Source organism: Sorex fumeus, unplaced genomic scaffold, assembly GCF_029834395.1.
Source record: "Sorex fumeus unplaced genomic scaffold, SorFum_2.1 ptg000003l, whole genome shotgun sequence".
NCBI classification, from domain to species: Eukaryota; Metazoa; Chordata; class Mammalia; order Eulipotyphla; family Soricidae; genus Sorex; species Sorex fumeus.
This window is the reverse complement of record NW_026606060.1, coordinates 56,804,052-56,876,140: the sequence shown is the minus strand read 5'-3', so window position 1 is coordinate 56,876,140 and position 72,089 is coordinate 56,804,052. Positions and strand designations below refer to the sequence as shown.

Genomic DNA, 72,089 nt, shown 5'->3' with positions numbered 1-72,089 from the left:
ATTGGGGGATGTCTCAAATTTCTGTTCTGCCTGCTAAAGTGTGGGAAGTATTATTGTCTCACTTATAACTTATGAACTGATGTGTAAAGCAAGGACAGACAGACTGGGACTCTCTTCTTTATTCTATGTCACCAAATGTGAACTGATATTCTTGCCAGAAAAAAGCCCAGATAAGATATGTAACTAGAGAGGACACAGAACTGGCTTCTACAGTATTTTCTGCTCCTATTCTTATCCAGTAAGTTGGGGTTCTTTTTCTTCACCTGTGTCTCTCCTCTTCAATTTGGAGGCACTCTTTTCCATATCACTTAATCACTTAATCACTTAACTTCCCGTAAGTCGTCGATTTGCTCGAGCGGGTGCCAGTAACGTCTCCATTTGTCCCTTTCGCGTTCTATTGTAGCCCAATGGCATCTGTTCGCTCCGGGAACATGAAGGGCCTCAAACCAATCGTTCATGATCTTGACGAAGAAGTCTGACCATCTGGAAGGTGGGCAGCCACGCGGTCTTTTGACATCCCGTGGAATCCAGTCGGTAACAGCTCTAGTCCAGCAGTCGTCTTTAAATCTCATTACGTGACCAGCCCATCTGATTTTCGACACCTTGGCAAATGAGACAGCGTCCCTGATTCTTGATCGTCGATGGATGTCAGAACTCCAGATTCTTTCTCTCATTAGAGTGAAACGTGATATTCCAAGCATAGCTCTTTCTATTCTTCTTTGGGAGACCTGAATAGCGTTCTCATCTTGTTTGCATAGGGCCCAGGTCTCTGAGGCATATGTTAATGCAGGATGAAGAGTGGAATCAAAGAGATGTGCCCGGAGCCGGAGGTTCTTCATCCTCTTAGCTATTTCTTCGACGTTCTTGAAGGCGTTCCAAGCCGCTCTCTTCCTCCTGCGCAGCTCGGGTGCCAGGACATTTGTCATGTTGACCTGTCGACCTAGGTACACATAGCTGTTGCATTCGTAGATGGTCGTTCCATTGAGAGCGAATGGGGCGTCAGGAACAAGGCTGTTTCTCATAAACATTGTCTTCGTAAGATTCAGCTGTAGTCCTACCTTTCCACACTCATGGTCAAAGTCGGCCAGCATTTGTGCCGCTTGGCTGATGTTTGGTGTTATTAAGACAATGTCATCAGCAAAGCGGAGGTGGTGTAGTTGCCGACCATCTATTTTCACTCCCATTCTTTCCCATTCTAGTCGTCGTATGATGTTCTCGAGAGTGGTACTGAAGAGTTTCGGTGAAATGGTATCACCCTGCCGCACCCCTCTCTTGACATCAACAATCACTTCTTTGTAGAATGGTGAGATCCTGGTAGTGAATCCACAATACAGCTCACGGAGGATCCTGATGTATTGGGCTTGAATGCCCTGATTGGATAGGGCTTCAATGACCGCTTCCGTCTCAACAGAATCAAAGGCCTTCTTTAATTCATATATCTTTTCTATATATCTTTTGTATTTCTCATGTGTCTGAGAATAGGCATTGATTTTCTGGGGGGAAATAGGATAGGACCAAAATAAAAAAGAAGAAAACTTGATTTTTAAGTGATTATGTATGCACAAGTTCGATTTTTTTTATAATTCAAAGAAAAATATCTGTGAACCACTAAGTGATAATTTCTTCTTCAGTTGAAATGCATTTGATTCATACCAACTCATTAAGAAAAATCTATCATTTCCATATTCACACAATCCTTCCTCCAACACCTCCTAACAATACCACACCCATATAAAAAAACTTCTGATTTTGTGCAATTTTTGTGGGTTTTTTAATTGGAGGCCACAAATATGAGTCCAATTATTCAATGTGAGTGTTATAAAAGAATATGAATCTTATCAGGCCTTAGTTACTGTGATCACAAGGTGGGCCCTGATGGCCTTAGCTAGGTGCTTTTATTTCATCCTAAGAATTCCATCGTCATCGGCCATTCCCTGTCTACTTGCCTACATCACTGTGGAGTTCCTCTGTTACCCGTGGTTTAAGAAGTGTGACTTCTGGGAACTTTCTACAAGTTAAAATGTTGTAGATTACCAAGAAATTTTTGTTTATTGATGGCAGTCACTTTTCCCCCTTGGGGTTTAGAAGAAAATGAGTGAGAAAAGATGGAAAGGAAACCAAAATAATTATATTGTGCGGCCTGCAAGACCTAAAGGATTTAGAGTTACATAATTCGACAGTAAAGAAGGGTCATTTAGAAGATTCAGTGTAAAAGAGTAATCTGTTCAAATTTTCACTAGAATAATCTGTCTGATAGTATCATTAAAAATGAACCAGAATTTTGATTACAGTTTCAATTTCCTTGATATGAATGGGTCTATTCAAGTATTCCAAGTCTTCTGGTTCAATCTTGGGAGATTATAGGAATCCATAAATTTATCCATTTCTTCTTTGTTTTCTTGTTATGTGGCATACAGATTCTCAAAGTAGTCTCAGATGATCTTTTGAATTTCATTGGTTTCTGTTCTGATGTCCCCTTTTTCATTTGGATTCAGTTTATTAGGGTTTTGTCTCTCTTTCTTTGTGAGTCTTGCTAGTGGTTTATTAATCTTGTTGATTTTCTCGAAGAAACAGCTCTTGGCTTCATTGACCTTTCGAATTGTTTCTTGGGTGTCCATGTCATTAATTTCTACTCCCCATGACGTATTCTATATGCCAAACACAGTAACAACAAAGTCTCACAATGGAGACGTTACAGGACCCGCTCGTGAAAATTGATGAACAACGGGAGGACAGTGACAGTGACAGAAGTTTTATTATTTCTTTCCTTTGGCCGAATTTGGATTCCTTTTGTTGGTCTTTTTCTAACATATAGAGCTGTGAGGTCAGGTTATCTATGTAAGCCCTTTCTTTCTACCTTAGGAATGCTTGCAAAGCTATACATTTTCCTCTTAAAACGGCTTTAGCTATGTCTCGTAGGTTCTGTTAGCTCGTGTTTTCATTCTTATTTGTTTCCAAAAGTCTTCTCAAAAACAAAAGCCCAGGTAACGATAGATTCACTAGTGAATTCTTCCAAACATTCAAAGAAGACTTGTTGCCAGTTCTCCTCAAGATCCAGCAATACCACTCCTGGGAATACATCCCGGAGAGGCAAAAAAGTATAGTCAAAATGACATCTGCACTTCTATGTTCATTGCTGCACTGTTCACAATGGCCAAAATTTGGGAAAAACGTGAGTGCCTGAGAACAGATGACTGTTCATTGTATCCTAAGTACATGAAAAAGATCCGAAATTAGTAAGGCATTTTTATGAAAAACATTGAAGTCAATCTCTCTGATATTTTGTTATAGCCATGTCAGTGACAGAGGAATATCAGAGAAACTGATGAGAAATACAATAATTAAATTTTCCTCTACCCCTCTCCCCACCACCACCACTACCACCAATGAGCCAAACTTAGCAATGCCCTGTGTTGTTTCTTCCTGGCAAAGGAGTTCCTTTCCCTTCTGCTTTTCAAAAAACAATTTTTTATTGGGATTTAGGCTACATCTGGTTGTGTTCAGGGTGTACTCCTAGCTGGCTTTGATGTACAGATAGTGATCATAGAGCACAAATTCATCATTTTCCCAGGCTGTAATGTGATGCTGCACATCCATACTTGTATTGAGGAAGACAAGATAGCAGACTTAATTTTGTGGTAGGCAAAAAGTCCAGAGAAAATAGCAAGATTTGACACCGTTTCATGAAACAAGATCAAGTATGCATTGTCTATTTGCAGATGACTGGAACCATCTGCAAATGAGACTTTCAAGGACTTCCCTCACAGGAGTCAGTTCACCTTAAGAGACAAGGGTAAAACCATTGTCATTGGAAAACTTCTGAAACTGGTTCAGGAGAAAGACTAAACTTCTCTTATTGACCCTGCACAATACTGTGAGGAAAATTGACTGCAAAGACCGACATTACACCAGTTTCTCTTTCTTTCTTCCCCTTAACAAACGTATCCCCAGATTTTGCAATGAGAAAATTCATAGTAAAAGTTCATATTATGTCAGCTTTCTAATATTGAGAGTTCTGCTGTGCCTCTGTTAGAGTTTTCCCCCAGATATTTTTTTCTCCTCTGTCCCCTCAAACTTTGTCCTCTTGGACAGATTTGACAATAGCTTTGTGGATATAATTGCCTACAATAATGAAACTCTACAGAAATTTTTAATTTTCCATTTCCCCATTAGGCATCCCATCGTTCATCTCTTTTCCCCAGAGAGATCATTCAGAGCATGTGAATGTGTATGCTCATGTTTCAGAGACCACTACCATGTTACTAAAATATTCGACGTGAATCCTTAAAAATCAAACAAACAACAAAATTCTTTTTCTCATCCTACTCCGTACGGTGCTCAGGAAACACTCCTGACAGGGATCTGATATCAAACCCAGATTGGCCACATATAAGCAAACCCCCTACCCTCTGTGTTCTCTCCAGTCCCTTTAATAAACTTTTTCTGTTTCTAGCACTAAGTCTGAGCATCTGCATTACTCATGTTTGTTTATTTTTTAAAATCATAAAATCATTGAAGAACCTGTGATCTATGGATCAACAGTGACCAGGAGACGCCATTTCTGCAACACTGTGGTGTGTTAACTATAGCACGTGACATGACAAGAATCTATACTAAAATAATATTGTGAACCACAGTGACCTATAGTAGAAAAGCAAATATAACCAGTAAGAAAACAAACAACCAAACAAAAAATACAAGGAAAATTACCACTAAGTCAGATAGGATCACAGTTTAAGAAACTGAATTTCTGTCATTTGTAATTTAGTCACACATAGTGTGTGAGAATATAAAATGCCAATCATGTACTTTTGTACTTCAGTAAAAATTCTCAGTGGAGTGGAATCTAAGGCAATAAGGGAACAGTGTGATTTTCAGGAGGACACAGGCAAAGGCAAGCATTTCACAGATTGGCCACATCCCCATTCCCAGAAATGGTATCTAGCGCCCAGCTGCTCCACTCAACCCACACTCAAAGGAACAACATAAGCAGTCTTCTTGAACTGCTACCTACACAGAAAAAAAAAGTTTATTTAACCTCCGACTTCAAAATGTAGAAATCCCTGGACTATATACTGAGATTCTGAGATTAACACAAGTGCAATCTGAGCTTTATCTTCTTTTCCTTTAGCCAATCAAACAGTAAAGGGTAACTACTCATCCCTGAAATTTCCTATCTCCAAACAGGGATGCAGGAAGAGGAAGTTTCAGCTTTTTCAGCTTTTGTTCTTGCCTCCATTTGCTCTGGAGAACAAGGAAGATTTTCTCCCCTTCCTTGTTTTCTGGGCCATCAGCTGAATGTCCATGTTTGAGACATAATCTCTATTGAGACACAATGCTAGACTCCAAGGACTCTGGGAGGCAGACCCTGCTTCTTAGAAAACTGGAGATAAAATGGATCATAATGCAAAGTGCTAAAGAGCATTACGATTAAATAATGTTATTAGTGATAATATTTAATCATTTTGATACATTTTGTGTGTGTTGGGGAACAGATTTTCCCCAAGGTGCCCTGTCACATTGTGCACCAGGTCCGGGCAGATGTGGAGCAAAGGATGACGTGCGTATGGAGAAACACCCTCTGGGAGCAGCTGATGACTGTTCACCTTATTGCCAAATACACACATTTTAGAGGCCCTCAGCTTACAGGAAGGTCCAATCAGTAAAGTTAAGGACAGGAAGGTCCAATCGGTAAAGTTAAAGATTATTGGCCTATCGCCTTTTCTTCTCTGCTTTGCCCTGGTCTAATCCCAATCAAGGCTAGATGCCACAGTTAGGATGATTTGCTAATTGTACATGAATGATAGTTTCTGTGTCTTGGGGTCATTCGTGACTCAGAGGTCCAGTGAGGCTCAAGGCATAGCACCTGATGCTGACACCCTGTTCTTGCCAACTTCGCCCAGATACTCCCTTCCTCAGGGCCTCACTTCTAGGCAGCTTCACAAGGTCGGGTCTTATCTCCTACAGTGCCCATCACCATGCTCCACATGTGTGTACAAAATTAAATAGCCAATGTAATTTTATAATTTATAAATAGTTAATTCCCTTCAAACCAATATACAATTATAATGGTTTGAAGGGAATTAACAACTTCTTTTATGAACTTTTTTCAATATACAAACGAGAAAAAGGTGGATTGTGTGTTGTTATTTTGTCCTATTTGAGACTCATCAGTATAGTGTAGCCGAACTATAATCTAAAACATTATGATTTGTAAAACCTCAAAGTATATAAACAACTCTGTTTGAATATCGATTGCCCAAGTCTCAGTAACAACTTTAATCTGGAATAAAAGTGGAAATTTAAATTAAAAAATAATAGATTTTTATTTACTGATGTCTTTATAATTTAGATATACATTATTATGAGTGTCACCCCCCAAAGTTGTGGAAGTATGAGGCTGACGTTTCCATTTATTCTCAGCCCTGAATTTGGGTCTGAGAAGTTGGTGTTAGGCCTGAGCCAAAGGAATCAAATCAGCTGTGCTGAGGATCACCAGGGTATTCAAGGGGGGAGGGGGGGACATCAAACTCAGGCCTCAAGTATGTTAGGCATGTGCTCTACTGCTCAAAAATAGCTCTTCAGCCCAAGAATGATCATACCATGTATGTTTATTCCAAGCAAAAATGCTAAATGTAAAAATTACTTTGTTAGTAAGTTTTCGTGCCTGCCTCCATTTACTCTGGAGAACACGGGCAGCTTTTCCCTCTGGTTTTCTGGGCCATCAGTTTCACGCCCATGTTTGAGATATCATCTTTCCTGTGACACAGAACTAGACTCCACTGTGAGGAAGACACTGTTAGAAAATGGATTGTAAGGCAAAAATGTTAAAAATTTGTAGGAGTAAATAAGGTTATTACTGATAATATTTATTTCATTTAATACATCTAGATGTACAAAACTTAAAAACAAAATGGTTTATATTTTGATGTATACAATTATATTTAAAAATAATTTACAATTTTTTAAATTATTTTTCTGTTTTTTGTACATGTCTATGAGACAGAAAACATTGTGTATTGTTATTTCCTCTTATTTGGGACTCGTCAGTACAGTGTAGCTGAACAACCCATTATCCAAAGCATTATTGTTTATAAACCCCAAAGCATATAAACATGTCTGCTTGGATGTCAATTGCCTAAAAGAGTCTCACCACTTCAATCTGTCATAAAAGTGGAAGTTTAATTTAAACATGGTAGATTTTGTATTTCCTAAAGACCCTCCCATTGATCATCGATTTGCTCGAGCGGGCCCAGTAACGTCTCCATTGGAGACTTTGTTGTTACTGTGTCTGGCATATCGAATACTCTCGGTAGCTTGCCGGGCTCTCTGAGAGGGGCGGAGGAATCGAACTCGGGTCAGCCATGTTGGCTGCGTGCAAGGCAGACGCCCTATCCGCTGTGCTATCGCTCCAGTATTTAATTATTTAGTTATATATTATTATAAGGACCGCCCCCAGCAGTTCTTGGATATGAAGTAGGCACTCCCAGTTACTCTCAGCCCTAAATTTGGGTCTCACAACTTGGTATGAGGCTGAGCCAGTGGGATCATCAGCTGCACTGAGGTCCACCAGAGCTGAGCGATGGGTGTCAGGGAGAGGGCATCAAACTCAGGGTCTCAAGCATTCTAGGCATATGCTCTACTGCTCCAAGTAGCTCTTCAACAAAGGAATGGTGATACTCTGTATGTTTACTCAATGTGAAAATGCTAAAGTGTATAAATTACTTAATAACTAGATAAGAATACTGCTTTAGAATACTACTTTTAAAATATCTTCCTACATTTGTAGCAGACAGTAGAAGAATTCTCACTGTATCAACAAATTTTTAATTCAAAATCACTTAGATTTTACTCATGGGTTGTTAAAAAGATTTTGTCTGGTTTTTAACAAACAGTCATTTTTATGCCCAGTGTTTATAAGGAAAATGACAGTCTATGTGGAGAAATTTTATGTGTAATATAGAAGTGGAGTTCGTGATACTGATTTTTTCTCTGGGTTCAAGTTACAAGTTTTAACTCTTACCCAAAGGTCTATTTAATATAGAAACATGTTATCACAAACCTCTGTTTTATTTTGGTAGGGGAAATCTCCCTTCAATTCTCTCACTCAGTTTCATCTTTGCTGTCATCTGATATTACACATTTTTAGGTCAAAACTTTTTGAAAAACATTCAGCAACTGTAGATAACAAGAACAATGCAGCCTTTCTGCTCATGAGTTAGAAGCATTTGCCAGGTGGAGAAATTTGCCATTTGGGTTTGCTACAAATCCATTTTTGTCTGAGTAAATTCTGCCATTGCTCACGCCATTGTCATTCAAGCAGGCACATTCCCCAGTTCCTCTGACCTGAAACCTAAAACAAAACAAAATAATTATTCATACACTGAACATCTTGTATTCATTCCTCTGATGTACTCTACTCCATTTTTTTAATAGAACTAAAAGTAAAAGTAAAGATTTTCCCCACTGAGGATAGCACTTGCTATAGGCTTGTGGTAGATGGCTTTGACTATATTGACTATATTGAGAAAGGTCCCTTCTATATGCATTTTGGTGAGATTTTTCATCATAAAAGGGTGTTGGAACTTGTCAGATGCTTTCTCTGCATCTATTGATATGATCATCTGGTTTTTATCTTTTCTTTTGCTGATATATTGGATTATGTTTATTAAGTTCCAAATGTTAAACCATCCTTGCATTCCCAGATGAATCCCACTTGGTCGTGGTGTATGATCTTTTTGATGAGTTGTTGGATTCTATTAGCTGATATTTTGTTGAGGATCTTTGCATTCATGTTCATCAGAGATATCGCCTGTAATTTTCTTTTTTTGTGTTGTCTCTGTTTGCTTTTGATATTAGGGTGATATATGCCTCACAGAAACTACTTGGGGTGTATCTGTTTCCTCAATTTCCTGGAAAGGCTTGAAAAGAACTGGCAATAGGACCTCTTTGAATGTTTAGAAGAACATTTAGAAGAATTTGCTGGTGAATGCCTCTGGACCTGGATTTTTGTTTCTGGGAAGACTTTTGATTACAGTTTCAATTTCCTTGATAATAAGAGGTCTATTCAGGTATCCCAAATGATCTTGGTTAAATCTTGGGTGGATATAGGAATTCAGGAATTTATCCATTTCTTCTAGATTTTCTTGTCTTGTGCCATACTGACTTTCAAAGTATTCTCTGATGATCTTTTGAGTTTCTTTGGTTTCTTTTGTGATGTCCCCCTTTTCATTTGTGATTCTATTTATTAGGGTTCTCTCTCTCTCTCTTTCTTTCTGAGTCTTGCTAGTGGTTTATTGATCTTATTTATTTATTTTCTAAAGGAACCAATTTTTGGCTTCAGTAATCTTTTGGATTTTTTTTCTGGTTTCCATGTCATTGATTTCTGCTTTAAGTTTTATTATTTCCTTCCTTCTGCCTGGTTTGGGATCCTTTTGTTGGTCCTTTACTAATGTCATGAGCTGGAAGTCGGGTGATTTATGTAGGCCCTTTCTTCCTTCCTGAGAAATGCTTGTAGAGCTATAAATTTTCCCCCTTAACACAGTTTTAGTTTCATCCCACAGGTTCTGGTAGCTGCTGTCTTCATTCTAATTTGTTTCCAGGTACTTTTTGATTTCTTCCTTGATTTCCTCCCTGACCTACTCATTGGTCAATATTGAGTTATTTAATTTCCAGGTGTTTGATTTGATTTGGTTCTTTTAGTCTATGCATGGTTAACTTCTATCTACAGTGCATCAGGATCTGAAAAGATGGTTGACACAATTTCTATCTTCCTGATTCTACTGAGGTATATTTTGTGGTCCATCACATGATCTATTTTGGAAAATGTTTCATGAGCACTGGAAAACAATACAGGTATTCTTTTGGGAGGGGGGATGTAAATCCTTGTATAGATCTATTAACCCTCTATCCTATTTCTTCCTTCAGAGTCAGTGTTTTCTTGCTTGTTTTTAACCTTGTTGATCTATAAGAGGTGATAAGGCTGTATTGAAGTCTACAGCTAGTATTTTGCTGCTAACAATGTCCTCCTTAAAATTTGTTAGCTGTTGTTTTACGTATTTAACTGGTCCCTCATTGGGTGCATATACCTTTAGGAGAGTGATTTCTTCATGCTTTATGTATCCTTTGATTAGCAAAAAACAGTCTTCACTCTCCCATCTAATCTTTTTCAGGCTGAAATCTATGTTGTCAGATACTAGTAAGGCCACCCCGGCTTTTTTGAGAGGGTTGTTTGCTTGTAGGATTGTTTTCCATTCTTTGACTTTGAGTCTGTGTTTGCTCTTACTGTTCAGATGTGTTTCTTGTAGGCAGCAGAATTTTGGTTTCAGTTTCTAAATCTACTTTGCCACTCTGTGTCTCTTAATTGGTGCATTTAATTTGTGCATTTAGATCATTGACGTTGAGAGAGATTCTTGTTATGGTGTTTTGCACCATCTTTCTGTAAGGGTTTGTTGTGCTTGAAGGATTTTTTCTTGTCTTACAGTGGTTCCTTTAGTCCTTTTAAATTTAGTCTTGAGTCTACTAAGTTTCTGAGGTGTGTACCCATGAAACAGTGTATCTTTCCTTCAAGTTTCAGTGAGAATCTAGCTGGATAAAGTATTCTTGGTGAACCATTCATTCCATTTAGTTTTTTTAAAACTATATCCAAATGTAAATGTTTACATTTGAATATATGTGACTCACTGCCTGCAGTTTCTATCTTCGTTGTGTACGCACCAACATCTCATTATGATGAAAGAGAAATCGAAAAGTTCTACATGGAGCTAGAGAAGTTCTATAAAGAAGACCACACCTTCTACAAGATCATTGTGGGTGATTTTAATGCCAAGATAGGACCGAGAAGATCAGCTGAAGAACTTCACATCGGGACCCATGGCCTAGAATGGAATGAACAGGGTGAGAGACTGTCTGAGTTCATCATGTCGACCAAGACTATTCATGGTAACTCACAGTTCCAGAAGGCAGAATCTAAACGATGGACATGGGAGTCTCCCGGTGGGCGATTCCACAACGAAGTAGACCACATAATATTCAATCGACAGTTTTGCCTGACTGATGTTGCTGTTGTCCCAAAATTTCGAATGGGATCGGACCACCGTCTCCTTCGTGCAAAATTCTACTTCACAGAGCAGGGAGAAAGGGCTGCAAAGTTCAAAAAGAGAACTCCCAGAATGACCACCAACTGGGAACTCTTTGGTACTATTGCGGCAACATGGGAAGATGCCATTGTTGACAACATTGACGAGGAATACGATCGACTGGTTCAGCACCTCCATGAATGTGCGAGGAATGCCAAGAGAGAGATAGCCACAAAAAATCGCCTACCTTCGAAAACTCTTGAGCTACTTCGCCAGCATGGTTTGGCGCATGCCTCAGGCAACCGCAAGCTAACATCCGAGCTCACAAAGCAGTACAGAGATGCCATCAAGGAAGACCTCAAAGAGAGAAGAGCAGAAGTACAGGTAGATGTGGCAGAAGCCAGGAAAAGTATTCGTAACGCCTGCCTGTCCTTCACCAACTATAAGACCAAGATGACTGCCCACCGACGTCCTGATGGATCCATCACATCCTCCAGAACGGCAATGGAGAAGATTATCCATGACTTCTACTCAAATCTCTTTGATAGCCATGTCCACTTGCTGACATGCCAAATTCCACAAGATGGATATGTCGTTCCCAATGCTCTCCCTTCCGAAATCCGACATGCCATTTCATCGGTAAAGAAACAAACAGCACCCGGCCCAGACAAGGTCAGACCTGAACACCTGAAGAACCTGCCGTCAGTACTCATCAATACACTGACTCGGCTCTTCACTTGCTACCTGTGTGAATGCAAGGTTTCGTCCCAATGGAAAACCAGCAGGACCATACTACTGTTCAAGAAGGGAGACATCCATGACATTGGCAACTATCGCCCGATCTGCCTATTGTCGGTCATCTACAAGTTGTTCACTCGAGTCATCCTAAATAGGATTGGCAGAACACTAGATGAAGGACAACCATGCAAGCAAGCAGGGTTCCGCAAAGGATTCAGCACCATCGACCATATCCACATGATAACCAAGCTCATTGAGGTTTCTCGGGAGTTCAAGATGCCGCTCTGTTTAAAATTCATTGATTTAAAGAAGGCCTTTGATTCTATTGAGACGGAAGCGGTCATTGAAGCCATAGCCAATCAGGGCATTCAAGCCCAATACATCAGGATCCTCCCTGAGCTGTATTGCGGATTCACTACCAGGATCTCACCATTCTACAAAGAAGTGATCATTGATGTCAAGAGAGGGGTGCGGCAGGGTGATACCATTTCACTGAAACTCTTCAGTGCCACCCTCGAGAACATCATGCGATGACTGGAATGGGAAGGAATGGGAGTGAAGTTAGATGGTCAGCAACTACACCACCTCGGCTTTGCTGATGACATTGTTTTAATAACACCAAACATCAGCCAAGCGGCACAAATGCTGGCCGACTTTGACCGTGAGTGTGGAAAGGTAGGACTACAGCTGAATCTTTCAAAGACAATGTTTATGAGAAACAGCCTTGTTCCTGACACCCCATTCGCTCTCAATGGAACGACCATCTACGAATGCAACAGCTATGTGTACCTAGGTCGAGAGGTCAACATGACAAATGACCTGGCACCCGAGCTGCGCAGGAGGAAGAGAGCGGCTTGGAACGCCTTCAAGAACGTCGAAGAAATAGCTAAGAGGATGAAGAACCTCCGGCTCCAGGCACATCTCTTTGATTCCACTGTTCTTCCTGCATTAACATATGCCTCAGAGACCTGGGCCCTATGCAATCAAGATGAGAACGCTATTCAGGTCTCCCAAAGAAGAATAGAAAGAGCTATGCTTGGAATATCACGTTTCACTCAAATGAGGGAAAGAATCTGGAGTTCTGACCTCCATCGACAATCAAGAATCAGGAACACTGTCTCATTTGCCAAGGTGTCGAAAATCAGATGGGCTGGTCACGTAATGAGATTTAAAGATGACCGCTGGACTAGAGCTGTTACCGACTGGATTCCACGGGATGTCAAAAGACCGCATGGCCGCCCACCTTCCAGATGGTCAGACTTCTTTGTCAAGATCATGAACGATCGGTTTGAGGCCCTTCATGTTTCAGAGCGAACAGATGCCATTGGGCTACACTAGCACGCGACAGGGACAAATTGAGATGTTACTGGCGCCCGCTCCAGCAAATCGACGACTAACGGGAAGTTAAGTAATTAAGTGATTAAGTGATTAAACTATATCCCACGATTGTTTTTGGGCTTGGAGGGTTTCCTCTGATGGTCTGCTGTAAATCTAATGGGTGATCCTTTTTTTGACCTTGCTGATTCCTGTATTGCGTCTCTATCAGTAACATCATTCTGACTATGATATTTCTTGGAGTCTTTTCATTAAGGTCTTCTCTAGCTGGCACCCTTCAGGCTTCTAGGATCTGGACGTCTGCATTCTCCACCTTTGGAACTTTTCAGCAATGATTTCAACTGCAGCTTTTTCATTGGGGTTGCCTCCGTGTCCTTCTGGAACTCCATTGGTTCTAATGTTATTCCTATTAGAATCATCCCCTAGGTTTCTGATTCACCCAAGAGCTCTTTTGAGGTCTTTTCCCATTGTTTGCTGTTCCCTGTGAACTTTCTGCATCTTGTCTTCAAGCTCACTGATTCTGTCTTCTGCTGTAGCCATCCTACTGTTAAGGTCACCCCTGAGTATTTTTATTTCATTTACCGAATCTTTTATTCATGACATTTCTGAATGCAACTTTCCTATTTCTGCTCTCATTTCTTCCTGTATTTTCTTTGCTGACTGCTCCACTGTTCTGTAAGTTTATTGAACAATCCCAGCATTTCATCTCTGAATTTTCTATTGGAGAGATGGTGTTTGTGGATAACCCCTGTTGTGGCTTCTGGACTCTTCTTTATCCTCTCCTTGTGGTGGGGATTTGTACTGTTTCTTCATGTTATTGTGGTTGTATAGAGTTGGGACCTTCCAGTTCACTAGAGCTGTTCCCTCTTACTGTGAGAAAGGGTTTTGGGTGAGCTCGGTTGATGGTGTCACCTTTATCCCTTTCTAGAGTATGTCCTTCCTCTCAGGTATTTCTCTATGACTTATGTGAGGTCTCTAGTGAATATTCAGAAGATGTGTTGTTTTATATTGGGCTTGTACAGCTTCTTGTGCTCAGAGGTATTTTGGTAAAATTGGTATAGATGTGTATTCACCATTGTTTTGGTGCAATTGAAATAGGCTAATGGCCTATTGGCCTATTGTCTTTGAGATAGCCAGGGAGTTTTCCACTGAGTTAGGTAATGGGGATTGATATGAGAGTCCAATAAGAGAGGGGAAAATAACTGCAGTCATGCCCCCTGAAGCAGAAGCCACACCTACTACAAACGGAGTCTATGCCCCTTTTTGGCCATGGGATGTTGAGAAAAAATGGGCCAGTGGCCAAAGTGTTGTGCAGATGTGGGATTGCACCATTTTCTGATGTGGTTGGGTGTTGTCTTCTTGTGCAGTTCAACCAGTTCCTTGTGTATCTTTGATATCAAGCCCTTATCAGATGGGTACTGTGTGAATATCCTTTACCATTCTATGGATTGACTTTGTATTCTGGTCACTGTTTCTTTTGAGGTGAAGAAGTTTCTTAGTGTAATATAGTCCCATTTGTTTATCTCTGTTTCCACTTTCTTGGACAGTGGAGTGTCATTCTTTAGGTTCAATGTCATGAAGGGTTTTGCTGACCTTGTCTTCAATGTACCTAATAAATTCTGGTCTGATGTTGAGGTCTTTAATTCATTTTGATCTGATTTTTGTGCATGGTATTAGGTAGTGGTCTGAGTCCATTTTTTTGCAGGTAGCTGTCCGGTTTTGCAGCATTATTTGTTAAAGAGGCTTTCCTTGCTCCACTTCACATTTCTTGCTCCTTTATCAAAGATGAGATGATCATATATTTCTAGGTACACACAAAGGATATTCAACCCTGTTCCAATGTTCTGTGGCTCTGCCTTTGTTCAAGTCCATGCTGTTTTAATTATTACTGCTTTGTAGTAGAGTTTGAGGTTGGGGAGGGTGATGCCTCTCATCTATTTTCCCCAAGAATTGCTTTAACTCTTCAGAGGTTTTTTTGTTCCATATGAATTTCAGGAGTATTTGATCCATTTATTTGTAGAATGTCAAGGGTATCTTTTGTTATGACTGTTCAGATGTGTCTCTTGTAGGCAACAGAATATTGGGTTCAGTTTCTGAATCCATTTTTCCACTCTGTGTCTCTTAATTGGTGCATTTAGACCATTGACAATGAGAGAGATTATTGTCGTGGGGTTTTGTGCCGTGTTTCTGTAGGGGTTTGTTGTTCTTGTAGGGTTTTCTTTCTGTCTTACAGTAGCCCCTTTAGTACTTCTTTTAGTTTGGTTTTGAGTATATAAAGTTCCTAAGCTGTTGATTATTCCTAAAATATTGTATCATTCCTCTGAGTTTGAGTGAGAGTTTAGCCAAATAAAGTATTCTTTTGAGGTGTTCATTTCATTGAGTTTTTTCACTATATTCTGCCACACAAATGATCCAAGTTGGAGCTGACACCGCCTGAACCCTTCGTGCTCTCCTGAACCCAGCTTACCATCTTGCCTTGGACGGTGCATGGCTCAACATGCCAGGGAGGGAACTTTGCGTGTGACCCCTGCTGGACATCACTGGCTGTTGTGTAAGACTCAGATGGTGTAGCCTTATCAGGGCAGGGAAGGACCGTGGACAAGGCTGAGTCATGGTGCCATTGGGCATGGAGCCACTGTGCTCAGCCACCGTGCAGGGCTGCCTGCAGGCCTCTGAGTGACCTGCATCTCAGCATGAGTGTTCGACTTGGCACAGACACTACACGACGGGGTTCTGCTCTGCCAGCTGTTCAACAACCTCCAGGCATATTCCATCAATCTCAAGGAGATCAACATGAGGCCACAGATGTCCTTGGGCACATTTTATCAATCTCAAGGATATCAATTGAGGCTGCAGATGTCCCAAGTGCTGCCCAAATATGCAAGCAGTGCATGCTTGTCAGCATTCAGATGCTAGCTGACCAAAAAGCTTGCTTTTGGTAGACTTGGAACAGCTGTAAAGACGAGTAGAAAAACCTCCATCCCTCTCAGAGAACCTGGCAAGCTAATTGTGATGTATTAGATATTCAAAATGCAGTAGCACTGTAGCACTGTCCTCCCATTGTTCATTAACTTGCTCGAGCAGGCACCAGAAACGTCTCCATTGTGAGACTTGTTACTGTTTTTGGCATATCGAATATGCAACGAGGAGCTTGCTAGACTCTACCATGCGGGCAGGATACTCTCGGTAGCTTGCCAGGCTCTCCAAGGGGGACGGAAGAATCAAACCCGGGAGGCCACATGCAAGATAAACACCCTACCTGCTGTTCTATCACTCCAGCCCCAGTAACAATCAATGGTCTTCGTGTTCCTGGAGCTAGCAGACACCATTGGGCTGCACTGGCATGAGGCAGGAACAAACGAAGACGTTACAGGTGCCTGCTTGAGCCACCAATGAACAATGAGATGATAGTGATGATAGTGACGGTAGTGATCCCACCACACAAGACCGTTTTAAAATGAAATTTACAATATTTTAGGAACTACATAATTTGCAACAATTTAATCTCCAGTAAAAGTTGTTAGTTGTTATTAGATTTCAGAAATGTTTCAAGATGGGCTCAGTGCATGCTTTATCTCTATGAGACGCTCACTTGAATTCCCAGCATGCATCTCCCTTCCCCTGCTCCTCACCCCAGCCAAAATTAAAAAATAAAAAAATGTCTGGGTCACATTAGGAGTTATTGGAAAAAGACTTTATTAGATTTAATAAAGTCAGAAAAGATGAATTAATTATTTATTAATTCTGGTAAGTCATTTATTCCTGATCAATTGTACATACAAAGAAATTTTTGTTAAGGCATATAGTTCTGTACTTTTGGACGTTTTCTCTGCAAGAAACAGACCCAAAGATAAAACACTTGATAAGACTTTCTCTTATCAAGAATGATAACTCATTCCTTGCCATAGCTCAGCAGAAAATTCTTAGAGTTACACAGGAGTCTCTTTTTGCAAATATTCATATGCAAGCTGTTATAAAATATGGTGGCTCCAACATTCAGTGTATCCAGAGCACAACCACCCTGCAACACCCACACTGCGCTCATCAGGTCTAAGCGTTCACCATTTCTCACATAGGTTTCAACAAGATCACCCAAGTAGGTTTCAATTGACTCTCCCCTTCTCTTCTAACACTGTAGCACTGTCCTCCCATTGTTTATTGATTTGCTCGAGCTGGCACCAATAACTTCTCCATTGTGAGACTTGTTGTTACTGTTTTTGGCATATTGAACACACCATGGGGAGCTTGCCAGGCTCTGCAGGTGGTGACAGATACTCCCAGCAGCCAAAATTTAGATACGACTGGTGGACTAGAGCCATTAACAACTGGATTCCACGGAACATCAAAAGATCACGTGGTCTCCCACCTACGAGATGGTCAGACTTCTTTGTCAAAACCTTGAACGATCAGTTTGAGGCTCTTCGTGTTCCTAGAATGAGCAGATGCCATTGGGCAAAACCAGTAACCACATATGATTCCCTGCACCTCACTGGGAGTAACCAATGGACACAGAGCCATGAGCACCACTGGGTGTGGCTCAGTCCCGACCAAAATAAAGTAAAAATACTGGGCATCTTACTATAGAAGATAATATAATATCAATGTACAATTATTTGGGCTACAGCGATAGCACAGCGGGTAGTGCGTTTGTCTTTCATGTGGTCGACCCGTGTTTGATTCCTCTGCACATCTTGGAGAGCCCAGCAAGCTGCGGAGAGTATTTGTCAGCACAGCAGAGCCTGGCAAACTCCCCATGGTGTATTCGACCCTTGTAGTGAATTCACAACACAGCTCACAAAGGATCCTGTTGTATTGAGTTTGAACGCCCTGATTGGCTAGGGCTTTGATGACTGTTTCTGTCGCAACAGAATCAAAGGCCTTCTTTAAATCAATGAACATTAGACAGAGCAGCATCTTGAACTCCCCAGAAACCTCAATGAGCTTGGTTATCATGTGGATATGGTCGATGGTGCTGAATCCTTTGCGGAACCCGAATTGCTTGCATGGTTCTTCATCTAGTGTTTTGCCAATTCTATTCAGGATGACTTGAGTGAACAGCTTGTCGATGACAGACAACAGGCAGATCAGGTGATAGTTGCCAATGTCGTGGATATATCCCTTCTTGTACAGCAGTACAGTCCTGCTGGTTTTTCATTGGGATGAAACCTTGCATTCAGACAGGTAGCATGTGAAGAGCCGAGCCAACGTATTGATGAGTACTGACAGCAGGCTCTTCAGGTGTTCAGGTCTGACCTTGTCTGAGCCAGGTGCTCTTTGTTTCTTTACTGACGAGATGGTGTGTCGGATTTCGGAAGGGAGAATGTTGGGAACGACATATCCATCCTGTGGAATTTGTATGTGGGCAAGTGGACGTGGCTATTAAAGAGATCTGAGTAGAAGCCATAAATAATGTTCGCCACTGCCCTTCTGGAAGATGTGATAAATTCATCACGACTTTGGATGGGCAGTCATCTTGGTCTTGTAGTTGGTGAAGGACAGGCAGGCATTCAAATGCTATTCCTGGCTTCTGCCTCATCTACCAGCACAGCTTCTCTTCTGTCTTTGAGGTCTTCCTTGATTGCTTCTCTGCATGGCTTTGTGAGCTCGGCTGTTCGCTTGTGGTTGCCTGAGGCATGCACCAAACCACGTTGGTGAATAAGTTCAAGAGTTTTTGAAGACAAGCATTTTTTTGTGGTTATCTCTCTCTCTTGGTGTTCCTCGCACAATCATGGAGGTGCTGAACCAGTCGATTGTATTCTTCATCAATGTTGTCAATGTCAGCATCTTCCCATGTTGCAGCAACAGAGCCAAAGAGCTCCCAGTTTGTGTTCATTCTGGGAGTGCTCTTCTTAAACTTTGCATTTATTAGAATAGAGGAAGGTAGTATGAGACTAATATCTAAGGATAGAATAAAACAGGGGCCAGGATGACTGATCACGTTTGGAAGCATGCCACAAGTATGGGGGGAGGTAAATTAGAATAAAAAAGGGACTACTATGATATTAATAGTTGGAAATGATCACTCTGGACAAGAACTGAGTGCTGAAAGTATGAAAAGGGATAAATACATGATAACCTTTCAGTATCTGTATGGCAAACCATAATACTCAAAATATCCAAAAGAAAGAGAGAGAGAGAGAGAGAAGTGAGGGGAGAGGAGAAAGAGAAGAGAGAGGAGAAAAAAGAGAGGCAGAGAGAGAGAGAGAAGTGCCTACCATAGGAGCAGGTGGGGTGAGGAGTGCAGGCAGGAGGGAAACTGGTTAGGTAGGTGATGGGAAATGTACACTGGTAAAGAGACAGCTCTTGGAACATTGTATGACTTAAAGCTAATTAAGAACATCTTTGTAACTCTGTATCTCGTGACGACTCAATTAAAAATTAAGTTAAGGTATAAAAAAATACTCTTAGTAGAAAAAACAGGTATATATAACCTTGAATACAACAATGAATACTTAGTTATGGTATGAACAGCAATAGCCAAAAAAATTTTTTAAAAAAATAAAATATTTTTTATAAAAAAATAAAAGCCTCACATTTCTTTTTTTAATTTTTTTCTATTAGTGAAACACCATGAGGTACAGTTGTAGACTTACAAATTTTTGTGCTTGGGTTTCAATTATACAATGATCAAATACCCATCCCTCCATCAATGCCCATTTTCCACTACCATGGATCCCAGTATCCCTCCCACACCCGTCCCCCCCATCCCACCCTGCTTCTGTGGCAGGGCATTCCCTTTTGTTCTCTCTCTCCTTTTAGGTTTTGTGGTCTGCATTGAGTGGCAGTCATGTTCAGTCCATAGTCTACTTTCAACATGCATCTCCCCTCCTGGGAGGATCCTCCAAACACCATTTATTTGGTGCTCCCTTCTCTATCTGAGTTGCCCTTTCCCCTAGAATGCCCGGCTGGCCTCTAAGTCATGGAGTAATCCTCCTGGTACTGATCTCAGCTATTTTTGGGTATTAATCTAATATTTTGTTACTTTATGTCCCCCAGATGCAAGCAATCTTTCTATGTCTATCCCTCTCTTTCTGGCTCATTTCGCTTAGCATGATACTTTCCATGTAGTACCACTTGTATGTAAATTTCATGACTTCATCTTTTCTAACAACTACATAGTACTCCATTGTACAGATGTACCAAAGTTTTTTTAACCAGTCATCTTTTCTTGGGCCCTCAGTTTTTTTCCAGATTCTGGCTATTGTAAACAGTGCTACAATGGAAAAACAAGTGCAGATGTCACTTTGACTATACTTTTTTGCCTCTCTGAGATATATTACCAGGAGTGGCATTGCTGGGTCAAATAGGAGCTCGATTTCTAATTTTTTTAGAATCATCCATACTGTTTTCCAAAAGGGCTGAACCAGTCGGCATTCCCACTAGCAGTGAAGAAGTGTCCCTTTCTCACCACATCTGTGCCAGCATCAGTTGCTTTTGTTCTTTTGGATGTAGGCCAGCCTCAGAGGCATGAGATGGTATCTCATTCTGGTTTTGATCTGCATCTTCCTGATGATTAATGACGTAGAGCATTTTCTCACATGCCTTTTTGCCATTCGAATTTCTGCTTTGAGAAAATTTCTGTTCATTTCATTGCCCCATTTTTTGATGGGGTTGGATGTTTCATTCTTGTGGAGTTCAACCAGTACCTTATATATCTTTGATATCAACCCCTTGTCGAATGTGTATTTGGCGAATATCCTTTCCCATTCTGTAGAATGTCTTTGTATTTTGGCCACTGTTTCTTTTGAGGTGCAGAAGCTTCTTAGTTTATGATAATCCCATTTATCTATCTCTATTTTCACTTGCTTGGCCAGTGGCCTGACATCTTTGAAGACACCATTAGCTTCAATGTCATGGAGGGTTTTGCCAACTTTGTCTTCAATGTACCTTATAGATTCCAGTCTGATGTTAAGGTCTTTAATCCAATTGATCTTACGTTTGTACATGGTGTTAGGCAGAGTTCTGAGCCCATTTTTTTTGCATGTAGCCGTCAGTTTTGCCAGCACAATTTGTTAAAGAGGCTTTCGTTACTCCACTTCACATTTCTTGCTCCTTTATCAAAGATTAGATGACCAGATGATTCAACCCTGTTCCATTGGTCTGCAACTCTGCCTTTGTTCTAGTACCATGCTGTTTTAATTATTACTGAAAAGCCTCACATTTCAAATAAAACTATCAAGAAAGTGAAAAGACAAATCTCAGAACAGAAAAAATGAACGTCTCTCTTGAGTATCCACCTCCAGCCTCTTATGCAAATGTTTTCTGCGTCAGCTCCATCCCTCTTTATTCCCCCTCTTTTTACTGTCTCTGAGTCTTTCATTTCTACTTGTCACCTCCTTTCTTATTTCTTTTCTGTACCTGCTTAGACATCATTTCTTAATAGCAAAGTAAAAATGATCATTCTCCAATTCAGCCACATCACTTTCCCCAGAAAGGATATCTAAACCTCAGCTCCTCCACTGAACGCACACTCAAAGGAACAAGACGTGCTATCTTTTCAAGCTGCTACCCACACAGAGAAGAGAACAAGGCCATCTAACTTTCTGACATCACGAGCTAGAAACCTCTCTTCCCCTCAACCTTGTCACCCCTCACCCTCCACTCTCCCACCCTTCACCCCTGGAATTGCATACTGAGCCACAGAATTTGTACAAGTGCAGTTTGGGCTTTATCTTTTCTTTTCCTATAACCAGTAAAACCAGATTGGGTAACTCCCCATCCTTGAAACTCTTCATGCCTCCAAACAGCCCCATCCAGTCACTGGGCCCTGCTAGTTATGCTCAGCCCTGACTTTAGGTCTCACAACTTGCTGCCAGACCTGAGTCAACGGGATCATCAGCTGTGGTGAGGACCACCAGGACTGAGCTCTAGGATATTTAAGCAAGGAGGGGATTGAGAAAAGGTAAATTTCAGTTTTTGTTTCTGCCTCAATTTGCTCTGGAGAACAAGGAACATCGTTTCCCTCTGGTCTTCTGGACCATCAGCTTCACGCCCATGTTTGAGACATACATAATATTTCTTGAGACACAATATAAAGCAGACACTCTGCCTCTTAAAAAACCTGAGATAAAATGGATTATAAGGCAAAAATGTTATAAAGAGGTAAGAGTAAAGAAGGTTATAACTGATGATATTAAATTATTTTATTTAATACATGGACAAATATATGGACACACATATATGGACAGAAACTAAAAATAATGGTTTTATATGGAGACGTCACTGGGCCCACTGGAGCAAATCAATGAACAACAGGAGAACCGTGACCGTGACCGTGACAATAATATTTATAAAGAATTTACAAATTTCTTTTTTTGATTTTTCATTTTTTGTACATTCTTAGGCAGCAAGACACATTGTACATTGTTATTTCATTCTATTTGGAACTCATCAGTACAGTGTAGCTGAAGAATACAAAATGCAAAGCATTATTATTTATCAACCCCAAAGTATATAAATATGTCTGCTTGGATACCAACTGCCTAAAAGACTCTCAGCATGTCAATCTGTCATGAAAGTGGGAGTTTAAGTCAAACATGCTAGATTTTTTTAATTTCCTAATATTTTAATTATTTAGTTATATATTATATATAATAACATATAATATATATGTAAATAAGCTATATTGTAATGGTCCGCCTCCAGAAGTTCTTGGGATGTGAGGTAAACACTCCCAGTTACTCTCAGCCCTGACTTGGGTCTCATAATTTGATGTGAGGCTGAGCCAATGGGATCGTCAACTGTACTGAGGACCATTAGAGCTGAGCTGTAGGTGTTGTAAAAAAAAAAGGCCCTCCCGTTGATCGTCGATTTGCTCGAGCGGGCCCAGTAACGTCTCCATTGGAGACTTTGTTGTTACTGTGTCTGGCATATCGAATACTCTCGGTAGCATGCCGGGCTCTCCGAGAGGGGCAGAGGAATCGAACTCGGGTCGGCCATGTTGGCCGCTTGTAAGGCAAACGCCCTACCCGCTGTGCTATCGCTCCAGCCCTAGCGGGTGGAAATCACACTCAGGGCCACTAGGCATGTGCTCTACCGCTCCAACTGGCTTTTCAGCCCAAGAATGCTGATACTCTGAATGTTTCTCAAAATGAAAATGCTGAAGTGTAAAAATTACTTTGTTAATAAGTAGAATTATTTAAGATGCAGAGAATAAGAATATTGCTTAACAATATTACTTTAGGGGCAGGAGCGATGGCACAGCAGGTAGAGTGTTTGCTTTGCACATGGCTGACCTGGGTTCGATTCCCAGCATCCCATATGGTTCCCTGAGCACTGCCAGGAGTAATTCCTGAGTGCAAAACCAGGAGTAACCCCTGAATATTGCTGGACATGACCCAAAAAGAAAAAAAATAGAAGATTACTTTAAAAAGTATCTCCCTACATGTGTAATAGACAGCAAAATAACTCTGAACATAATTTAAATTACCAAATCACTTAGGTTTTTCTCATGAGCTGTTAAAGAGATTTTGTCTGGTTTTTCAAATAGTCATTTTCTGTCCAGTGTTTGTAAGGAAAATAACAGTCTATGCAGGGAAAGTTTTACGTATAATCTAGAAGTGGAGTTCTTGATGTTGACTTCTTTCTCTGGGTTCAAGTTATAAGTATTAATTTGTACCTAAAGGTCTATTTAATTTAGAATCAACTTGTCACAAATCTCTGTTTCATTTTGGTGAGGGAAGGCTCCCTGCGATTCTCTCTGACTCAGTTTTCATCTTTGCTGTCAACTGATATTACACATTTTTAGGTCAACACTTTGAGAAAAACATTCAGCAACTGTAGATAACAAGTACAATGCAGCTTTTCTACTCATGAGTTTGAAGCAATTTGACAGATGGACACATTGGGCTTGCTGCAAATCCATTTTTTGTCTGAGTAAATCCTGGCACTGCTCAGGCCATTGTCATTCAAGTAGGCACATTCCCCAGTTCCTCTGACCTGAAACCTGAAACAAAACAAACAATTATTCCTACACTAAACATCTTGCATTCATTCCTCCATGTCATCTGTAATACCTCTAGTCAACTTTTTTCAATAGAAGAAGCTCTGTAGCACTGTCCTCCAGTTGTTCATTGATTTGCTCGTGCAGGCCCAGTAACGTCTCCATTGTGAGACTTGTTGTTACTGTGTTTGGCAGATCGAATACTTCACGGGTAGCTTGCCAGGCTTTGCCGTGTGGGCGAGATACTCTCGGTAGCTGGCCGGGCTCTCCAAGAGGAGCGGAGGAATCGAAACAGGGCTGACCAGGTCAGCCACGTGCATGGCAAACGCCTTACCCACTGTGCTATCGAAGTAAAAAAAATATATCACTTATGTGATTTATTAGTAATAAACAACATTTTTATATTTAGTTTTTCTTGACATTTTCAAGACACATGTTTGAACACCACCAACTATATGATTCACCCAATACAAATCTAGTTATATTGTTGATCTAGTCACTTTATGTATTTTGTCATGTTGCATCAGTGAAAATCATTCTCAGTCTTCTCACTAACTACTTCATAAATGTATAAGATAAAAATAGTTATTAGCAATGTGCTAAAGAGCTTTATTTTGATGAAAGTGATCAGGTCTTTATATTTTATACATCTCCAATAACCTGATTGAACTGTCGACAACACAGGGAGCTACAGTTTCTACTGGTAAATCTCCCAGAGAGATTTCCACAGGTTCTCTTTGAACCTTTATTCCTTACTTTTGTGAATGGATGCAGCAACTGGAAAATGGATTTTTGAAGGCTTTATAGGGATCAAATTATCAGTGATTTTCTAGGATTTTAGAATACTTCCCCCACCTCTTTTCCACTGCATACCAGCAGCTTTTTATGCCTTCTAAACCAATATTTCATCAGAAAAACATCTGAATCATGATATTAAAGTATAAGAACATACACATGGCATTATCATATTAAATATTTAATCTAAAATGACAATGAATTGAGTTTTCATGGAACTGGCTAGTAAATGGAAAGGCATAGAAAGTTCTATTTCTTTTACAGTACTATAGGTTTTCTATATTAAAGTTATGTTTTATAAACATCCTAAGTCATCATAGCAAAAGGAAAAAAGTCTCAATACATACACAGTGTTGCCTCCAGTATTATTTGTCCATTTCCAAGAGTGACTTGGTGATTCTCTGCTAAGGCCTATCCAGTGGTCGTAAGGGCCTTTGTATCTTTTCAGAAATTTCTATTATAAAGAACAAAAAGTGAAAAAATGCATCTTTCTCATTTACCACTCCTGAGTCGGTATTTCCTGCAGTCTTCTACTGGGGATGAGAGCAGGGTATAATTGAAAAAGTTATTCTCTACCCTTTTATTATCCTGAATCATTATTCTCTGTCTCTGCTCCTAAACCTCTTTGTTTAAAAGAATCATTTCTCCCAATGTTAGTGGCAAAGTCTCTTTGTGCCTATTGTTTTAGTATATTGTGAACACTGTAACTCCCATAATTTGAATGAAAAATTATGTGAATACAATAATTCTCTACACAGGGAACAGTTCACCTAAGCTTCTAGGTCGACTATGAGGATTACATCAGAGAACGTATCTGACATGTCTCACTGGGTTCTAGGCAGAGAATTCAACACATGTCAGAAGCTTGTCTGTGCCCTGTCCTCCAGATTGAATTGAGGACATCGTTATCTTTCAGCATTAGCCCGGTGCAGCCCCCCACCCTCTGCGTGGAGCTCCCTTTTCAACAGATGATATGCTTTTAAAAATTTGTATTATATGCTGGAGCATTGGGAGAAATTGGACGGGGCCACTTCCTGCAAAGCTCAGTCCAGTGTGCACCAGCAGTGCTAGGGCAAGCAGGGTGATATGCGGACCCTGGGGTGTTTGGCATGTGGTGCTGGCAGCTGAACTCAGGACCCTGAATATGACAGGCATGTGTTTTCACACTTGTACTGTCTGCCTGGTGCCTCGGAACAATATTTACCAATTCATCTGAGGTGTCAATCTGCACAAGATGAGCTTCCAGTAAGTCACAGAAAGTCTGGCTGAATGTCCAGTTCCCTGTTTCTTCAGAAAAATAAAAGCACTTGTTTCCAAATCCAATCCACTTTGGTGGGCATGCGGGATGCTCATGAATTTTTGAGACTTGTATTTCTGCCGAGACTGCTCTTTCCTTTCTTACTAAAATTTGGATAATCACAGAAAACATAATAAATATATTTTCTTATTATTTTAATCTATTTTCTCACTTATCATCCGAAGGTTACTGCTAACATTATAGACTGGTAATTGTAATTTTCTAACTCATCAGAAAGTTTTATCCTAAGTACAATAGTCAACTATCCCCTGGTCGGGGATATCTATGCATCTCATTTTACAAGGTGTACATTGATATTAATGATTTAGGGATAATAAATTTATAAAGCACCAAGTCCATGGTACTTCTTATAGATAATGCTAATTTCTGCAAAGGGTAAGTATATGATATTCCTAGTATCATATAGATTCTCTTCTTCTATTCCCTTAATATTAGCTCCTCTTCCTCTTGACATCTCTCATATCCTGAATTTTACTATGGTGCATACTCAGGAGCTATAAAAGCTTTCTCTGGACAAAAATAACAACCCAAATATTATTCTGTTAACAAAAATACAATTCAGGGCTTTCTACATTTTTACCTTTTTATTTTATATGTGCTTTTAAAAAAATAAATAAAACATTGTTGGCTCTTCTTAAATATTCTGAAATAATATTTCAGAGTAAGGTGTAGGAAGAATCAACTATTCTCATTTCACATTCTTTCTGAATTTCTTGCTCTCCTTTAGATGCTAAAACAACATTGTTCTGTAGGACCAGTGAAAGAAAAAATAATAGTATCAAAATATATTTAGCACCAATGATGATTTTAATTTCCCCACATTTAAAGAAAAATAATCTCTTACATTTTTCTCAATCTTTAACCCTAGAGAGCTTAGATTAGAGAGCTGAGAGAACATGTGTGTCGAGATCAGTATCACTGTTTCTTTAAAAAAGAATGAAGCAAGAGCCCTGGAACAATAGTATAGTGGGTAGGGTTCTGACTTTACATACACAACCAGTATTGATCTCTGGAAGCTCATAAAGTCTACAAGCTCAACCAAGAGATACCCATGTGCAAAGAGCCAGGTGTAAGCCCTCGCCATAACCAGGTGTGTCACCCCCAAACAAAATATACCCCGCTAAATTATTAGGGAGAATCACTTATACTTTAAATTATGCTGAATAATAAAAACACATTGGTAGACCTGGGATTGGGGATTTTACATATTACACTGTGATAAAACTCAAGTAGAAATATAAAATTATGGACATTTTGTGCTTGTGTTATCTCAAATGAACAGTGGTAGTTATCAAGAGAATTCAGATTCTAAATAGAGAAACATAAAAAGAACAGTATCACAAGACCATTTTTAATTGACATTTACAAATATTCTAAGGACTATAATTCTAGGAACTATATAATTAGCAACAAATTAAACTTCAGTAAAAATTGTTAGTTGTTATTAGATTTAACAAATTCTTTAAGATAGGCTCAGAACATGCCTTGTTTATATGAGACCCTCACTTGAATCCCCAGCTTGCATCTCCTCTTCCCTTGCTCCTCACCCCAGCCAAAATAAGAAATAAAAAAATGTCTGGGTCACATTATGAGTGGTTGGAAAAAGACCTGATTAGAAATAAAAAAATCAGAATAGATGAAATAATTATTTATTAATGCCAAAAAGTCACTTATTTCTGACCAATTCCACATACAAAGAATTTTTTGCAAGGCATATAGTATTGTACTTTTGAACATTCTCTGTGCAAGAAACAGATCCAAAGATAAAAACCCCTTGATAAAGCTTTCTCTTATCAGGATAAGCTTGTAAGGGTAAGCTTGATAAACCTTGATAAACCTTGATAAAGCTTTCTCTTATCATTTCTTGCCATGGTTCAGCAGAAAATACTTAGAGTTACTAGGGGTCTCTTTTTGCAAATCTTCATAGGCAATCTGTTATAAAATACTGTGACTCCAACATTCAAAGTATCCAGAACCCACTACCCTACCACACCCCGCACTGCGCTCATCAGGTCTAAGTTATCACCATCCCTCACCTAGATTTCTACAAGATCACCCGAGTAGTTCTCCTTGATTCTCCCCTTCTCTTCTAACAATTATTTCTCAGTAGCAAAAATGATCATTTTCCAATGCAAGTCTTGGAGCCATGACATTCTTCTTTACAACTCTCCTTTCATGACCTTCCCTGCTCTAATCAAAGTTTAACCCAAAGTCTTGATGTCACTACCAAGGCCTGCTGGATCCATCCCATGATTCTTACTTGGTCTCAATTTGTCCTAACCCAGCAATCTCCTGCTTTTATTCGAAGCACTAGGGATATTCCTTCTTTGGGAATTTTGCTCTATTGTTTTCTGTGCCTGAGTAGTTTTCGCCAAGCATCAGTACGCTACCTTCATCTCCTTCAAAACTTTGCTGAAAGGGAGAGATTCCTACTGAAGAGTATGTGTCACTCCTATGTGCATTGCAGCTTGTTTCCCTACCCTGTACCTTAATTTATAATGACAGCTATACTTCCTTCTGGAATATTGGAAGAAGGAATTTTTATGTTCCATTCGCCAATACGCCCCACACACTTTGCACAGTTTCTGGCATAAAAGAGAACTCAAAGGGATATTTATGTATGATCATAAAAATATATGGAGAAAATTATAGTTTGTAAAACAAGTAACTTACCTGTCAAAGTAACAGAAAGTATAACCACAGATATAACTATGGCCAAAGTACTGATGAGGCAGAGTGCATGTCTGTGCAGAGTTTCACAACTTCGAGTTGTTCTATATTTTTCTTGGTTATGTGTACCTTTAAAGTAAAATATCAGAATCTCATTTTTCTGAAAGCTTTATGAGAAAAACAATTTCATCACAAAAATATACTTCCTAAATCAGCTGCACCACAATTTCCCTATTGCCAATCCCTTTCACAAAAGGTCATGACCCATATGCTATTATCATGGGTCTGAAATAAAAGAAATAGAATAGAATCTCCAGCCATAAGAAATCCTACAGCTATAACCATTTCAATTTCCTTGATGGTGATAGGTCTGTTCAGGTATTCCAGGTCTTCTTGGTTCAGCCTTGGGAGTCTGTAGGAGTCTAGGAATTTATCCATTTCCTCGAGGTTTTGATGTTCCGTGGCATAAAGCTTCTCAAAGTACTCCCTGAGGATCCTCTGAATTTCTGTGGTTTCTGTTGTAATGACCCCTTTTCATTTCTGATTCGGTTTATTAGGGTTTTCTCTCTCCCTTTCTTTGTGAGTTTTGCTAGAGGAGGGGAGATGCATGTCGAAAGTAGACTATGGACTGAACATGTTTGCCACTCAATGCCTCTTTTGCAGACCACAACACCCAAAAGGAGAGAGAGAACACAGGGGATTGCCCTGCCACAGAGACAGGGGGGATGGGGGGATGGGGGTGGGAGGGATATTATCCATGGTGGTGGAAAATGGGCACTGGTGGAGGGATGGGTATCTGACCATTGTATAATTGAAACCAAAGCACAAAAATTGTAAATCTACAACTTTAAAAAAAATAAAATAAAATAAGGGGAAAAAAAAAGAAATCCTACAGCTATAGGCAAAGGAGGTCAGGAAGATGGAAAGAAATAGCAAAAGGTAGAAAGGTAGAAAAGGTAGAAAGGTAGAAAGGTCTGGTGTGAGGATCAGCAGTGAGGCATATTCCTCCTCTGTGTCAGGTCAGGGAATTAGCTCCCCACAGTCTCAAAGACATGCAGATGGCCAACAGGTGCATGAAAATGCTCCTGTCATTCATTAACAGCAAGATTCTGATCAAATGACACAAGCAGATGTCACCTCACATGGTTTAGAGCTGCTGGTCTGGAGAAGAATCAAACTGTTGGTAAAGATGTGGGGAGAACCTATATGTAGCTATATTAAATCCTGAAAACTCAAAGTAAGAGTAATACATAAGTTGAAAGTGGGTTTTGAATCATCCAATTTGCATCTCTTAATATAAAATTAAAGAAGATGCATAGATGACAAATTAGCACATAAAAATGTATTCAAGATAGCCTGAATTAAATAAATGCTAATAAAAATCTGAGTTACCTCTCTCTGCCTATTGAGAGTTTATATTAAAATAAAATAATACAACCAAGTGGAGAATTGAAATCTCAATCACTGATGTTGAAAATATAAAATGGTACAGCCACCTTGCAAAGGCAGCTTTGCGGTTTGGTGCAGTAAATACAAATTTATCATGTGCTAATCTTAGCATGGTATATTTTGATATCAAAAACAATGCTGTTTGGTATTTATACAGGAGAAATAAAGCTTAACTTTACTCAAAAACCTGCATAGAAACATAACACTTTTATTCTTTTATTTTAGGTTTATTTATAAATATACACATATATAATTTTATTAGTAATTCACCGTGAGGTACAGTTATATACTTACAAACTTTCATGCTTACATTTCATTCATATAATGGTTGAGTACCCATCCCTCCACCAGTGCCCATTCTCCACCACCAATGATCCTAGTATTCCTCCTACCACTCCAACACATCCCCCCCCCCAACCCCACACCGCCTCTGTGTCAGGGAATCCCTTTTTGTTCTCTTTCCTTTTGGGTGTTGTAGCTTGCAATAGAGGAATTGAGTGGCCTTCATGTTCGATCTATAGTCTACATTCGGCATGCATCTCCCAAACTGAGAGGGTCTTCCAAACACCCTTTACTTGATGTTTCCTTCTCGATCTGAGCTGCCCTTTCCCCCAACATGTGAGGCCTCCAAGCTGTGGACTAAATATCCTTGTCTTTATCTTTACTATTCTTGGGGTAACAGCTTTATTTTTTTAGCACTAAATTCTGGCAACAGTTTAAATCCTGGTGGGGAAAAAGAAAATGCCACCCAGCACCAAGCAAAAGGAAGAATTAACTCATGGTCACAACTGCTAGTTTCTTATTGGACTTTGGCCTGACCAAGGTCAACAATCAGCTTCTCTGTTCCCTGTAGACCCCTAAACTCTGGGTTACCCCCATGTTTCAAAAAACATTAAAGCATTGATACTGGGCATATCTGCCTTTAATAGCTCATTTTGAAAATCAGCAAAAAGCAGCTTACTGCTGGAATAACACACATAGGACCCCCAAATGTGCTCTTCTCCTCGTGATTCCAAGTCAGTGTACTGAAATTAAAATCAATAAAGTTCCTGCTCAGTTTCCTTCAACTACTGCATTTCCCATGGATTTTCCAGGATCACAGAGTTTTGACATAAGTTCTAGTAAGGGAAGAAGAAACGTAGGACTGATGGTCTAAAACCATTCTCAGCGACATTTCAGGAGATGTCTTTAGACAAAAATCTTATCTCTCATTCTTTCTGGTCCTGCATCAAAAAAAATATGTCCTCGAATGTGATTGCCACCCAATGTCTCTTCTGCAGACCACAGCACCCAAAAGGAGAGATAGAACAAAAGGGAGTGCCCTGCCACAGAGGCAGGGTGGGATGGGAGCTGGGAGGTGGGAGGGATACTGGGATTGGTGGGGGTGGAGAATGGGCACTGGTGGTGGGATGGGTACTCGATCACTGTATAAATGAAAGCCAAGCACAACAACTTGTAAGTCTACAACTGTACCTCATGGTGTTTCACTAATAAGACAAAACAAAACAAAAAAAAATATGCCCTAAAAATTCAGTGTATTCCATAATTTTTGACTGGGACATGGGTAAGAAGTAAATTTCCCTTCAATTCACCAAAAATCTATTTGCCACTCTTAGCAGTCTCCCCAAACCTCCCTTTCTTTTTACCTTTATTTCCCTGAATCTAATGTCCTCCCCAGCATCATGCTCCATCCGTCTCTTTTTTCTCTTCTCCCACCTGAACTATCCTCTCCCAATCCTCTTCAAAGTCATATGCCACCTATATTGCACTCTGACACCATAACCATTGAATTTCTAGTTGGGAATATGGCATCAGTCACGACCTCTCAAATGAACAAAGAAACTAACCAGATGTTTTCCTAATATAAATGTTAGTTTCATAACCCAAAAGCAGTTCAAAATTTGCTTTTCTCATGTGAAACATTCTTACCAGTCAGTTTAGCTTAATAAGTATGACATCCTGATTGGTCAAATAGCTTTAGTTAGTGAAGCCTTATCTTAGTTGACAAATATTAGCATTTTAATTAATTTGTTACTAAATACAAACCATATTTTATGGGAATACAATAGTGTATCTTCACAAAGAAAAAGTAAAATTCAGGAGGAGTAGAGAGAGAAAGAAAGAAAGAAAGAAAGAAAGAAAGAAAGAAAGAAAGGTGGTTTTCAACAGTTAGAATTTCAGTAAAAGATACCCTTCCTTTAAGACTAAAAACAAGCACACATCATTCTGTTCTACATCTTTTTTTCTTTTTTTCTTTTTTTTGTGGGTTTCCTTTGCCTGATTATTTTTTTTTAGACTTACAAAATTTTGTGCTTGGGTTTCAATTATACAATGATCAAATACCCATCCCTCCACTAGTGCCCATTTTCCACTACCACAGATCCCAGTATCCCTCGCACCCCACATCTTTTTTAGGGTTAGAGTCAATTCAGTCTAACCCTAAAAAGGTAAGGGGAATATAGCTCAAAATTAGAGTGTGTGCCTTATATGTGTAAGGTTCTCAATTTGGTCGGTGGTACCATAAATAGTTTTAAATGCTAAATTATTTGTTAATGCTTAGGTTCAGTCTAACATTCTTAAATTTCAAAATACCAACCCTCTGCCTTCCACTCTCTATTAATAACTTAGAAAAGATTTAGGCCCTCAAAGAACCAGTTTTGACAAGCAAATTTATTAGTTCACATATTATAAAATATATGCCCCCGTGCCTGGCTGTCCTCACCAGGGCCTCTTGGAGGGAGGGGTGTTGAGTTTCCCTCTCCCCCACCCCCCAGCAGCCAAAGACCTTGAGAACCAGCCACAGCCATGCTGAGACACTCTCCAGATGTCTGGACAAGCCTCATGCATGAAGGAACTGGCAGAGGAACCCAGGCATGTGGGTCCCGGGGCTGAGATCTCCAAGCCTGCTCGGATGGGTATTGGGCCTTCTCCACCCAGATCCACCATCTTCTAGTAGGTAGGCGTCACACCCACCAGTTGCCGCTGGCGCCAGTTTGGTCCCATCAACGTCCAAGACCCAGAGACTATAAAACCCAGGTTGCATTTGCAGCCACGCAACATCTTACTATCTCGTTCTTACTTTGGAGAACCTGGCAGGCTACCGAAGTACCTGCCTGCACAGCAGAGTCTGGCAAACTTCCCATGTCATATTCAATATGCCAAATACCAGTAACAATGATGGGTTTCATTTTCCTAACCCTGAAAGAGCATTGAATATGACTTTTAAAATCTCAGGGATAGGAAGAAGGAGACGTTACTGGTGCCTGCTCAACGCAATCGATGAACAACATGATGATCGTAATCATGATTGTGATTATGAAATATACGGTATTGAAATTTGCTGTCCCTCTAGGATGCAAAAGACCTGCTGGTTAACTGTGACTTTCCAGTATGCAAGTTGCCTGGTGTCTGGGAAAGGGGGATTTACAATATAAAGGCAAAGGGCTAGCCTCCCTTGTCAGACTGCAATGGGATTTACTGTTTATTTCCCCTGCCCCAGAATTACTTTAGGACACATAGGTAAGACCTCAAATATTGATGAATAAATACACACCTGTCCTTTTTCTATCCCATGCTCTCAAAAGCTCTGCCTCTGTAATGGTAACACTTCTAAAAGGCAGTTTTCTTGAGTCAGGAAAGCACCCTGGGACCCCATCCCCACCCCACTCTTTTGCTCTTTGCAATAACTTTATATTACCAAATTGTTCCTTTCCACTGAAAGGCAAGCAGTTATGATATTCCAGGAAGACACTATGTTTCTGTATTTCTTTAGGTGAATCCTCCACCACCATTGTCTCCTCTTTGTTGACAGCAACTGTATTTTTCGGGGCAGGAACTTGAATGAAGAGGTTGAATGTCAGGTTCTTTATCTAACTAGGCTGTAACCCCTGTACAGGCATCTGTTTTAAAGAAAATGAAGAGACTTGCTAAAATGAGATCTGGAGACTGAAATTCCAACAATCTTGAAGGAAAATGACTAAATCTGGGAAGAACAGGGTAACCCCCTGAGGGTTGCAGCAAATTCTTTATAAACAGGGAGAAAAACTGGCAAGAGTGCAGCAGCCTGTTCATCGGCTGAGTCTGGAGGTCAAATTAAGTCCCTGAAGTAAAGTTAAATTTCACTTTCTACTGCCCAAGAACTGTAGCACTGCAGTGTCCTCCCATTGTTCATTGATTTGCCTGAGCTGGCCCAGTAATGTCTCCATTGTGAGACTTGTTGTTACTGTTCTTGGCATATCGAATACATCATGGGTAGCTTGCCAGGTTCTCTGAGAGGGGCAGAGAAATAGAACACGGGTAGAGCAGCTCAGCCTCATGCAAGGCAAGGCATTTTTAGAAAAATGAAATCGTCTATTCTCATTCTCTCCCTCTCTCTCCTTCCCTCTCTCTCTCCCTCTCTCTCCTCTCCCTCCATCTCTCCCTCCCTCCCTTTATCCCTACCTCCCTCTCTCTCTCTTTTTCCTCTCTCCCTCTCTCTCTCCCTCTCTCATTTCCTCTCTCCTTTTCATCTCCCTCCCTCTCTCCATCCCTCTCTCTCCCCCTCTCTCCCTCTCTCCTCCCTCCCTCTCTTTCTCTCCCTCCCTCTTCTCTCCCTCCCTCTCTCTGTCTCTTTCCTTCCAATTTTTCTCTATCTCTTCCTTATTCTTCCTCTCCCTCTCTTTCTCTTTTTCTATCTCTCTCTCTTTTAGTTTTGGTTTATGGGTCACACTGGCAATACTCAGGGGTTACTCCTGGCTCTTCATTCAAGGATTAGGGTAGTGCTCAGGAGACCATATGGGATGCCAGGGATTGAACCAGAGTCAGCCACCTGCAAGGTAAATTCCCAAACCACTGTACTGTAATTTTGGCCTTAAAAGAGTATTTTCCTTTAAGCTGGATTTCCATTTAAACACTCCCTGGAAATTAGAATAAAGTTAGATCATTAATATGTTCCCAGCCTTTCCTGAATATATTAGACCCAGAAGAGAGAGGGAAGTAGGCAGATTAAGTAGGCAGGTTGAAAAAAAAATAAAACTGATGAACATTTTATAGATTTAAAATGTAAAGTGCTTTTACCTTAAAAAGACCAACTTCACAGTTTACTTTCCCCTGTCAGAGTACAAAAGAGACAATAATTACTTTCCAGTCTGAATCAACTAAAGATAACACACACACACATACACACACACACACACATTTAAAAATATGTTTAAAAGTCCTTTCAAAGATCTCGGGCATTTTGCAGTGCAGGGGGCAGTGATCCTTGGTGAGCAGGTGGGGAACATACAGGGACCCTATTCCCTGTCCCTCGAGTTTTGGATATAGCTAACAAGGGAGAAGCCAAGGGAATTCTAAGAGTTGTGAAGTTGCAGCTCAGTGACAAACAGACACTCCTGAGATCAGCCTCCTGGAAAATGCCCAGTACAGGCCTTCTCCAATATTCCATGTCACTAGGTAGCTAAAGCTGAAGGTGACATTATGGGCTTCAGGAGAAACTGCGACACAACCTAAAAGAATGAAAACTACCCAGAGGAAGTCATCCCTTTCTAATGAGAGAGGAAGCCTCAGTTTACCCTGGTCAGTTTCTGTGAGCAGTCCCATTTTGACTGCCCCATCCTACATTTTTGACTTCCTGCAAATTCCTGGCCTTTTTCTGATAAACAGGGAGTTAACAATTGTAAAACATAAAATAATGCTCAGAGCTTGGGCTCACCTGGAGGCTCAGATGATGGGCAAAGCCCAAGGCAAAGGTCAGGTAAAGAACTTCTGGATCCTTGCATCCTCTCTGCATTCTTGTCCATTGATAAGAAATGCAGAGAGCCCAATTCTCATTAAAAAGGGCCTTCACAAAAACCCTTATCTTTAACTTTCCTGCAATCTCTGTAACACAGACAATTCCCTACATGAAAGAGCCACAGTTAACTTAGTCCTATACTAAGATCCTCCCCCCATGGGGGATTACTTTCCCTCTATCTTCTACTTTCCAATAAATGTTCCTACTTTCTAATTCTGAGTCTGAGCATTCTATTACTCAATATTTTTATTCTTGAAAATATTGAAGAGGGCTGGAATGATAGTACAGTGGTTAGGACGTTTGCCTTGCATGCCACCATCCTGGGTTCGATCCCCAACATGCCATATTGTCCCCCAAGCACTGCCAGGCATAATTCCTGAGTGCAGAGCCAGGAGTAACCCCTGAGCATCGGTTGGTGTGACCCAAAAAGAAAAAAGAAAATACTGAAGAACCTGGGAACCATGGACCAGCACAGAGACCTGCCGTCACCACTCCTGCAGCATTTGGGGACTCTGGGATATAATACACACAGCACAAGAGCAGTAGGTGTGCCAGCCTCAGGGTCTCTTCTTACCTGTTTCTTGGGTTTCAAGAAAATTAAAACAGAAACAGCCAATTTCTAAAGCCCTATCAGAAAAAAACAGGCATCCACGTACCTTTCAGAAGTTGTCAAGTTCCACTGGGCAGTTCTTAAGGCAGAGGAAATGTCCAGCTGGCTTCTCTCTCTCTCTCTCTCTCTCTCTCTCTCTCTCTCTCTCTCTCTCTCTCTCTCTCTCTCTCTCTCGCTCTCGCTCTCTCTCTCTCTCTCAGCTGGCTTCTCTTAACGGTGATCCCCAATTTCTCCTAGAAAGTGGAACATCACAGTTAAGGAAGCCTGCTTCTTTCTCGCAGCCTGAAGGGCTGCCTCTCCACTTCACTGTTCCTCTCTTATCTCAGAGGCTTACTGACAGCTTAAGAAACCTACCCTGTAGTGGCCCCACCTACGAATGGCCCCATCCTGTTTTACTAGCTTGCATCTAGCCATTAGGATCTGCGCTGGGATATATTTTTAAAAGTACCCTTTTGTTGCTGGAGTGATAGCACAGTGGGCAATCTGGGTTTGATTCCCAGTGTCCCATATGGTCCCTTGAGCACTGCCAGGGGTAATTCCTGAATGCAGAACCAGAAGCAACCCCTGTGCATCGCTGGGTATGACCCAAAAGAAAAAGTTGCCCTTTCTTCTCCTACACTCCACCTATGTAGTCTCAATGACACTTTCTTTCAGATTGAACCTGGGTAAGTTTTTGTTTCCATGGGATACAGGGGAAAGGGAGGTATTCCTGGGCCTTGTTGCAGTTTAACCTGCATTGGCCTTATTGACTTCTTGAGACATGATTAGGGAATCCAGTACCCAGGCAGCAGAGAGCTGCCATATCAGACTGGGTGGGTCATCATGAGAACTGCTGATTCTGGGCTAGTGAGTGAGTGATCCAACATCCAAGTCACTCTCAGCTCTAGGTCATGCTTCTCCAGCAAACTTAATCTCCTTCTCTCTCCTGAGGCTATTCACAGGTCTTCTTTTCAGAGCATTAGGCAGCAGTCTACATACCATCAACTCTACTTAGGACTAATATCTGTTTATATCAAATTGGCTCCTGAGCTGATATTTTCAGCACCCAGAGCTCTTTTACCCACCCAGAACAGGTTTTTGTTCAGACCCCTACCACAAATAATCTGCAAACTCAAATAAAAAGGTTTGCAGGTACCTTGGTTTCTGCTGGAATGTGTGCGGCTGAATCCTGGGATTCTACAGGAGAACTCAGACAGACTTTTCTGCATGACCCATGGATGATGGACTCTGGCATCATTATCTAGTTAAAAGGTGGGTGTGTTATCATCATTATTTTTTTATTTTTTAAAAAAACTTTTTTATTTTATAAGGTAGTTCATGATATTTGATTTCATTTAATATCCATACACCAATCCCGCCACCATTACACCTTCCCAACACTATATTTTGGATGTTTCCATACCTAACCCCAATCTCTGTCCCAAAGCAGAACCGAGATAATATATTTTGTATTGTCTGTTATGAATAACCACTGAAAATGCTACAAAAAGGTATCCATAGAGGAAAGAGTGTGAAGATTGTTCTATTTTGGCAGAGGCCATTAAAACCTTCTATAAGATATCACTAACATTCTGTTGAAGGTTGAGCCTTGTGAACTTTCATATATATACATATATATATATATAAATTTTCCTCTATGATTGTTTTCTACTATTTGAACCCCATGAAGTATGGTGCGTTACTCTTGGAGTATGGGTAGAGTGTGTTTGTGAAGTGTCAGCGGCCGTGAATGCAGCTGCAAGGTCCAAGAATAGGTTTACATGTGCATGAAGTTTAGCCCAAGCATTTGGAGAGTGGCCTTGAATGTGGTGGTGGTTGGGTTCTGGAGATTTTCAGCTGCTGGGCCTGGGTCCTTTGGAGGCAGGCAAGGCTCTCACCTGCCTTCCTCTGGGGTGCCCCAAGTGAAACAGCCTGGCGCAGTCCAGTGGCATGGCTATGGTGAGCATCATGTTGGTCCCTTCCAGGAGAGGACATGCGATCTGGATGGTGGCCAATGGTGAGATTATCTGGCGCCAGTCAGAGGTGGTTTATGACTGATGAGTCACCAAAAACATGGGGGAAATGGGCAGGGGATTTCTGCTCTCGGTTCCATTGAAACCAGAGTTCTCAGTCACAGAGTTCTGCATACCTGGGTTTTGTTGGACTTCACTGGTGTTTGAGGCTCAGCCCGAGCATGTGGGAAGTGGTCTTGAGCGTATCAGCGGTTGGGTTCTGGAGGTTTTTGACTGTCGGTGCTGGGTCCCTTGGGACGGGGACACCTTTCACCTAACTCCCTCTGGGGCGCAACAAGTGAAACAGCCTGGCGAAGCAGCCAGTGGCATGACTATGGTGAGTGTCATGTTGCTTACTGTTTGGTTTTCTTTTGCATCCATACCCCACGGTTTTCAGGGAAGCACATGGTGCCAGAAATCAGTCCTGGTCTCCTGAACATAAAGCAGGTGTTCCGTTACTTGAGTTCTCTTTCACACCAAAGATGGGCAGTTTGAAAGAAAATTGTAGAGCATCATCTTGACAGGGGTAAGAGCAATGATTATGAAAATAGGAGCACAGAAAACCTGTGCCAAACTGAGAAGAGAACTTTACTTATTCCACCTTAGAGAACTTGAATACACTCAGTCTAGAAGTGTCTTACCTGCTATACTATCTCGGACCACCAAATGGTTCAGGTCTCACGAGAATTTTTTATTTTGCTTCTGAGAATACCTGGCTATGCTCTGGGATAATTCCTGGTGGGGCTCTTGGACCATATGTGATATAGAACCTGTGTCAGCTTGATACAAAAGTCTTATCTCACTTTATTAGCTCTCTGACCCCCTGGAAATCTTTCTTCCTTAACTGAACAAACACAAAACACCTACACCAACTGTACCCTGTATCAGCATTGGAGAAATGCTATTTAGAGGTTTATGGAGTTCATAGATTTCCACCCCAGGAAAGGCCAAGGGTTTCAGTGAGGCCGTGGGGGGGTGGTGGTGGCGGGGGGGGGGGGGGGGAAGGATAGTGCTTTAAAAGGGCAGAGCTCTGTTCTCTGGGATGTCTTTTTTCATGTTTTTGGTTTTTTTCGTGTATGTGTGGGTGAGAGTTCCAGGGAAGGAAGTCACACACATGGTGCTCTTGACTCTGGGGTTGCTCCCAGTTCTTTGTTGGGCATCACTAAGGGGGCCTATGAGTGGCATGTGCGAGGCAAGTACCTTGAGTCCTGAACTTTCCCTCTCTGAGGTGCTTCCACCCATGTAGTTGCCAGGAAAGAAACAGGAACCCACGGTCAGGGCAGAATCAAGGTCCAGAGTCTGTGGACTTATGGTCAGATTAAGGGAATGGGCTGATTATTTTAACCTCTGGAAAAAAAATGTTTTAACAGATGGTGACAATGCAAAGCAGATGACATTTTGAAAGACAATAATTTGTGCTTTATTTTTAGTTGAGGCACCATGGTATTTAAATTACACTAGTGGTGTGCAAGATTATCTCCTCTCTGGCATCACCAGAATTCCCTGGACTTTCCACATAGACAATGTCACTTTAGTCCTCCTCTTCCTCTCCTCTGGGGTCCTGGGATCCCACCCCATTCTAAATTAAAAGTTCAAAGGGTTATTGTCTTTATGTACTGTCTATCGCTTCCATTTGTTTCTATAGCTGTTGCATATGAATAAGACGATCTGGTGTTTGTCTTCTACGTCTGGCTATTTTGCTTAACTTGACCTGTTCTAGATCCACCCAAGTTGTATGAAAAGGCAAAAATTGGTTTTCTCTTCACTTGTTCACTTGACATCCATTCAATTTGCTCGAGCGGGCACCAGTAACATCTTCATACTTCCCTATTGCGTGCTAGTGTAGCCCAATGGCATCTGCTCTTTCTAGGAATACGAAGAGCCTCAAATGAGCCCCAAACCTCGTTCAAGGTCTTGACGAAGAAGTCTGACCAACTTGTAGGTGGGTGGCCACATGATCTTTTGACATCCAGTGGAATCCAGTCCGTAATGGCTCTAGTCCAACGGTCATCTCCAAATCTCATTACTTGTCCAGCCCATTTGATTTTTGAAGCCTTGGCAAACGAGACAGTTTTCTCTTGCAATATTCCATTGAATATTACATTCCATTGAATATTTTTCAATGGAAAATTAGCAAACGAGGCAGTTTTCTCTTGTAATATTCCATTGAATATTCCATTGAATATTACATTTAGTTTTCTCTTGTAATATTCCATTGAATATTACATTCTTGTAATATTCCATTCAATGGAATATTATGAATATTCCAATATTCATAATATTCCATTCAATGGAATATTATGAATATTCCAATATTCATAATACTCCATTGTGGATAAATACTACAAATTCTTTATTCACTCATCTGCTGTTGGACATTTGGGTTGTTTCCATATCCTGGCTCTTGTAAATAGTGCTGTGTGTGTTCACAAATGTTTGGGCTCTCACCACGTCAGTTCAGTGATCAGGCCGCTTTCCCACCCAGGTAAACATGGCCAACCCAGGTTCAATCCCTGACATCCCATATGGTTCCCCAAGCACAGTCAGGAGCGATTCTTGAGTGCAGAGCCAGGAGTAAGTCCTAGGCATTGCAAGGCACAGCCAAAAATGCAAACAAAAATTTTGCATTTCATTTGTGTGTAAGAGGACAAAGTCTCTAATGCTTGCTCACTTACAGCTCCCAACTGTCAATATCTCCTTCAATTTCTATAGAAATTTGGATGTGAAATTCAGTCAGGCTGTTTCTTGCTGGAGAGGAATGGGAATTTGGAGTAGAAGAAGTTTACATGGTGGGAGAAAGAACTTGTACCTTTCTGTGGGGAATCCTGCAGAAGGGGAAGCTATTTTCTAATAGTGTTTTATGCTTTATTTCCAGCAAATATGAGGCTAGATTCAGTCAGAAAATTTGATATATTATGATCCCCACTATCAAAAGGGAGAAACTCCATTTCAAATATTTTCAAGTTTGGATTAGCCCCAGCGGGTATCCAGGATGTTAAGTTTGAGAACCTGCTCTCTCCATCTGTCAAGAGTGGCATTGTTGATCCAGGGTTCATTGCAACCATTTGTCTTATTAACTAAACTTATTGACATTGGTTTCCAACTACGAGCAACTGCGTATATGGAACTGTTTATATTGGGACAGCATGAGGAGTTAGTAGTTAAACAAGTCTCTCCTTGTTCTCTAAGATCAAGTATAAGGTCATCTGTTAGCCAGGACTATTTGAGCTAGTGAATCTAAACATTTATGTAAGTTAACAAGAGACATTGTAATGTCAGTAATAGTAAGTATAAAGGTTTCAGATAAATTCCTAAGTACATATAGATGGATTTCTACTTGCCTCCAAGAAAATGAAGCCTACCCAAAAGAGATATTCATTTCCATCTGGTAAATCATGATTTATGATGGTGAGTAATAGTAGACAGTTAGTCCAGTATCTTGTTTTATGTGCAGGGTAAAGAGGAAAGGAATTATTTAAGATGCCAGTAAATATTGTCTAAAATGTCTGTGTCATTTTATGAGCAATCGTATACTCATAGTATTTCCTTATTGCTTCATATTAAGCAATAATGTGTTTTCCCTGAAGATGGATCCATGAGACAGCTTTTTCTTTTGCAATTTTTTAATTGATACTTACCCTTACTAAGGTCAACAAAACATGGAGGGTCATTTGCTAATGACTAATGAATCCATTGTGAGATTTATCAATTTTCACAAATTTTCTTTTACTGACATATTTTTTATCATTTAATTTGACCATTTTTATAACAAGAAATATAAAAACAAACTATTTTATGCCTGCTAAGGGATCAGACTAGGGGTTTAGGTGGAAAACTGGGGATAATGATGGAGGGAGGGTCCCATTGGTAGTGGGATTGATGATGAAACACTGAATGCTGGAAACAGCATTATAAACAACCTTGAAAACTGTGGCGTTTAAAATCAAATTAAAAACTAACCATCTATTGCAAAGCTATTCACATTTGAGTTGTAGACACACATATCCCAGCACCAATCTCACCACCAGGGTCAACTTTCCTCCATCAGTGTTTCCAGATTACTTTCCTCCCCCCGACCCCCACTTGGCATCCTCAACAAGCACATTTCTAAGTTTGGTTGTTGAAGTTTGGATCTCATGTTTGTCGACTCTGTTATTTGGATATTTAGCTATTCCACTCCTCTATACCAGTAATGTAAGTCCTCTTGACCCTATCCACCATTAGGAAGTAAGGCATGAGCCAAGGAGGATTTAATGAATACTGCACTGTAGCACTGTCCTCCCATTGTTCACCGATCTGCTTGAGCAAGCACCAGTAGCTTCTGCATTGTGAGACTTGTTGTTACTGTGTTTGGCATATCAAATACGCTACTGGGAGCTTGCCAGGTAGCTACTTCCAGGTAGCCACAGGGAGCATGGCAAGCTACTATTGGTAGCTTGCTGGGTTTTCCGAGAGGGTGGCAGAATCGAACCCGGGCTGAGTTGACCGCATGCAAGGCAAATACCCTATCCACTGTGCTATTGCTCCAGTCCTCCAAAGGCACCCACAGAAGCTTAATGATGAGTCAGACCCAATGGCAGAGAAGCAAGCGAGTCCCTGTGTGGGGACCCCAGAAATAAGCACAAGGGACGCAGCAAGGGGCCCTGAGTCCAGCACAGGGCACTGTCCCTCCTTTTCGGGCCTCCAGTGTCCACACCTGGCACAGCAAAGCTCCCCTGAGGCTGCTGTGAATACACTTGTGAGAAACAGGATGTAACCTCTGTGCTCTTTTACATGGTAATGACATGTTCTATGTGATTTTTCTCATCTAGACAGCAGAATGCGATGAGGACAGTGTAGCAGTCCTGCCAAGTGTGCTCAAACCCACCGAAAACTTCTGAACTCTGACACATTGAGAGGGGTCCTCTGAGAATGAGTCCAATTTGGCTTGGCTCATTTAAACATAAGACATGTAGCTAGACGGACCCTATGTTCCCGTCAGCAAATTCACTGTGGGGAAATTAAGAAACTGGGTTTTGAACTGTAAAGGTCACTAGAAAAGCCACTTTGAGTGTTTCTACGGGAAAAGAACCCTCTAACTAAAACCCCATGTGTAAACTCACACAAGAGCACACACACACAGCGGCGGTGGCTCTATCTCTCCCGCCGCCCGCGTTCGATAGTCTCACCCTTCTCCCACCCCAGAGAGGTCGATGGCGATGGTCAGGCAGAGAAAGGAATGAGGGCCAGGCTGGTAGGTATTAGTCGTAGTTTATTCTGATTCTCTCTTCATCTGTCTCTGCCCCCTTCTCGTTCTGTCTCTGCCCCCCCTTCTTCCTCCTCCCCCATGCTACTTCATTCTCCTTCTCCATTCCCCCTCATCCTCCTTCTGTTCCTTCTCATCCTCTCTCTGACCTCTGCTTCTTCCTTTTCCGTAGCCTACTCCTACAGTACAGTTAAATCCTCTCTCCATGAGGAATTGGGGGAACAATTACACATAGGTGTGGTCACAATCAATAGGGGTAGAAATCTTAGCCTCAGGGAAGGCCACTCCTAGGACAGATTCTCTCTCAGCATGAGGACCCACCCTAGAGCGGAAACCCAAGGGTGTGTCTCTCCTCTCCTTGTCCAACAAGCATATAAGCATATGTAATATAAATCATTTTGTATGGATACAGTAAGAAATATCTTAAACTTATAGAATTGCTTTCCTAGGGCCATCTCGATCTCAGACTAGAGTGCTCAGGCCAGATAGTCTTTCCCACCCCTAGCAGGATCCTAGCCTTGTCGTTACCTTTGGATCATGACAGCATTTGTCTATGATCAAACTCTTAACTTATAGTTAAGAATCGTGGCACTTTGGCCTGGCCCATTTCGCTGCCAGGGTAGCTCACTGCTTGCCCTGGGTCCATTCAGTCCCTTGTCGGGACCCTGCTTTGGGGTGTTAGGAACTAAGGGCAACTGAGGCTTAAGTCGAGAAAGCAGATGCCCAGGAGTGAATAATATTCAAGGCCAATCAAATCCTAAGTTACAAAGCATAATGTTAACGGTCTTCCTGTATCTATACAAAAAGGATATTGCTTTAAAGTAAATTGTTCATAAGGCATAAGGAGAGGAGAAAGGCAATATTTCACTCATACATATAAAATCATAGATTTCTGGGAAACTGATCTTACAAATGAACAAAGTCTGATTAAGGGGAAAGCTGATTAACTGGGTGGGAAGGAGAGCATAGAGAAGACTGTTTACAGATAAACACAATGGAAGTGGAAGTGCCTCAGGAGCACTGTGATGGGTGTAATCAGATTAATAGGTATAACCAGATAAACCTAAGCTTCTTGTATTCCAACACCCCAAAGTTGTGATAGTGCCCTGGGAGAAACAGTTTATGTCATAGAATATAGTGGGTTTCATGGGCTGGAGCAATAATACAGTGGGTAAGGCACTTGTCTTGCACACAGCTGACCTGGATTCAATCCCTGTTGTCCCATATGGTCTCTAAGAACCATCAGTAGTAATTTCTGAATGCAGAGTTAGGAATGAACCCTGAAAACTGCCAGGTGTGACACCCAAACAATAACAAAACAAAACAAAGAACGAATATAGTGCGTGTAAATATGCAACCAGGAAAAAATAGGATAGCTGGATAGAGCAAAGTTCATGATGAATAGTTGAAAGCTGCAAATATGCAGCCTGAGAATGCATAGATTAAAACAATTTAGGGGCTTTAGTGGATGTAGAGAGCAATGTGGGTGAAAATAGAATATGAAAATCTCAAGACTTTATGGGTAAATGATTCCTGCTGATTGACTATGTGAAATACCCCACACATACTCTGATGTTCATATGTATATTGAATGTTACTATGCTTACCAACTGTCCTTAATCTCTGTGTCAATTTAAACAGTGACTCACATGTTTAAATTGGTGGGAGAATGATATTGTATTGAAATAATGGTTGTTTGTTAAATGACGGCTGCCAGGTGACTCTATGGCTGGAAAGTCCCTGTCTGCTTCTTTTTCTCCTAATGTGTTTGTCTCTTTCTCTGTAACTAGCCCTGCTGGTCTTCACTGTAGAGTCAGTTTGGCAGAATTCACATGTCAAGGGAATTATCTGGAAGTTTGAGTTATGGCTGTTGAAAGAGGTCTGTGGGGGAAGCTGAGAGGGCCTGGAGGTGGATCCTTAAATTTGGAGAGGGGTTCCACCTAATATTAAGATGGAAGGGGACCGTTTTGGGATGTCGGTACAATAAACAATCATTGAGGAGATCTCTAGGATAATGAGGGAATTTTCTAGGCCCACATCACAGGTTTACAGAGGTCTGGGTTTTCAATAAGAGCCATAAAGTCTTGAATATTCAGGACCTCAGACTGCTTTCCTTCTACTGGTGAAAAGATATAGTTGGAGAAAGAAGTTGGTGGTCAGATTTCCAGTAAAGGACTATGCAACCTTATCCCCAAGTTTATTTTTGGGTCATTTGACATAGCTTTTTTTTTTTTTGACTGCTTGGGCACCAAATTTAATCCAGTTGTTAGAGTCACTTCAGAGATTGGACTAATAGTCTTATAAATTGGAACAGAAAATTTGGAACATCACATGTCAGAGAGCCTTAACAACAAGATTATGGACATCTGGATCCATAATGTCAATACACCAATAATAATAAATCTGTTGTTATATGTTATCTACTGCAATGAGGGTTCAAAATCAACCCTCATGGTTATAGTATTTAAGATGTCTGGCACAAGAATACTTGCCTAGAAGTAAGAGAGGACACTAGGAAATTGAAACATCTGCCCTGCTTATAGATAGGGAGAATTAACACTATCAAAATGTCAATGCTCCCCAAAAGACTATACAGATTTCATGTCGTTCCTATAAGGATACCCATAACATTCTTAAAAGAAATAGACAAAAAACTCCTGAAATTCAAATGGAACGATAAACCCTCAAGAATAGCTAAAAAAATCCTTGGGGAAAAGAAGATAGATGGAATCACTTTCCTCAACTTCAAACTGTAATACAAAACAGTAGTAATTAAAACAGCATGCCTGGGGGGATGGTGCTGCCAACAGGTCAATCTGTACCTGTGAGGCGAGTGCATCAGCAGCCTAATGGCGCCTTCAGACTTCCAGATACCCCAAAATTGCTGCTGTACCTTTGGCCAGACCCCAAAAACTTGGGGCAAGTTTACCAAGAAAGTAAACAGCCAAAAATGAGGTATGCGGGAGACACACCCACAATCCACCTCCAACTCTGCTATATAATTGGAGGAATGGCCTCTCTGCTTCCTGATCGAACTGCTTAATGGCCATGATCCCAGAGACTCAGAAACAAATCTTGAAACCCAACGGCTTTTGGCAGAAATGCGTCCAGTCCCTGCAGTGGGTTGCAGGCGCTGGGCCACCCCAGGTGGGAATAGGTTTCGTGCCTTGGTCTATTCCCCCTGGCAGCCCGGTGGCTGCTATCCTCCAAAGGCCAGTGGACAGTCAGGTTTGGGCCCACAGTGATGAGACACGTGGGGCCTCACAGGATGGGGGTGGAGCTGGCCATTTCCTCCCTGTCCCAACAAGACCCCGAGTTGTAGCCTATAAACGACCTCTCTGCTCGTGATCAAGCTGCTTAATGGCCATGATCCCAGACACGCAGAAACAAATCTCAAAACACAACAGCTTTTGGCAGTAATGCTTCAGGACCCTGCAGTATGTTACCGTCGCCAGGCCATCCAAAGGGGGAAAGGTTGCTATCCCTCCACCTGCTCCCCCTTGGCAACTCGGTGGCCGACATATGCCAGAAGCCATTGGACTGTCAGGTTTGGGCCCGCAGTGACGAGACACACAGGGCCTCATGGGATGGGGGTGGAGCCTGCCTTTTCCTCCCCTTCCCAATGAGACCCTGAGTTGCCGCCAACAAACTTTGTTTCTGATTCCTGATCAAGCCATTTAATGGCCATGATCCCAGAGACTCAGAAACAAATCTTGAAATCTAGTGGATAAATGCATCCAGTCCCTGCAGTAGGTTACCAGTGCTGGGCCACTCCACATGGAAATAGGTTTTGTGCCTTGGCCTGTACCCCCTGGCAGCCCGGTGGCCACCATCCTCCAGAGGCCACTGGATAGTCAGGTTTGGGCCCGCAGTGACGAGACATGCAGGGCCTCATGGGATGGGACTGGAGCCGGCCCTTTCCTCCCTGTCCAACAAGACTCAAGTCGCCGTCCACGAACGGCCTCTCTGGCTCCTGATCAAGCTGCTAACGGCCATGATCCCAGAGACTCAGAAACAAATCTCAGAACCCAGAAGGTAATGACAGAAATACCTCCATATTTAATTGTTAAAATTTCAAAATCGTGCAGCTACTACTGCAGCCACATGACATCATAAGTTATTCATAACCAGCAATAGAAAACAAATTGTCTACTGTTGCCTTTTCAGCAGATCTGAGTGTTGGGGTAAAGTCCCAAATAATATGGTGGGCCTGATGTTAAAATATTGAATGTAATCAAAGTAGAGAGAGAGTAATGTGGTAATCATCTGCCCCACAGGTAGGGGGAGGGTGTAGGATGGGGCTATACAGGGGTTTTTGAGGGTGGAGAATGGGCATTGGTGAAGGAACTGGTGTTTCATTGTATGATGGAGACTTAAACCTGAAAGCTTAGTAACTGCTCTCATGGTGATACAATAAATAAAATTATAAAAATGTGAAACAAAAACCAGCATGATATTGTCTAGAAACATAAACACATACCAAAGGAACAGAGTTGAATATTCTGTCACAGTCTCTCAAATATATGCTCACTTGATATCTGATAAAGGAGAAAGAAATGTGAACTGGAACAAGGAAATCCTCTTCAATAAGTGGTGCTAGGAAAACTGGAAAGCTACCTGCAAAAAAAAAAAAAAAAAAAAACCAAACCTCTGACCTCTGTCTAATGCCTGGCACAAAAGTCAAAGTGGATTAAGGACCTCAATATTAGACCTGAATCCATAAGGAACATGGAAGAACATGTAGGCAGAAACCTCCATGACATTGAAGCTAAAGGCATCTTTAAGGATGAAACACAACCAATCAAGCAATTGGAAACAAATATAAACAAATGGGACTACATTAAACTAAGGATCTTCTATGCCTCAAAAGAAACGGTGACTAAAATAGAGAAAGACCCCACAGAATGGGGAAAATTATTCACTCAATACCTATCAGACAGGGGCTCTATCCAGGTTATATAAGATATTAGTATCATTATGCAATGAAAAAACCTCCAACCGCATCAAAAAATGAGTAGAAGAAATGAACAGAAGCTTCCTCAAAAAAGAAATGCAAACAGTCAAAAGGCACATGAAAAAATGCTCTACAATGCTAATCATCAGGGAGATGAAAAATCAAAACACCAATGAGATAATACTACACCACAGAAACTGACACATACTAAAAAGAACAAAAACAACCAGTGCTGGCATAGATGTGGGGATAAAGGGACTCTCATTGTTGGTGGGAATGTTGACTGGTCCAGCCTTTTTTGGAAAAAATATGGGCATTCCTTAAAAAACTAGAATTGAGTTTCCATATGACCCTGCAATTCCACTTCTGGGAATATATCCCGATGGTGCAAAAAAGCACAGTAAAAATGACATCTGTACCTGTATGCTCATTGCAGTGCTGTTCACAATATCCAGAATCTGGAAACAACTTGAGTACCTGAGAAGAGACAACTGGTTAAAGAAACTTTGGTACATCTACAAAATGGAATACTATGTAGCTGTTAGAAAAGACAAAGCGATGAAATTTGCTTATAAGTAGATGCTCATAGATAGTATCATGCTAAGTGAAATAAGTCAGAAAGAGAGGGATATAGAATTATTGCACTCACTTGTGGAATATAAAATACCCTAATATGAGACTAAAACCCAAGGACAATATACAAGTATTAGGAACACTGATCCATGTTTGGAAGTCTGCCTTATGAGCTGGGGGAGAAGGCATCTGGGATATAGAAGGGATCAGTAAATCAATGATGGTTGGAGGGATTGCTCAGGATGGGAGATGTGTGCAGAAAGTAGATAAAGGACCAAAGATAATGACCTCTCATATCTGTATTGCAAACAATAATGCCCCAAATTAGAAAGAGAGAGTAAGACAGAAATTGTCTGCCATAGAGGCATAGAGAGAGGTGCAATTGGGGGGTAGGGATATGGAGGATGTATGTGCAAAATGTGGAAAATGTGCACTGGTGGAGGGATGGGTGTTCAATCATTGTATGACTAAACTCAAACATAAAATCTTTGTAACTGTATCTCATGGTGATTCAGTAAAAACAAAAAAATACCTTCCTATATGTAATAACACAGAAATACTCAAACTAAATAACTCACTGACCTGTTGGTTCCTTGAAATGACTCAAACTCCCATAATGATCTAATGAAAACCAGAAGAAATAAGTAAACAGAGGCAGCAGAGACTGAGAAAAATAAATATGACTGAGTCTCACTGTACTGAAGTAGGCATGACTTAACAGGAAGGAAATCAATTACACCGCAAGAAAGCCACACACCCTATTCTAGAGTAACTGACTTTGAATCTGCAACGGTTCTTTGGCTCCTTTGCTGGACAATTGAGGGAGAGAAATTGCAGAGAGAGGGAGAAAGTGGAGTATCTCCATGAGAGGCCAAATTCAATGAGTGGAGGGTTTGGACAGTTTCTCAAAGATAAAATAATTTACCCAGTGCTGGAATTAAAGCAAGTATGAAACATTTGTTGAGTATAGTGGGAGAGAGCAATCTGTGCTGGGTAGGAATTGGGGGCATTAGATCTCCCTAGACAGGACAATGCTGTTTGTGTTGTGGAAATTATTACTGGGAGCCCAGGAAAGGCTGAGAACTCACTGAGAGTTGGGAAAACTTAGATTTATACCATCATGAGCTGAGCACCTTCTAGACAGAATAGGCTTGAATAAGAGTGAGAATTTAATTTTATAGACTCTATGAGAGAGGGGAAGAGGGCATTTTATGGGAGCTGGAGGGAGAGCAAGCACAAAAGCAGAAATTCTCAAATATGTCATCTGCTAGGCCAGGGTGAGATTATAGGCACAGGAGCACATCTGGACTACAAGGTGAGACTCTGACCATCTCAAGGATGTGCCAAATGCATTCCAGGGTCATATTGCTCAGACTTAGCTGCCTTTGGCAGCTCCTGCTCTCCTGTGTGAGCCTGTGTGAACCATGGGTAGGGTCAGTTTTCCTTTATCATATGCAGGTAGCGATGTTTATGCAGCTTGTGTTCAGAGTTGGCAGTATTTAGCTTCATACTAACTTTGGAACAGGAGCCGGAAAAGGATGTTTTAAGGTACTAAGTACTAATGTACGAAGGTAGATGGTTTTCACCACAGGCATATTTCTCATGAACAGAACAAATGTGGTTGGCTAATCTTCACAATTTTGCAGAAAAATATATTTTGTAGCCACCAGCACACTGAATGTTTCTGAATGTTTGGATTCAGACCATTTTCACTAGTGTAATTGCCACTTGGATTTGCATTTCCCCGATAATATCACTGTCATCATCACTGTCATCCCGTTGTTCATTGATTTGTTCGAACGGGCACCAGTAACGTCTCCATTCATTCCTGTCACATGCTAGTGTAGCCCATTGGAGTAGTGGGGGCTCTTTCAGGGTCAGGGGAATGAGAACCTCCATTGTTACTGTTTTTGGCATATCAAGTATGCCACGGGTAGCTTGCCAGATTCTGCTGTGCAGGTGGGATACTCTCAGTATCTTGCCAGGCTCTCTAAGAGGGATGGAGGCTTTGGGGGCGGCCTCCTATTGCCTTTACAGGTGTTCCCAGTCTGAACCCCATCAAATATGGTGTGGTAATATGGAAAATGAGTAAGGATTTTCTTATGATGTGTTGCCCGGCCACAAAAGCGGCCATGTGGTCCAGGAATATGTTCACTCATATGTGAGGCTTGGCCTGAGCATAAGTGTGGCAGCAGTTGGGTTGTGGAGGTCATCTGCAGTGGTTGGGTGCATTGGGGCGGGGAGGGCTCTCACTCCCCCTTCTCTGGGGCAACCTGAGTGAAAACACCTGGTGTGGGGTCCAGTGGCATGGTTATGGGGGCCTCATTTTATGCTCCCTTCATGGAGAAGCAGCCATGAGTTCTGGACGGTGACAGATGAGGAGATTATCTGGCGGCAATAGGGAAAACCAGCAGAGAAATGCAAAGTGATGAATTGAATGGCACTATATCTATATATTTACCTCCTGCCAGCACCATATAATCTCATCATTGACCACTCTCCCTGATAAGAAGCGATAAAAACTCTTTCTTAGAACCCAGTTCATCATCTGTATGCTTTCTTTGAAGAAGCATCTTTTAACTTCCTCCCCCACTGCTTTGGATAGGCTTGCTTAATTTTTTTTATTAAGTTTCGTAAGCTCTTGGTATATTTCATACATTATCTCCTTAACAGATATATAGTGGGAATATTATCTCCCATTCAAAGTTATTTTTCTAAATTTTGCCCTATTTTCTTTTACCATACAAAATTGTTGTACTCCGATGTTGTTCTAACTACATATTTTTGCATTTGTTATCTTTACAAGGAATTTATTCATTGAAGACACCACAGATTTCAATAACTTGGAGAATTTTGCAGAGCTAGGAATAATCCCTAAGCATCCCTGGATATAAAAAGAAAGAGAAAAAAAAGAGAGGGAGATTAAGAGAAAGAAGAAGTGAGGGAGATAGAAAAGGAGAGATTGAGAGAGATAAGAAACAAAGGAAGAAAAAAGGAAGAAAGGAGGGAAAGAAGGAAGGAAGGAAGGAAGGAAGGAAGGAAGGAAGGAAGGAAGGAAAAAGGAAGGAAAAGAAGCTTAATATGACACTCATTTGATCCAGCCATATTCTTACTTGACATTTATATAGACATTTATATAAATACATTGGAAATATATTTCCATGAAGAACTTGCATAAAAGATTATGTACCAAACTTGAAAGTTGTTGAGATCACAGTCAATGAGTAAATGAACAAGCCTTGTGTAGTGTTCAAACAATAAAATATGACCCAAGGGCACAGCAAATGACTCTCAAATATAGACATTTCCATGCATGGAAATGTTTATGCACTTTGCCACATGATAAAAGGAAACATGAAAAGGATGGGTACCATAAATTACCAACTATTTGATATTATGGAAAAGGCAAGCTATGGACAATGAAAAGATATGTAGTTTCCCTGGCTGAAAAAGATAGGAGTGGGTGAAATAATTATTAGTTGAAGCTAAGGTAGTAGCTTCAGGTAAGGTAAAGAAGCCAATTAAGGTAAAGAAGCCAATCTTTTGAAACTGTAATGATGAATACAGATCACAAAGATACTTCACTTAATAATAATGTATCAACAATTGGTGATCAACTGTAATGAGTTTGTCATAATACAAGGGAAATTTTATGGGAGATATAACATAGAATTCACTGTAATTACTTCACATTTCCCCTATAAATATAAAGCATTCTAAAATAAAGTATATTATATTTTAGAGCATCTGGCTTATAGTCAATGTTGCAATAATATTTCTCTTAGTGACCAGAAAACTACATTTTTAACCTAGTACCAAATTTGGTAGATTTTACCTGTACAAGTTCCATCAAATGTGCTCTACTGGTGTAGCATGAGTTTAAGAAACTAACCGGGGAGTCACACTGAACAGTGCTCAAGTACTTCTCCTAACACTGTGTTCAGGCATTGCTTCCGGAGGTACTCAGGGGATCATAAGGTTGCCAGGAATTGAGCCCGAAGTCTCTATGCAAAGGATAAAATCAGTCCATTAATCTGTCTCTGTAGTCCAAGAATAAAACATTTAAAAAAGAAAGCTAATTTTCAGAGGCCCTTTTCATGCTACCTTCTACAGAAGGTAGGTGGATAAGGATTTCCATTCTCCCTGGTTGTTTATGAGGATGAAGGTCTATCGCATGTATATGCTATCCTACTAACTCATTGCCATGGGCAACTCTCAACATCTTTCCCTTGGGTTAGTCTCCTGGATCATGTTACCAAACTCAGGAAAGGGAGAACCTTCCAGGGAACCTCTTACGTACCCGTGCAAACTGACTTAATTCTGAAAACTGCAATTTGTCTGGGAAAAATAAATATTGTCTACAAACAATACCATACAGGATTCACTGTAACACTATCCTCCCATTGTTCGATTTTTTGTAGCTGGCCCGGTAATGTTCCCATTGTGAGACTTGTTTTTACTATGTTTGGCATATCAAATACATCACGAGTAGCTTGCCAGGCTTTGCCGTGCCGGGCGAGATACTCTTGGTAGCTTGGAGGGCTCTCCAAGAGTGGCAGAGAAATAGAACTCTGGGCAGTTAGGTCAGCTGCGTGCAAGGCAAACACTACCTGCTGTACTATCACTCCAGCCCATACAGGATGAGTAGAATAAATATTGATTTTGGCTTTTCTTTTTACCCATATGACACAAGGGTAACGAAGACTGTAAATTTTCTTTTGTCTTAATTTCTTTTCTTTTCGTTTTTATGGTGTCAGGGAATGAAAACAGGAACTTGCAAAGCAATTGCTCGACTGTTAAGTTTCATCCCTCACCCTGTGCATGAATTTTAGGAATAGAAGGTATGCTATTAAAATATTCAAGCTGGTTGAAATAATAAACCGATTTAACACTAGTGTGATGACTAAATGAATGAGTCACAAATCACAAATCATCCTGTTATTCGCCGATTGCCTCGAGCAGGCCCCAGTAACGTCTCTTTCATCCTAGCCCTGAGATTATATTCAAGGCTCTTTAGGAGAATGAGACCCATCATTGTTACTGGCATGTGGCATATTGGGTACGCTATGGGGAGTTTGCCAGACTCTGCCGTGTGGGCAGGCTATAGTGGGTAGCCTGCCAGTTTGTCCAAAGTAGGAATGAGATAAGTGAATGAGTAGATCATATGAAAAGCAATTAAATAATGTCAATGCCAAGGCAACATTAAGATATTTATGAGTGTCTATGTCTATTTCTCTCTTTTTGACTCATTTCGCTTACCATCATACTTTCCATATAGTATCAATTTTATGTGAATTTCATGACTTCCTCTTTTCTAACAGCTACATAGTACTCCATTAGGAGAGAAAGAACAAAAGGGAATGCCCTGCCACAGAGGAAGGGTGGGATGGGAAGAATGGGGGGTGGGAGGGATACTGGGGTCCGTGGTGGTGGAAAATGGACACTGGTGGAGGGATGGGTACTTGATCATTGTATAACTAAAACCCAAGCACAAAAATTTGTAAGTCTACAACTGTACTTCATAGTGTTTCTCTAATAAAATTTTTTAAAAAAGCTTTTTAATCCAATAATTACAATAATTAAACCTTACAATTATTCAGTTGAAATCCCACCATTGCTAGAAAATAGAGAAAACAATAAAAAAATTAGCTCAAAGAAGAGGATTTAAGTCTTAGAGTCTAGTCTCTGATACTGTGTGACATGAGTCCAAATGGAGGCTGTCCGGATGACCTCAGTAAAACTAACTTGGTATTTGGGTTGCAGAACCTAAGAGCTGATGAACATCACTTGTTTTTCCAATCTTTCTCTCTCCTTGCTAGTGACTTATGTGCATCAATAACTGAATATGGGGAGGTAACATGGAAAAACATTTTTACAATTAGGTTTAAAATAAATTTCTTTACAATTAAAAATAAAATTCTAACCATTGGCCAAACAAAGGGGAATAAAGAAAAACAAATGAAACTCATCAAGCTCTCTTCAAAAAAGACATTTTTTCACTCCTGTGTTCATTGCAGCCCTGTTCACAATAGCCGAAATCTAGAAAAAAAAAACCCTCAAATGTTCAAGAATAGATGACTGACTAAAGAAACAGTGGCCTATATCCACAATGCTATCAGCTATAAGAAAAGGTAAAATGTTGCAATTTGTGGATATGTGGATGGATCTGCAGAGTATCATGCTGAATGAAGTAGTGAAGTTAGTCATGCAAAATGATCTCCCTCATATGTACTATATAAATTAACATTAAAGAACAAAACATATTCAAAGGTAATGGAAACTAAGAACTGTCTTTGATAGGAAGCGATCAGTGTGGGTAGGATGGGGGTAAAACTAGGGGACACTGGGACATGTTGGAAGGAAGGTGACACTCTGGTGGAGGGTGTGCTGTTGGGATGCTTGTTGCATAAAACCCTGTCATTATCAATGTTGTAAACCATGGTGCCTAAAACAATTTTGTAATCCAAAAATACATAAGTAAAATTAAATGTATGTAAAACATTCCTAACCAAAGATCATTGGTTACCTCTTCAACACAAATCTAAAGAGGGTACTTTGGAATCCACTTCAGAAATATTGTACACCAGTTAAAGTACCAAGTCACAGAGAAAACAGTGAGGATGGCAAATCCATTTCTTGTTCTGACGTGACCACAGTAACTTTCAAGAGATTTGTATCCATTTATTTTCTCTGGCTGAAGGGCAAGTATTTAAAGATTTTTATTTCACAGCACATTTATTGCAGAAAATGTATCACTACCAAGCCATTCTCAAAATTTTACCCTCAATCTCTAGGGAAAACCAAGGAGAGCACAAACCAGGCCCTGAGAACAGTAAACACAATGTGTGTGAAGGAGGTGGGAGTGGAATGAATAAATCACAAGCAAGAGAATTGACACCTTACAGTTTCTTACATTCTTTGGCTTCTTTTTTTCTGTTTCAACTCCCTCATCAATACTGGTCTAGTCTTCAAGTTCATCTATGCTGTTCTCCCTTTGTGAGATTCTGCAACTGTGGTTTGCTAGTGTGTTCTTTGGCTCCTTCAATTCCATTTGTAAGGAATCTCTCATCTTCTGAAAAAAGTCTTGGAGCTGGTTGAGTTGCTTATCTAGTGATTGATTAATTTCACTGGCAAGTGCTTGCTTTATTTCTATTGCCAGTGTAATAAATGTTTCTTTTAGTTCCTTATTTATGGAAACATTTTGATGTGCTTGGCAACAAGATTAGGTTTCTGTTCCTATCTATGAGTGTAGCTTGAGGTCCTTCATTTCCCTATTGTTCTTCAAGTTTGTGGGTGTTCATGGATTCCCAGTTACTTTAGAACTGATCTATTAGGTTATTTATATGCTACTTTTGTTGTTCAGATTATTTTTCTTAACATGCAGTGCTATTTGAGTTTGCTCCAAAAATTGTCAACTAGTTACTGATTAGAGGTAACTGAAATTTGAAGGTTGTAAACTGTCTGGGTCAAAGGGATACCATAATTCCCCAAATATAAAAGATAAATGTAGGCAGTGGTGGGCATGGCCTCCAGGGCGTGTGCCCAGAAAACCAACCCAGGGAACTGCAAGTCACCCTCCCACCTCAGCCAAGGTGTGCTCTCAACCCCCAGTCACTGAGCACCTGGTCCAGAAGCATTGTCCAGCAAGTTTTACGACCACATCAGAACTGGAACTTTATTCCTGCTCAGTCACCAACACAGCCGACTCGCCTACAGATACTACAGAGGTGGTGGGCATGGCCTGGTGATGGGCGTGGCCTCTGGGTGGTAGCCACTCATGAGGCTGCAGTTATTTTCCCCTTTCTCAGTGGTTTGGACTCACTTCTCCATCTCCATTACCCAATTCTGTGGAGGACAGCCTGGTTTTCACAAACACATTATTCCAATAGTCCACTAGCCTATTCCAATCTCACCCAAATAAATGTGAACACAGGAAACTAAACAAGCCTAATATTAAAGAACACATCCTATGATGCTGTACTGGAGGACTCACATAAGTCACAGAAGACGACCAAAGAGGAAGTTAGTATTCTAGAAGGTAAAAAATGTGACCACTATTGACCAAGCTCATCCAGAATCCTTTCTCGCAGTGAAAAGGGAATATTGATAACAAACAGGAGGGTCCCACATCCATACTGCCACAGCAATATAAAGAAACAGCGCAAATCCCCACCAGAAGGAGTGGATGAAGAAAAGAGTCCAGAAGCCTCAACAGGGGTTACCCACAAATATGATCTCTTCGATAAAGAATTCAGAGATGAAATGTTGAAGATGTTTAATGAACTAAAAGCATCAGACGTCCAGTAAATTAAAGAAGGACATGAAATAAACAATAGAATGGACAGACAATAAAATACAGGAAGAAATGAGACCAGAAATAAGAAAGCTACAAAAACAAGTGTCACAAATAATGGATTCAGTAGTGGAAATTAAAAATGCAGTGAGCACCCTCAACAGTAGAATGACAACAGCCAAAGACAAAATCAGTAAGCTTGAAGATGAGCTGCAGAAAACATACAGAGAACAACACCCAATGGGAAAAGACCTCAAAATAACACTAGGGAGAATCAGAGACATAGGGAATGTACTCAAGAGGAACAACATAAGAATCATCGGAGTACCAGAAGGACAGGCAACCCCGATGAAGTAGCAACAGTTAAAGATATCATTACTGAGAAGTTACCAGAGCTGGAGAATTTAGACCTTCAGAAGCCCAAAGGGTACCAGATAAAAGAGACCCTAATAAAAAGACTCCAAGATAAATCAAAATCAGAATGACAGATACCACAGATAGAGACATAATACTGCAAGCAGCAAGGTCAAAGAAGGAAATCACATACAAAGGAGCACCCCTTAGATTTACAGCAGACTTATCAGAGGAAACCGAATGAGTCTGAAGACAATGGTGGGATACAGTAAAAAAAAAAACTCAATGAAATGAACACCTCATGAATACTCTATCTGGATAAACTCTCATTCAAACTTGAAGGAATGATATACCATTTCATGGATACACAACAGCTCAGGAACTTCATAGACTCAAACCCAAACTTAAAAGACGGACCAAAGGGGAAAGTCAAGACATAAGACAAGGCAAGAACAAGACAAAACCCTAGAAGCCAAAAAAAAAACCCTACAGAAAGATGGCATAAAACCCCATGACAATAATCGCTCTCAATGTCAATAGTATAAATAGACCAATTAAGAGACACAGAGTGGCAAAAAAGGATTTAAAAACTGAACTCAACTTTCAGCTGCCTACCAGAAACATAACTGAACAGTCAGAGCAAACACAAACTCAAAGTCAAAGAATGGAAAATAATCCTTCAAGCAAACAACTCAAAAAGTCGGAGTGGTCAGAGTAATATCCAACAACATAGATTTCAGGCTGAAAAATATTAGAAGTGACAGCAAGGGCTATTTATTAATAATCACAGGATATGTACAGCAGGAAGAAATCACATTCCTAAACATATATGCACCCAATTAAAGACTAGCAAAATACTTAAAAACCCTGATAGTAGATATTAAAGAAGACATTGGTAGCAACACAATAGTAGTTGGAGAATTCAACACCGCCTCATCACCTCTGGTTAGATCAACAAGATTAAAACTCAGCAAGGATGTACTGGCTTTGAAAGAAGAAGTAGAAGAGAAAGAACAAATAGGTGTATATATGTAGGGGTCTCTATCCACCAAAAACTGAATACACATTCTTTTTCAATGCACATGGAACATTTTTTTGAGATAGACCACGTGCTGGGCCACAAAATATACCTCAATAGAATCAGGAAGATAGAAGTTGTATCAACTATCTTTTTCAGACCACAATACACTGAAGATAGAATTTAATTACACAGATGAGGAGAATCAAATCAAACACCTGTAAATTAAACAACTCAATGTTGAACAATGAATGGATCAGGGAGGAAACCAAGGAAGGAATCAAAACATATCTGGAAACAAATGAAGAACGAAGACACGAACCACCAAAACTTGTGGGACACAGCTAAAGCAGTGTTAAGGGGAAAATTTATAGCTCGCAAGTATTCCTCACAAAGGAAAAAGGGAAAACATGAATAACTTGACCTCACAGCTCAAGATCTTAGAAAAGGAACAACAAAAGTAGCCCAAACCAGGCAGGAGGAAAGAAATAATAAAAGTTAGAGTAGAAATTATTGGACATAGAAACCCCCCCAAAAATCCAAAAGATCAATAAAACCAAGAGATAGTTCTTTGAGAAAATACTCAAGATTGATAAATCACTAGCAAGACTCACAAAGGAAGAGAGAGAGAGAACCCTAATAAACCAAATCAGAAATGAAAAGGGAACATCACAAGAGAAACTAAAGGAATTCGAAGGATCATCAGAGATTACTGTGAAAGTCTGTATGCCACAAAACAAGAGAACCTAGAAGAAATGAATAAATTCCTTTAACCTCCCAAGGCTGAGCCAAGAAGGTTTGGAATACCTAAATACACCTATTACTATCAAGTAGAGACAGTAATCAAAAGTCTTCCAAAAACAAAAGCCCAGGTCTAGATGGATTCACTAGCGAATTTTTCCAAACATATAAAGAGTACCTATTGCTAGTTCTTTTCAAGTTTTTCCAGGAAATTAAAGAAACAGAAATATTCCCAGTTTCGATGAGGCATATATCACCCTAATAGCAAAAGCAAATAGAGACAACAACGACAACAAAATATTACAGGAAGATATCCACGGTGAATATGGATATAAATATCCTCAACAAAATATTAGCAAATAGAATGCAACAACTCATCAAAAAATTCATACACCACGACCAAGTGGGATTCGTCCTGGGGATGCAAGGATAGTTTAACATTCGCAAGCCAATCAACATAATCCATCATATCAATAAAAGAAAAGATAAAAACCATATGATCATATCAATAGATGCAAAGAAAGCATTTGACAAGTTCCAACACCTTTTTATTATGAAAACTCTAACCAAAATGGGAATTGAAGGAACTTTCCTCAATATAGTCAAAACCATCTACCACAAGCCCTTGGCAAACATTATCCTCAGTGGGGAAAAATTAAAAGCCTTTCCCCTAAGGTCAGGGACAAGACAAGAATTTCTACTCTCACACTTCTATTCAATGGAAGTACTTGCCATAGCAGTTAGGCAAGAAAAAGATTTTAAGGGCATTCAGATAGGAAAGAAATCAAGCTCTCTCTATTTGCAAATGACATGATACAATCCTAGAGCCTCTGCCAAGAAGCTCCTAGAATCAATAGACTTGTATAGTAAAGTTGCAGCTTATAAAATCAATACCCAAAAGTCCAGGCCTTTCATATCTGCAAATAATAAGAGAGAAAAAAAGAGATATGAACAAAAGAATCCCGTTCACAATCATGCCTAAGAAAATAAAGTACCTCGGAATCAGCTTAACTAAGGAAGTAAAGGAACTGTACCAAAAAACTACAAAATGTTACTTCAAGAAATAAGAGAGGACATGAAGAAATGAAAACACATCACCTGCTCATTGATTGGGAGAATTAACATTGTTAAAATGGCAATACTCTTCAAAGCATTATACAGAATCAATGAATAGTGAATTATAATACAGATCCCTATAAGGGTATTCATTTCAAAGAAATGGAGAAATGGATCAAACACTCCTGAAATTCATATGGAAAAACAAGTGCCCACAAATAACTAAATCAATGCTTGGGCAAACAACTATTGGTGCCATCACCTTCCCTAACCTCAAACTGTACTACGAAGTTGTAATAATTAAAACAGCATGGTACTGGAACAAATACAGATCCACAGAACAATGAAATAGGAACAAATATCCTTACAGACACCATCATATATATGATCATCTAATCTTTGATAAGGAGCAAGAATTATAAAGTGGAGCAAGGAAAGCATTTTTAGCAATTGGTCCTGGCAAAACTGGACAGTTACATACAAAGCAATGGGCTCAGACCTCTACCTAACACCATGCACACAAGTCAGATCAGTATGGATTAAATACCTCAACATCAGACCAGAATTCATAAGGTAATTGAAGAGAATGTTGGCAAAACACTCCACGACATTGACGCTAAAGCTATCTTCAAAGATGATACCCCAATGTCCAAGCAAGTGGAAACACAAAAATGAACAGAAACTTTATCAAAGAAAAAATCCAAATGGCCAAAAGGCACATGAAAAAAATGCTCTTTATCACTACTCATCAGGGAGATGCAGGTCAAAACAACAATGAAATATCATCTCAAACACAGTCTGGCATACATCCAAAAGAAAAAAAGCTACCTCTGTTGGCATGGATGTGGGGAGAAGGGACTCTCCTTCACTTCTGGTGGGAATGCTGACTGGTTCAGCCCTTTTAGAAAACAATATAGAATTATTCAAAAAATCAGAAATTGAGCACCCATTTGACCCAGCAATACCACCTCTGGGAATATATCCTGAGATGCAAAAAAGTACAGTAGAAATGATATCTGCACTTGTATGTTTATTGCAGCACTATTTATAATCGCCAGAATCTGGAAAAAACCTGAGTGCCTGAGAACAGGCAACTGATTAAAGAAACTTTGTTACATCTACACAATGGAATACTATGCACCTGATGGAAAAGATGAAGCCATGAAATTTGCATATAAATAGAACAACATAGAGTATCATGCTAAGGAAAATGAGTCAGAGAGAGAGGGCCAGACATAGAATGACTGTACTCATTTGTGTGATATATGGTAACATGATAAGAGACTAACACATAAGTATAGTAGATATAAGGGCTAGGAGGATTGCTCCCTGGCGTGGAAGCTGGCCTTGCATGCTGGGGGAAAAGACACTTGAGATAGAGAAGGGACCACCAAGTTAATGATGTTCAAGTGCTCGCTCAGAATGGGAGATTTGTGCTGAAAGTAAAATATGGACTGAACATGATGACCACTTAGTACCTGTATTGCAAACCATCAACACCCAAAAGGAGAGAGAGAGAGAGTAAAAGATAATGTGTCTGCCACAGAGGCAGGTGGGGTGGATGAGGTGGGGGGTGGCAGGAGGGATACTGGGAGCATTGGTGGTGGAGAATGGGCACTAGTGGAGGGATGGTTACTTGATCATTACTCAAAATATAATCACGAAAGTTTGTAAGTCCATAACTGTACACCCTTGTGATTCATTAAAAATTTTAACTCCGGCACAGCTATGGCCCCAGAGGCACACGGACCTAATTTGAAACCCAGCAGCGTTTAGCAGAAATATGAATGGACTATGCTGGAGTGATAGCACAGCGCTAGGGCGTTTGCCTTGCACGCAGCCAACATGGCCGATCCGAGTTCTATTCCTCCGTCCCTCTCGGAGAGCCCGGCAAGCTACCAAGAGTATCTCGCCCGCACGGCAGAGCCTGGCAAGCTCCCCGTGACGTATTCGATATGCCAGACACAGTAAAAACAAAGTCTCCAATGGAGACGTTACTGGGTCCACTCGAGCAAATCGATGAACAACGGGAGGGCCTTTGCCTTTTACCTTTTTATGCAGTAAGCTACAGCACTGTACCCTTACACACACACCCAGGAGGGAAAGGGTGCCTGTCCCTTCTGCCTTTTCTACCTGGCTGCATGGAGACCACCGCCTTAGAGTCTGTTGGAAAACTAGGTATGAGCTGGTGGTGACAGGGAAGCTGCAGCTTCATGAGATGGGAGGCGGAACTGCCACATCCTTCCTGCCCCACCGAGACCACGACTTGCCCCCCACGAGCAGCTCTCCAGCATAGCCATGGCCCCAGAGGCACACCCAGGAGCTTTTGGCAGAAATCTGAATGGACTATGCATTAAGCTATGATGCTTTGTCCCCCCAGGAGGGAAAGGGTGCCTGTCCCTTCTGTCTCCACCTCGCCCTCCCCCCCTCCCCCGGCAGCATGGAATCCACCATCTCAGAGCTCATTGGTTAGCCAGATATGAGCCAGCAGTGACGGGGCAACTGTATCCTCATGGATGGGGAGCAGAGCCAGCACATCCTTTCCGCCCCACTGAGACCATGAGTTACCCCCCATGAGTGGCTCTCTGGCACTGTGATGGACCTAGAGGCACACAAACCAATCTCGGATCTATGCGGCTTTTGGCAGAAATCCTTCCAGACTTAATTAGTAAAATACCAGAAATCCAAAATCATACCACCCAACATCATATGGTCCTCATAACCAGCTATAGAAAACAAGTTATATCACTATGCCTTTTCAATAAGTGTTATTGTTGGGGTAAAATTCCAAAAAATAATGGTGCATCTTTTGGCTAAATAATGAATCTAATCAAAGTAGAGAGAGAGTTATGTGGAAATCATGTGCCGCACAGGCATGGGGAGGGCTGGTATGGGGGTTTATTGGGGTTCTTGGTGGTGGAAAATGTGCACTGGTGAAGGGATGAGTGTTTGACCATTGTATGACTGTCATATAAACCTGAAAGCTTTGTAACTGTTCTCATGGTGATTCAATAAATAAATTTTTTTAAAAATTAAAAAAAAATTTTAAATGAATGTAGTAATGTCTTCACACTGATGTTAGTGTTTCCTATTGTTTAGGTTTCAAGGACAAACTGACATGAGATGGGAACGATTCCTGGCCTAGAGATGTCCTCCTGTAGCACAGAGCTGGGATTGGGTCCCTGGTCTTCCTGGCATATGACTGCTCTGTGCAGGCTTTAAATCTTAGAAAACTTGATTCTTTCAGGCAGTGAAGGTCATACTATTAGATCCTCTTGAATCTCTGAGACTTTCATTAGCTCAGACCTAAAGTTGAAGAAGGGGCTATTCCCACGTACCTCACAAAGACAGGTACTGTCCTTTGAGCTTTTGATTTGTTTTGAAGTCCAGGGCACAGAGGAGGTAGAACTAAAGCTCCAAACTACCTCCCTGCCCCTTTGCTTAACAGAATATGCTGACTATTCCGTGCAATTCTTTCTGAAACATAAGTTGTAACATGTTTTTTCAATTATTTGAAAGATAAATAGGCAAGAAAGAACTAGATAATGATGATCTCAGGAGTTTCTGCAAAACAAAAATTGAAAGGATTGTGGTTTTCTACCTAATCCAGTTTACCAATAGGAGACAGCCTGTATTTTACAAAGAAATTCATCTTGAAAAAAGTCTGTCTGGACGCGTTAGAGAGGTTCATGAGAAACATGGAGCAGGGGTTGGGGTGGGGAGCATCTGTATTTAATTGCAAAGTCTAAACAGTAAGGACTTCATTTTGTGTCCAAAAGAACTTAAAGAACTTCATAAAGCAACTCATTTAATATTGCTTTAGTTCCTTTGAATATAACCAGACTATGTAACTGGTAGCAGAACTACCATTTTTAATAGTATAGGTATCCTTGATCAGAAGAATGTGATAGGCAAATTTGTTCTATTTCTTATTTCTCCATATGGTATTCGAAATATGGTGTTGTGGGCTGAAAAGCAAGACTAAGCTTTGTAGCTAGGAAATAGAAATTCTGTCTTATGTTTTATTTACCTGGAAAATTTAGAAAAACTGTAACTGGATAACATAGGTATTGGTACAACGAATGGAAAAAAGGATAGGTTCAAGCATTTCAGGGAAAACTTGAACTTTCTGACTTTTATATTTAGAAATTACTGGAACAGTGAAAAAAGAATTTTAACAGCACCCTATGTTAGGAAACGTTAGGAAATCCACTTGGTTGGATTTTTAAAAATCTTGTGGGTTTTTGGGAAGCTTTTATATCTCACAAATCGCCTAGACATCTTGTGACACTGTAGATTTGAATTCACTGGGTCTGGGCTGTTTCTAGAAGTTCTGCATTTCTAACAAGTCCCAGGCAGGTTGCTAGTGGTAGAGTTTCTGGAAGCTTCCAGCCATTATGCTGGCCGTTGGAGTAAAAGCGACAGATCCACAATCCCTCAGGAATTTTAACACAGAAGTAGAGGTGGAAAGATTTATTTGGGTTAGAATGGGGATATTAATAAATAAACCCACTCAGCAGCGTATTTTCTTGTGTTGTCTCCCAACCCACATTTTTCATCCTCCTGAACACATACCCCATGCCAACCTTCACCTAACTGATAAAATTCAGAGACAGGAAAAGATGTAGGCCATTTACCTCTAACAGAAAAATTACTCAAATTTTTTCCAAAGACAAGGACTAATGCACCCTAAAAGTCCAATTATTCTGATCCTAGAATTGGAAAAAGGCAGAAGAAGCACCAGAGCAACTCTGAAAGTGACAGTCAGGGGCTTGACTTCCTGATCTCAAAAGGTCAGTGGTGTTTTTTTTTTCTTTTTTTTAGAAAAAAGACTTTAGGTGGGAAGTGATGGTTTTCTGATCCCAGTGCTTCTCTCCCACCTCAGATATATCTGGTTCAGTGAGAAAAGGGAAGGCCATTCAAGAATAGTGTCATCTGAAATAGAATGGTTTTCCTCATAGTTTGGGTAAAGAAAAAAACTTGACTTATTTGAGAGTTTCAGAGCATCCCTGAAGAAAAGACTCGATGTGTCATCTTCACTGCTTGAGCATAGAGTTCACATTTTTCTCATTCTGACAAAACAGCTTAAACTTCAACAGAAGGAAGTTCACAATCAAAGTAAACTAGGAATAAAACATATTCAACTTTTGGCAAACTCCTGGAAATCCTGATATGCTGGCTGATTAAAAGCAAAATCTTACAATTTGGGATAGTATGATAGGATGTACTGTAATTATGAGGAAAATGCAATCTTTTTTTTTCATTTTGTGGCACACCTGGCAAGGCACAGAGGTTACTCCTGGCTTTGCACTCGGGAATTACTCCTGATGGTGCTCAGGGGATAATATGGGATGCTGGGAATCGAACCCGAGTCAGCCTCTTGCAAGGCAAATGCCCTACCCACTGTGCTATCACTCCAGCCCCCAAAACGCAATCTTTCCACAGCGAACGCCAGCCAAACCAGTCGTCACCCTGCCCCAACAGGTCTATACCCACTTGGCACCCCCTCCCCCATAAACTCGAGACCATGAAGCCAGCCACCACTGGGACCCCAGCCTGGGGCACCTGCCTCCACTACCTCAGTGAGCGCCAGCCCAATTAGTCGCCATCTCTCCCCAACAGTTCTGTATCCACTTGGCGCCCCGTCCCCACCTAAATTCGTGACCCTAAAGCCAGCTGTTGCAGGGACCCTGGCCTGGGGCACCTGCCTCCACTTCTGCTGTGTGCAGCAGCCCAACAGGTCTGTGGACTAGCATCTGGACTGGCTGGGGGCGTGGCCACCACTGTAGGGGCGTGGCCTTCTCAAAATGGACATGGCCTATTTCCCACTCCCAGCACTCTGGACTTTCATCCCAGCCTTCATCACCTAATTCTGCGGAAAAAATTGTGACCACCTCAACTACAATACAACAATAATTCACTGACCTACTCCAATCCTAACAAAAGATCAGTACACAAGAAGCTGTACAAGCTCAATATTAAAGAGCACCTTCTCCAAAGTTTCACTTGATGCGCGTCATAAACCAAAGAATAATGCCTGAGAGGAAGGTCAGACTCTAGAAAGGGAGAAGGGTGAACACCATTGACCGATCTTATCCATTATTCTTTCCCATGATGATGGGAACAGTGCTAGTGAATTCCAGGGTTTTACCACTAGACAACCAAAACAACATGAAGAAATAGCGCAAATCTCCACTACAAGGAGAGGATGAAGATAAGAGCCCTGAATCCTCAACCGGGGTTATCCACAAATATGCTCTCTCTAATAAAGAATTCTGAGATGAAATGCAGAGGATTTTCAAGGATCTACTCAAAGAATCAATGGAGGCAAAATCCAGAAAATTAAAGGAAGAAATGAAAGAAACAGTAGAACGAATAGTCAAGAAAATACAGGAAGAAATGAGAGCAGAAATAAAAAAGCTACAAAAAGAAAGGTAACAAATAAAGAATTTGGTAGATGAAATTAAAAACTCAGTAGGTGCCTTTAGCAGTAGGATGAATACAGCTGGAGACAGGATCAGTGAGCTTGAAGATGAGCAACAGAAAGCACATAGGGAACAACAAACAATGAGAAAATACCTGAAAATAGCTCTAAGACATTAAAGGTATCCACATAGGAAAGAAAGAAATCAAGTTCTCACTATTCGCAGATGATGTATCTCGAGAATCCTAAATCCTCTACCAAGAAACTCCTAGAAACAATAGACCTGTACAGAAAAGTCGCAGGCTATAAAATAAATCCCCAAAAATCCATGGCCTTCCTATACCCAAATAATGAGAGAGAGGAAAGTGACATGAAAAAAAAAATCCCGTTCACAATTGTGCCCCAGAAAATCAAAAACCCCGGAATCAGCCTAAATGAAGAGGTAAAGGACCTCTACAACGAAAACTTACAAAACGCTACTCCATGAAATAAAAGAGGACACACGGAAATGGAAACATATCCCCTGCTCATGGATAGAAAGAATGAACATCGTCAAAATGGCAATACTCCCAAAAGGATTATACAGATTTAATGCAATCCCTATAAGGATACCCGTGAAATTCTTTAAAGAAATAGATCAAGCACTCCTGAAATTCATATGAAACAACAAATGCCCACAAATAACTAAAGCAATTCTTAGGAAAAAAATGTGGGGAGGCATTACCCTCCCCAACCTCATACTCTACTACAAAGCTTTAATAATTTAAACAGCATAGAACTGGAACAAAGCCAGAGCCACAGACCAATGGAACAGGGTGGAATATCTGTACACACAACCCTAAATGTATGAACATCTAATCTTTGAAAAGGGAACAAGAAATGTGAAGTGAAACAAGGAAAGCCACTCGACAAATGGTGCTGGCATAACTGGACAACTGCATGCAAATAAATGGGTTAGACCTCAACCTAATACAATGCACAAAAGTCAGATCAAAATGTATTAAAGATCTCAACATCAGGCCAAAATCCATAAAATACATTGAAGACAAGATCGGCAAAGCCCTCCACAATATTGAGGCTAATGGTATCTTCAAAGATAACATTCCACTGACCAACCAAGTGGAAACAGATAAACAAATGGAACTATCTTAAATTAAGAAGCTTCTGCACCTCAAAAGATACAGTGATCAGAATACAAAGACAATCTACGGAATGGGAAAGTATATTAACCAATACTCATCTGATAATTGTTTGATATCAAGGATATACAAAGCACTGGTTGAACTCTACAAGAAGAAAACATCTAACTTCATCAAAAAATGGTGTGCTGAAATCAACAGAAGCTTTCACAAGGAAAAAATAAAAAGGCTAAAAGGCACATGAGAAAATGATCTACATCACTAATCATCAGGGAAATGCAGATCAAAACAACAATGAGTTATCATCACACAACACAGATATTGGCCCACATCCAAAAAAACAAAAGAAACTGGTCTTGGCATGGATGTGGCAAGAAAAGGACTCTCCTTCACTGCTGGTGGGAATGCCGACTGGTTCAGCCCTTTTTGAAAACAGTATGGACATTTCTTAAGAAATTAGATACTGAGCTTCCATTTGACCCAACAATACCACTCCTGGGAACGTATCCCAGAGAGGCAAAAAAAGTACAGTCGAAATGACATCTGCACTTCTATGTTCATTGCTGCACTCTGCACAATAGCCAAAATCTGGAAAAAACCCAAGTGCCCGAGAACAGATGACTGGTTAAACAGATAACTTTGGTACATCTACACAATGGAATACTATGCAGCTGTTAGAAAAGATGAAATCATGGAATTTACATACAAGTGGTACTAATGGAAATTATTATGCTAAGTAAAATGAGTGAGAAAGAGAGGAACAGACATTGAAATATTGCATTCATCTGGGGAATATTATATAACAAAATTGGAGACTAACACAAAAGAATAGCTGAGAATAGGTACCAGGAGGTACACTCCATGGCTTGGAGGCCAGCTGCCCATGCTGGGGGAGAAGGCAGCTTAGATAGAGAGGGAAGCACCAAGTAAAGGGTGTTGGGAGGATCCGCCCAGGATGAGAGATGCATGCTGAAAGTAGACTATAGACCGAACATGATTGCCACTCAATGCCTCTTTTGAAAACCACAGCACCCTAAACGAGAGAGAGAACAAAAGGGAATGCTCTGCCACAGAGGCAGGGTGGAATGAGGGGAGAGGGGTGGGAGGGATACTAGGAGCATTGGAGGTGGAGAATGGGCTGGTGAAGGGATGGGTACTAAATCATTGTATAACTGAAACCCAAGCACAACAATTTGTAACTCTACAACTATACTTCATGTTGTTTCACTAATACATTTTTTAAAAAAAAAAAAGAAAAAAAATGCAATCTTTAAAGTAAGAATTTTACATTTACAAATTATGTTAAAGAATTCCAGGATCCTGGGACTAGTTGTTAAAAGAACCTAAAAGAACAAAAGAATTTGAAATTATACATTGGACTTAAGGCCAGTGTTGGAAGTTAGCTCTTACACACTCAAGGAAAAACTTTCCCCTAAATGAAAAAACCTACTCAGCAATCACTCTTGCCACCTCAAAGATGTTTTTCTATTATAAAAGGTAGAGGGAATTAAGGATTCATGAATTGGCATTCACAGTGTTAAAAGCAGAGCTAGAAGCCCACACTGGACTACCTTGTACTAAACCCATTGTCACACACTGAGACTTATTCCTTTTTTTGGTTTTTGTTTGTTAAATTTGGGGAGCCACACCTGCCTGTGCTTTAGGGATTACTTCTGGCTCTGTGTTCAGGGATCAGTCCAGGTTTTGCTCAACAAGAAGTGAAGTAAAAATCACTCAGTTCTTGTCTAATGAACTCAGTAACAGTAAGATAATTTGTTTGCTGTACCTGCCACAGCCTGAACCCAAATTGCTTTTATGATAAGCAATTTCTTGTCCCTTCTTCCTTCTTACTCTAAAAGCCCTTCTATCTCTAACATCTATCTTTCATTTTGTCTGTTTCCTTTTGATATGGCAGATTAAATATTGTCCAAACTGGACCAATAGCACAGCAGTAGGGCATTTGCCTTGCACGCAGCCAACATGGCCAACCCAAGTTCAATTCCTCCGCCCCTCCTGGACAGCCCGGCAAGCTACCGAGAGTATCTCGTCTGTACGGCAGAGACTGGCAAGCTCCCCGTGAAGTATTCGATATGCCAAACACAGTAACAACAAAGTCTCCAATGGAGACGTTGCTGGGCCCGCTCAAGTAAATCGATGATCAACGGGACAGCCTTTTACTTACTTTACAAGTCAATATTCTGGTCATATAATCTAATATACTATAGTGTGATTTCAACTTTAATAATGGGATGTTCTTTCTAGAGAGTTACATAGCACATTGCATGTGCTTTCACGAGAACAGGGATAAACAAATATAGGGACTCTCCATGGGTGAGGCTCCAGGCCAGGCACCACCCCAGATTTGCAGCTCAAAAAATTCCCCAGAGTTTCCCAACATCCTGAAAGGACACGCCAGCCTGCACCAACCAGAGTGAGTCAGCTTCGGTTTCTCCTCGTACCCCTGAGTGAATTCTAGCTCATTCTATAATCATTGCAATACTCCTATAAATCAAAATCATGCCCATTGGTACCACAACACTGTAGAGTTACTATGACAATGCATGAATGTAGCCAAAGGTGGTCAGACCCCAGATATTTGAGGAGAGTGAAAGGGATAGGAGGTTGGAAGAGACTGAGCAGAGAGCTTTGGTGTCCTTCTTTGCAGCCCTATTCACTGGGCTTGTGCTAAAAAACACTTGATTCCAGGTGGTTGCTAACTTCCTTATCTTGCCTCCTGTACCTTTTTTTGTTTTGTTGATCTGAATCTGGCAGTGTTCAGAGTTTATTCTTGATTCTGTGCTCAGGGGTTATTCCTGATGAGACTCAATGGACAATACACTATATGGATAATGGAACCCTGCCCACAGTGTGCAAGTCAACGACCCTACCACTATAATATCTGCCCCTCCTCTTCCTTTAAATAAAATTTAATTACTTGAACTGTTCATGGAATTCTTCATGAGGAGTTACAAGAATCAGGGAACAGTGATGGGGACAGTGGATGGCTGTCTGTACTGCTGTTTGGACACCATCAAACTAGAACATCTCCAGGGACTACAGAAATAGCACAGCAGGGAGGGCGTTTTCCCTGCACGCAGCCCACCCAGATTCTATACCCAGCATCCCATGTGGTCCCCTGAGCACTACCAGGGGTAATTCCTGAGTGCAGAGCCAGGAGTAACCACTGTGCATCGCCGGGTCTGACCCAAAAAACAACAAAAAAATAAAATAAAAAAACCTATAACATCTCCAGGTAGACCTTAGGATACTGTGGGAGTATCCATGACTGGGATGATAGATATGAAATAGATCAAATATCTAATATTAGACAAGGACAATAATTCTTGCCCCAAAGCCATAAGATAGAGAGTTTTTCCTTGTTTTACACTTCTCCCCAAAAGCCAACAAATAGACAGTCTTTCTGGTTTTCCCTTCCCCCACAAATATTGCCCGTATACTTATTTAGGTTTGTAGATAAAACAGCATGCCCAGAATGGGATTTTATTATTTTCTCTGAAACTCACCAGTCCAGCTCACTATTTTTTCGTACTATTTTTTCCTATTATTTCTCAGAGTCTCCTGCGCCCATGCCT

General features: G+C 40.7%; 1 protein-coding gene and 1 long non-coding RNA gene across 2 annotated transcripts; both read right to left on the bottom strand.

Annotated features, from left to right (window-relative positions):
- Nucleotides 1–23,817: 23,817 nt before the first annotated feature.
- Nucleotides 23,818–28,602, bottom strand: LOC130028810 (C-type lectin domain family 2 member D11-like). Its single transcript, XM_056119659.1, has 4 exons — nt 28,597–28,602; nt 26,093–26,215; nt 25,236–25,342; nt 23,818–24,096 (listed from the first exon to the last, which is right to left on the bottom strand). Exons 1-4 carry the CDS (start codon nt 28,600–28,602, stop codon nt 23,961–23,963), a joined length of 372 nt encoding a protein of 123 aa, XP_055975634.1. The 3' UTR covers nt 23,818–23,960.
- Nucleotides 28,603–28,977: 375 nt separating this feature from the next.
- LOC130026416 (uncharacterized) lies at nt 28,978–36,842 on the bottom strand. Its single transcript, XR_008792876.1, has 4 exons — nt 36,755–36,842; nt 35,381–35,413; nt 34,023–34,224; nt 28,978–29,005 (listed from the first exon to the last, which is right to left on the bottom strand). It is a non-coding gene; the product is annotated as an uncharacterized LOC130026416 (long non-coding RNA).
- Nucleotides 36,843–72,089: the final 35,247 nt, after the last annotated feature.

Coding starts and splice junctions, on each gene's coding strand:
- LOC130028810 (XM_056119659.1), bottom strand. Junction 25,343..26,092: donor TTGACACCTCAGATGAATTG/GTAAATATTGTT, acceptor TCTTTATAATAG/AAATTTCTGAAAAGATACAA. Junction 24,097..25,235: donor AATACTGGAGGCAACACTGT/GTATGTATTGAG, acceptor GTTTTGTTTCAG/GTTTCAGGTCAGAGGAACTG.